At 35.3% G+C, this 72089-nt stretch overlaps 4 protein-coding genes across 4 annotated transcripts; all 4 read right to left on the bottom strand.

The window, feature by feature from the left end:
* Window positions 1–17135: 17135 nt before the first annotated feature.
* Window positions 17136–24998, bottom strand: LOC145610808 (uncharacterized). The gene is made up of 5 exons (XM_081666096.1): window positions 24866–24998; window positions 24420–24685; window positions 23580–23791; window positions 17662–17926; window positions 17136–17432 (listed from the first exon to the last, which is right to left on the bottom strand). The coding sequence occupies exons 1-5, from the start codon at window positions 24996–24998 to the stop codon at window positions 17136–17138; spliced, it is 1173 nt and encodes a 390-aa protein (XP_081522222.1).
* A 6219-nt stretch (window positions 24999–31217) lies between these two features.
* On the bottom strand, window positions 31218–53873 carry LOC145611860 (putative sodium/metabolite cotransporter BASS4, chloroplastic). The gene is made up of 14 exons (XM_081667240.1): window positions 53358–53873; window positions 53163–53253; window positions 50657–50764; window positions 50510–50577; window positions 49893–49971; window positions 47881–47939; window positions 47720–47788; window positions 46250–46363; window positions 43578–43599; window positions 41642–41709; window positions 32969–33054; window positions 31804–31933; window positions 31566–31667; window positions 31218–31457 (listed from the first exon to the last, which is right to left on the bottom strand). The coding sequence occupies exons 1-14, from the start codon at window positions 53583–53585 to the stop codon at window positions 31386–31388; spliced, it is 1296 nt and encodes a 431-aa protein (XP_081523366.1). The 5' UTR covers window positions 53586–53873; the 3' UTR covers window positions 31218–31385.
* Window positions 53874–65481: 11608 nt separating this feature from the next.
* LOC145610807 (uncharacterized) lies at window positions 65482–66435 on the bottom strand. The gene has a single exon (XM_081666095.1). It carries the CDS (start codon window positions 66433–66435, stop codon window positions 65482–65484), a length of 954 nt encoding a protein of 317 aa, XP_081522221.1.
* Window positions 66436–66449: 14 nt separating this feature from the next.
* On the bottom strand, window positions 66450–66851 carry LOC145610805 (uncharacterized). Its single transcript, XM_081666094.1, has one exon. It carries the CDS (start codon window positions 66849–66851, stop codon window positions 66450–66452), a length of 402 nt encoding a protein of 133 aa, XP_081522220.1.
* Window positions 66852–72089: the final 5238 nt, after the last annotated feature.

Below are 72089 nucleotides of genomic sequence, written 5' to 3'. Positions count from 1 at the left end.
ATTGTCCTCAATGCTCAAAAAGGGAGAAAACTCACATCAAAATATTTTTGAATTTTTCATTTTTCACTTTTTCTTTTCTTTTTTTTTTTTTTTTTAATAGTGCTTTGTCCTCGCCTCTTTTAACTTTGGACGGCTTATTCAATTTTGCACTTATTTGTCCATGCCTTTTATAATGTAGGACGACTTTTACTCATACTCATTTGCCATTATTCACAAAGAAGATATAACACAATCTTGTTTTCATTAGAACCAAACATTTCAACTTCTCCACCACAAACTCCATCAAGAATGATCAAATTGATTCACAAAAACCAAGAAAAGAAAGAAAATGAAACAAAAGGTCAAAGATCTAAAGATGTGGCTTGAAAAGAAGGTATAAGGCTCAAATGGTTGCAAGAAGGCAAATGTAAACCCAAAAATAAAGAAAATGAATAAAACTATCCTAAAAATGAAAAATAGCACCCCGAAAAAGGTGCCTTTGTCCTCCCTAAATGGTTCGATCTCGGATTAAGATCTATGAGTCGAGTTTCAAGATTAGGTTTGCAAGAAGTCAAGGATCCATGCCGCTCATACAAGTATAGGTAGAAGGCTTGAAAAACATAGAACTCACATGGTTGTAGCAAAAAACTCACTATTGGTGTCAAATCGACCATAGGAAGCAACTACCAAACATGCCACAAACAAGTAGAATCCGGCTTCAAGTTCCCACTAGTTCTAACCAACTACCTGAGCATGCTTTATCCTAGAATCAACCAAGCGTACTCTCAAACCGTGCACACCATCACCATTTAGGAAGAAAAGCATTCCATTATACAAGTCCAAATGTTATTATGTCCAAAGCAAGAACAAAATAAAACACATTGCAAATTTGCCATGATAGAAACAAAAATCTTTTTGGACTTTTTCAAAATATAAGAAACATGGAAAAACATATACAAAGGTGCATAACATATAAGGATCAATATCCCACCAAACATGATAGAATACCCTCCCCCAAGCTTGAATGAGACAATACACTCAAACATAAATCATATAATCCATGGGAGGGGAAAACAAGGGGATTAATCCAACAAACCAACATATGTCCAACAAGTCATTATCCACTAGAGAAAGAGCAAGGAAAGATATTATCGGATACTAGGTGGGTGTAAATACCCGCAAATGACCAAATTAAACCTTTCAAAGCTAATTTCTCAAGAGTTGAACCTTGTCTCCATATGCTTAGCAAAATAGGAGCTAACCTTCCTTGATTCTTGATCCAAACGAAGCACCAAAGTATATCAAGTTATGTACCTAGCAAAAGGCACACAAAAATTTCCATGAGAGAAAATCTATTATAAAAAGAAAAGGAAAATCTAATCTAAAACACGGGTTACTTCCCGAGAAAGGCTTGCTTAAGGTCTAAGTGTGACCGCTCTAGTAAAATAATAATTCAACGCATGCAAGAGCTTGTCAAATGCACTACTACACAATTCATAAGATAGAATGTAGGCAAATGACGGAAGAAAAACGTGCAACAAGATCATTGCACGCAAGTGAGAAGGGAGGTGCCAAAAGAAAGAAGAAGAAGGATCAAAAGGAAAAACAAGAAAATAAGAAGTGGGAAAAGAAAAAGAAAAAGGCAAATCCTCCTCACTAGGATATTTTTGGGTGGCAACATCACCCTCTTCCTCAATTAAAGACAAATTAGCCGCAAGCAAATCCTCATAGACAAAAGGGTCCCCAATAGGCTTACCAAAAAGGAAGGGAGAAAAATAGGGGCAATAGGGGATGTGGTCAAACTTTTGAGAGAAAGGGGTATGAGAAATAGGTAAAGGGTTCGCGACTCCCTCAACACAAGGTCTCTCATCGCCAATGAGGGCATGAAAATCAATCATAGAATCCTCAAAAGAAGAACACTCATGATCACCATCTCCCTCAAACATCCAACTCCCAAGAGGAACCACATAATCTCATTCACTACCTTCATGAACAATAGCTCCCTCAACTTCCTTAAAGCCTAAAGTCTCAAAACCATGCATGAATAGAGGCAAATATAACTCAAAATCATCTCTCTCCCATGAAGCTTTCTCAACCAACTTGCTTAAAAGTCTATGGCTATTCCTTATGCACTCAATAAACACATTTGACATAACCTCAAACGAGTCTAAATACTCATGGATAGAAGAGTCACATTCATACATTTGAGATTCATTACAATGGGTGGGAGGGTTGGGAATTTCAAATTCAACACTCTCTTCGTTCTCAACTCCTTCACCATCACTCATATGCTCACCAAAGGTATCCTCACACACTCTTGGTTGCTCAAAATCACCATCATCATCCTCAACACACACATTGGATTTGTTATTTTCACACACAAGCATCAAAGATGACAATTGGCTTTCTAGCTCTTCATTTCTCATTCTTCCTTCCTCAAAACGCTCCTCACTCTTTTTCATCATCTCCAATTGACTTCTCAAACAATTAAGAGTAGACTCCATTTTAGGCCCAAGATCATCACTAAGCTCAACATGCCTAATTCGAGTTTCCAAGGTAGCAATAAGAAATTCAAAGGATGTAGGAGATTGAGGCTCAACAAAAGAAGAAGGAGCACAACCAAGATTGGAAGAATCAAAATTGAAATCATGAGCATGTACATCACATTGGGGGGTGGGGGCACAATCAAACATATGAGATTTGTCATCAAGGGAACGAAGCATATCACAAGAAGGCATGGTAAATAATGAAGAATATTGAAACACACCATTAGCATCAACTTGAGCATCTACTTCATCATGAACAAAAGGAGAAATAGAGTTGAAATCATGTGCTCTAGGTTCACTAATGGGATCATGCGACAAATCATGGGAAATCATGCTAACATTAGAAGAATCAAGACATTGCACATCAATATTAGGAACATGATTATCCCTATTATAGGCATCAAAGTCGACTAAGTCAAGCAATGTGAGGGAAGATCAAACATGCAACCAAAAGAGCATATCAAGCTATTCTCCTAGAGGTCTAACTAGCATCAACTACGATAAACTCTAGCTAGGAAACATCACAAGACACCTCAATCGTGTAAATTGCAAGCCACAAATCAATGGTCCGTATCAATGTGAACTTACAATGCAATCTAGTGCAATAATCAAAGTTAGCTACTCTTTAATTAATCACACACATGCTCATGATCAATCAACCAAGTTTAATCACATCATCAACTCCATCAATTATCCCAAATTTACATCAATTCATTACATCATAAGCTTCACCAAATCCCTTACCAAACAACTACTCAAACATGATCATCAATTCTACCAATACAAACATGAATATCCAAAATCAATCATCAAATCATAAAATTCCAATCAAAATCAACAATCAAAACAATGAATATTAAACAAAGCAATAAATGAGATAGAGTTTAGAAATGCTCTTTGATAATAGAGTAGATCTCCAATACAATTGTCACCATTGGATCTTCAATCTCTCAATCACCATTGAAATTCCTCACTTTCTCTCTCTAAAATCTACTCCTAAAATTAACCCTAAAAACTAGAGAGAGAAGCTCTCAACTAAGCTAGGAAAATTGATCTAATTCTCTAATTCTAATCTAATTCTACTTGTTTTTCTCTCTACCCAAAAATGGGTATTTATAAATACAAAGATAAAAGAAAAAAAAAATAGAAAATAAAAATAAAGAGAAAAGGAAAAGGAAAGAAATAATAAAATAAAAATAACAATAGGAAAAGAAAGTAAAAAGGAAAATAGAAAATTAATTGGAAAATAAAATAAAACCCAAAGCCCCAAATAAGGAATCAGGAGAGGCTTCGAATTGCTGCTCTAATATTGGGAATTATCCCATGCTTCGCACAGCCATTCCCTTAATCACGAACAATCAGAGCCGCTCATCATCATCAAACTTCATCAATCAACGGCTCAAACAATACCCAGCTGGGTGCGGCCGCATTCGTAGAATGTGCGCCCGCACCTGCTGAGGTATGAATGAAGGAGAAGCAGCGGCGGTTGCGGAGGAAAGGGAGGCGCAATTGGTGGTGACTGGTGGCGAAGGATGGAGTTGTTGCTGCTGTTGCGTGGTGTGGTGGCTGTGATTTGAGGTGCGAAGGTGGCTGTGGGTGTGTTGTGTGTTGCGTGCATTTGGTGGTGAGTTGGAGGTGCGGTGGAGCATCTGGGAGGAAACGCTGCTATTGGTGTTCGAATTGGGGAAATAAGGGAGTTGTTGGAGGAGGTTGGTGGCTGATTGGAGGCGCAATTAATGGGCAGCAGGGGCTGCTTTGTGTGGCTGGTGGTTGCGGCAGAGCAGGGGCTGCGGAGGCTGCTGTCCTGTTGGTTGCCGTGGTGGTTGAGGTGTTTGCTTGAGTGGCTGCGATTGCTGATTAGTTGCTGGTGGAAATGGTGACTGACTTGTCGGCGTGTTGGTGGCTGGCTGGAAGAGGTGGTTAATTGCGTGGTGAGGGAGTTGCGGGAACAGGGGAAAGGCAGCAGCTTGGGGGAGAGGTTCCTGCCTCCTTTCATCACCGTCACTATCATTAGCATGATGATGATGAAGACCAAACTAAGCAGTATCTAATACCAACTCGGACTTGGAACAAATACCTACAAAACACATATAAAACCGAGAAATAAAACAAAGTGAAATAACTTAAAACCGACAAATAAAAGTAAAAGAAATAAAATGAAAATGAAAATAATAAAGGAAGGAAAAATAATAAAATGAAAATAAAATAAAGTAAAGGAAATGAAATGAAAATAAAATCAAATAAACTAAAATAAAATAAAACTAAATCTATAAAATCTAAAATAAAGAGAAAACAACTAAAATAACGAAAATAAAAGAAATAAAGGAGAAAATACTAGAAAACCATAGAAAGGTAGAAAAGAGAGAGAAAGCATAAAACCGAGCATTTATTGAGCAAGAAAGCTATGAAAAGAGGATAAAAATGACCTAAATGCTCATCAAATGTGTGCCATTTATGACACACATCACTATAACACCGCGCATGGTAAAATGGAGCAAGTATTTGGGGAATGGAGCAAGTTTTTAAAAATGGAGGGAGTAATACTTTCTCTAACTCACCTCACGTGGAGAAAACTCAAGAGTCCACTCACATTTCTACACTTCTCGTCCCTGTTCACGCAACAAGTCAGAAAAAATTGTTCTCCTTCTTCTTCTCCTTGTGGGGCATATACTACTGCTAAAAAAAGATGGCAATTAATCAAATTTCTTTTTCCTATTCTTCACTTTTTTATAATATTATTCCCCAAAATATGCCCAAGAGTTATTCACTGAAATTGTCAGTTGCTAGTATGTCAAATTTGACAATTAATTGTAAAAAATGATGGTCACCCAATTTTTGAAAAAGATTTTTCTACCAATGAAACACAAGCAGAACCTAAAATTGAGGGTTGTGAGATCACGTTTATAGTACAAGGGTGATTGAAGAGCTACGGTGTTGAGGATATTTGGAGGCGAGTGTTTTGAAATCGGCGGAGGATCGAGTGTACGTATCGGCTACCTTGGTGTACTGATATGTCCATTTTATATATTGTTTTACCCTCATCTCTTGGTCATATTTAGGAGTATTTTTGGCTTTACGGAGCCACTTTTACAACTAATTGTGTTTACTAGAGTTTTCGTAGTTTTGGTATTGTTTTATAGGTTATTGCAGGTTTGAAGCATTTTCCCGGACTTATTAGAACCACTACGAGCATTGGAGTAGGAGCGCGTTTATGTGACCATATTCCATAGCCCAAAACTATTAAAAGCTCAGTGAAGAAGAAGAGTTTGAGGAAACAGACCAAGTTTCAAGGCCCCAATGAGGAAATCCGGTTTGGGCCAAGAAAATACCCCAATCAAAGTCCCTGTTTGCTCAAGAGCTTGCTTGATCCAGTAGGCCCTCGCCCTAAGGCGCCCTCGGCCGAGTGAGGCAGAAGGAAGAAAAGAAGTACTCCGCTCGCAAGCGTGCGCAAACGGGCGTGAGCGAAGACCCTCTCAGCAAAAAGGCGGGCATGTCCGGGTGAGATGGCGCCCGACCGGAGGCTTATTTTAGAGGTGACTATAATACCCCGTATTTTATACGTATTTTTATTTAAAGTATGTATTTAATGAAATATTTAAGTAGTTATAATAATTTTAATTAAAGCATTTTATTAATATATTTTATTATAGGAAAGTTTATTTAATTATTTTTATTTTAAAAGATGGGGTTTTAATTTAAGAAAGTTTATTTTTAACAAGTTTTATTTGGGAAGGGATTAGGAGAATTAAAAGAGGAAAGTTTAGGGTAAAAAGGGTTGATAGAAAGGGGTATAAATATCCCACTTATGAGGCAAATCAACTTTGCCCAGAGTGGAGAAAACCCAAGGTAAGTTTCTCCCCTTTTCTCCTTACTTTTCTTTCTTTTTTTTCTTCCTCTTCCCCTTCCCCTTCTCACGGCCGGCCACCACCACCACACACCACACGCGTTGCCGGACCACCACCGCACACCACCACAGCCGCCGGCGCACGGCCAACAGCTGCAGCGGCAGGCGGCAGCAGCCCAGCCTTGTTGCGGTGGCTACTGCTGCCGCGGTTGGCTCTCGAAAAAAAAAAAATTAATCTTTCTTGTTCTTATGTAATCTATGCTTAGATCTAATTATAAACTTTGAGTTTTGGGATTAAAACTTGATGTTTGAATATTGTAATTATGTTAATTAATTTTCAGATTTGATTTTAATTAAAAAGCCCCAATTTTTGAAACCCTAGGTTCTTGATTTATGAAATTATGAAAGTATATGGTGTAATTAATGTTTAGACCTTTAATTTAAGTGCTTTAAGACTGATTTTCAGCAAGTTTTAATTATAAACATAGTGCAGGAATTTTAAGTAGAAACCTAAATTTTATGTTTTTAAAGGGAATTTAAATTACCCATTAAAGGGGACTTAATTATGGTGTTCTAAATATAATTTCAGCTTATTCTAATTAATTTATGAAGGGTTTTAAAATAGTATATATTGCTGGAAATTTGTTTAGAGAGGACTTTGATACACTATTATAATTTTAATGTGTAGGAGACTTTGAAGTAAGCGATTTTTACTAGTCGTGGCGAATTTAAGATCATATTCAAGGTACGTTCGCGTACTTAGCATATTTTGATGATGTAGAATCATGCTAGGCTTAAATTCAATCAATTATAAGTAGCATCATGCTAAGGTTCATGTATTGAATTGTGAATTATTGGTATTGGTGATTGAATTGTGAAGCATGAATTATTTGTGATGATCTATGGATTGGAAAATTATATTTTGGCATGATTATATGGACTACATATTTATTTATGGCATGATAGAGAGCATGTTTAATCAAACTAATTGTTTAATTATGTTTGGATTATTGAAAAGGAATTTTATTATGGTTCATATAATTTTTACTGATGCTTTAAGCATGAAGAAGGAGCTATATAAGTGTCTATGTACACAAGGAATAAATTGTATGTTGGTACCTTTGTGCACTTAAGGTGTTTTTAACACCGAGAGATAAGATTGTTGGCGCTTATTGCATTTACAGTGTCTATGACACTGAGGTAGAATTAAAAAGGGTTCAACATTAAATATTATGTGGTCATTAAATATTCAAGAATTAAATTGGTGTGTTTGAATGGTTGAATTATTATCGATGATTGAATTGTTATGCTTTGAGAGTCATCACCAAGTCTAATAATATGTAAATAACGTAAAGTGAAAGAGATTACACACCAAAACTCTTGGAACGTATATACCTTGAGTATGAACATATGGGGGAAGTTATGTGACTTTATATTTGATCATAACTTCTAATGGAGTACCGGACGCTGTACATTCCTTTAATTTTTATTATTATTGTTATGCGCTGGAATTCCGCCACCCAAGGATGTGGCACAGGTGATGCTGGCACGGTTAGCTCCCGTGTCAGTGGTCCTCAATTCATTGAGGAAGGTTTAGACAAGTTAGAAACCCGTTTGATGCGTAATCGATGCTAAATAAATTATTTGGTGTCCAATTAAAGAGTCTTGTTGTTTGTTGTGCGTGCTTGTAAACAGGTGCAGTGAGGTAAGTGTGTGTGATGGTAGGAGTTGCATGATAGTGTGTTTACATACGCCTATTTACTCAGCTTTGCTGATTGTGTGTTTTGTTTGTGTCTGGCTATGTCTTTATCTTGGCCCTACGATGATCCATTTTAATGGAGAGTAGTGGGGGCAAGTAGAGATACTCTTTTCAGGTATTGAGGCATGTTCATGATGGGGCATGAGTTAAGAGAGAACTATGCTAGTTTTCATTAGGATGTGATATGTTTACATTTTGAATACTTTGTTTAATTATTTGTTGGACTAACATTATTATTTGATTGGACGGTTTTGAATAAGGGCCTTGAAGGTTCCAAGTTGTAGTGGTTATTATTTAACTTGGTTTTGTTGATTTCCAACTTTACTTTCGTTTAGCTCGGTTTTTAAATTTGTGTTATTTCTTAGTTTGACTTTCAAAACTTCCGCTGTGTGTCTTTGATAATTGCCTTAGCCGTTTTTACGGTGGCGGTAATGTCTTAGATATTCCTAAATCGTGTTTTTAAGACGGTAAAGTGTATTTTATTGGAAAGGAATTTCTAGGGTGTTACATGATTAGAGTCGTTTTTATTCGTTTTAACTTAGGATTTTCTAGCTTGAGTATAAATAGGGTTTCTAAGCATGATACGATCGTCTTTCATTAGTAAAATTCTCAGATTTTAGTTTTAAGCTTTTGGTTAATACTCTTGATCTCTCTCTGCACTTTTGGTTTATGCAATTCATTTTTCCGTTTATTATGGTAACGATTTCTTCCCTTTTTTTTTAAGTAATTTAATTGCTTTGATTAATCATGTCATGTTTATTTGCTTTACTTAGTTTAAATTTTAAGATGTGTGAGTAGTTTTATTTCCAGGGTTGTGGGGATCCATAAATAATATAAAGGGGTAATTTATTATTATTGATTTTCAATGCTTTGATTGATTTCCTATTAATTGATTTAATGTTATGCAATTAGATTAGGCCTGGTTTGATTGTATGAGTTATGCAATATTGATGTTTAGGCTTAGTTTTAATAGGCAGGTTTAGGGAATATTTCAAGCATTACCCCAAACTTGAACCCCACTGTGATCATACACTTAAGTACGGTGGCGTCCAAAGAGAAGGGAACGAGAGAAAAAGAGTCGACAACAAGTTTTAGGAACTTGTAAACCGTTCACAAGGTAAAGGTTACACCCTTTAACGATTTATGAGATCGTCAACTCCAATAGGTCTGGAACCATGACTGGTGTTCGGAGATGAGGGTACGAATCTAATCTAAAAGAGTGATGAGTGTCATTTATGGCACTCATAAAGTAGTCTTTTAGGTTATTTCTTTCCCTTTTTGTTGCTTTCTTCTCTTAGTTTTGGTCCTTTTTCCTTTAGTTTCTCTTTTTTCCTCTTTCTTTATGATTCTCGTGTTTTTATCGTGTTTTCTTTTATTTTGCTCTTTTTCCCTTTTATTTCCTTCCTTTGTTTACTTGTGTAGGTATTGTGAGGATCGCCTTGGCAAAGGATGCAATTCGGGACCTCAATGATCAAGCAAGGAAGAAGCATTTGACTAGAGAGGGCTTAGAGAGGCCTTGGAGAGGCCTCGGAGAGGTCTCCAAGGTATCTCAAGCAGGCCGCGGGCCATCTTGCCGCGAGCGCGGGCCCAAGACGAGCAAAAGTGTCAAAATGAGGCAGGAACTCCCCGCGGTTGCCCCGAGGGCTTCCCGCGGGCGCGGGTAAAATGGAGAGGTCTCTCCCCTCAGAGAGACCGCGGCCCCCTGATCAGCCTTTGGGAGCAGGGGATTTTGCCGCGGGCGGGGGTCATTTCCCCGCGGGCGTGGGCCCCTAATGCCGCGGGCGCGGGTGCTGCCCAGACAGCCCGCGGGGGGTTCCGTACCCATTTTTCCGCGGGCGCGGGTCTATCGGGAGAGGGCGCGGGAGCTGCCGATTTCTTCTTAGCTTATAAATAGAATTGTATTTCCTTTTTGAATCCAACTTTTTGATAATATTTCATTAGCTTAGTTTTAGAGAGAGAAGTTAGAGAGAAGTTAGAGAGGAATTCTTGGTTTTGGATTTGTAACTCAACATTTGATCAATCAAGTTTGGATTTCTTCATTTTCAATCATCAATATTAGTGAGAATCTCTTCCTTCTTTCATCTTTTACTTACTTGCTATTTGATTCTTTTTGCTTGATGCTTGTTTTTCTTGGATTTGAGTTTGATAATATTGAATACTTTGATTTCTATTAGATTTTGATATAGAATGATGCTCAATACAATATCTAGTTATTTGGTTTTGAATCTCACCATGATTAGTGAGTAGATTAGTTGCTAGGGAAAGGGGGAAGCATGTTTGATTAATGGAAATGCTAGTTGATCTGATGCTCTTTGATTGGTTGATTTGTTGCAATTAAATTGGTTGACATAGTTTTGCATGAGATTGATTAGATTAGGATTGATCACCCTATAAGATTAATCTAGATTGCATTGCAACTCTTAATGACATGACCAATTGATTTAAAGGTTGCTCTAATTGATTGAGTTTGCTTGTGATTCTTCTTGGTTTGGCTTTCATAGTGACCACTAGATTGGCCTATAGGAGATAGTATTTGAACTCTCTTGATTGCTACTATTGTTTGTCCATTGCAATACTTGAATTAATTGATTGAGCTTTAATCTAGCATTATCATTGATCTTGCATGTGGAACCCATATCCCTAGTGTTTAGACCCTTGATTATTTGTTGAATTTGATCTAGTTCATTTTAGCACCAACCATAATCTCATTTTCGACTCCGACATAGCTTGACTTAGACTTTAGCTTTCATCATTGCATTCCCTTGGGATCGACCCTTAACTTGCCCTATATTCATGTAAGGTTGGTTAGGTGTTTACAAATTTAGTTTGGCTTGGGTAAAGGGTAGATTACGACATGCATTTTCCTCTTGTCAAAGAGAAAGAATCATCCCTATAAAATAGGCCTCTACTTTATTCTACTCGTATTCATGTGCGCTTTCTGACTAACATGGAATCATTAGGTTAACCCTAAACCTGTTTACTCTATGTTGGTTGAATTTTAATGCACAAATAAAACTATTATTGGCGATCATCTTGAATTAAAATCATATTAGCCTAAAACAAATTATTAGTTATCTTATTAAGCGTGATTTCAAGTACAAATTCCCTTTAAACCTGCAGAAAAGGCGTGATCAAGCAATAACAATAATATATATCAAGCAACATGATAATAATCATAACAATCACCATCATAATAATCATAATATCAATAGAGAATTATATTAATAGCAAGATCCTAGGCATGATACTAATATGATATTAGAAAGCATATGAAGCATCCTAAACATGATACTAGAAAGCAATAATAATATCCTAACATGATACTAGGAATTAATAAATAATAAACACGCTTTCTACAAGAATAGAGTAATAAGACTACATACTTTGATGCCTCGTGCCTCTTTCTAATACCAAAATACACGCGTTAGTAAACTTTAATGAAAATAATAAATCAAAGAATTAAATAATTAAAGAATTGAAATAAAGAGTAAAAAGTTTAGAACTGGATTTGAGGACCAAACCCTCAGAAATTATCAACCTTTCACATCTACGGAGAAAGCCACTTCGAACTTGGCTAGGTGTGTCTAGAACTAATGAATGTGGTATGGTGTTTGTGAAAAATCTAGTTTAGAAAGCTAGAGGGAGAAAGAATAAGCTATTGCTTATAGAGAGAGAAATGATGGTTCTTGTCAAGCTTGTTGATTGAAAACGGAGGTCCAAGGACCCTATTTATAAGAAAATAGTCCGAAAACCGATAGAAGAGAGATCCAATTCAAATCAGAATAAAATTTGTTCTGTCGAAAAGCTGTCGCGCGCGACAGAGCCTGTCGCCTGGCAACAATGTCTGTCGTTTGGCGTTGAAATAGTTTTTTGTAGATTTTGTTTTTATCATATCTTTTGATCCAAAAAGTCCAAATAAGACATATAATATGTTATTGGAAAGTTCTTCAAGTCTACTTTCTAAACCAATTAGAATCATATTAAAATCTTTTGTAGATAAAAAGATATGGCCGAAATAGTGAGACGATGTTAGTTTTGGATAGAGTTTTGTAATTCTTTCATATCTTTTTCGTTATAGCTTGGAATTAATATTATAATATATCATTGGAAAGATAATTTCAAGATCTATCAAACCATACAAATTTTGGATAAAGATTATGAGGCACGAAAATAATATCTGACTGTCTTTTAACATCTTTAAATTTGAATAGAATTAGGACTTAAAAAAGGAAAGTTTTAAAAAAGGAAAGTTTTTTATTCAATCAAATTCTATGATCTTATCTTTTCAAAAAGGATAATTAAGATCTTTTAGAAACTTATGGAAGCTTCTAAATAATCCTAATTAGTTTAGGAATGGGATTAAGCCTTTGGACCCTCCACATGATCATTGGGTCGTAGGTAAAATCCAGTTTGGGCCCAGTTTAATATTTTGGCCATAACTTCCTCATTATTTATCGGAATTGGGCTTATAATATATCGTTGGAAAGATCTTTTTGAGACCCATCCAACTACACTATTATTGGACCCTTATCATGGACCAATTAGACTAGATTGGATGTTTTTATAAATAGAGCAGGTTTTCGAAAACAGAAAGAAGGATTTTTAAATAAAAACAACCGCAACACTAGACTTTTCACACTTTCACTTCATTCGATTATCATACGACGCGAAAGGTATTCATCACTGGGTTTGGTTTTGGGGAGACACAATTGGATGTCTAAAGCAGGTTAATTTATAAAAGGTTAAGTCAAGATTCGAAAGATGCAATTTATTACCGGTAGATTAATTATCTGATTGTAATACGTAACGAAAGTCATTTATGATCTAATTTATTAAGGCATTTTATAATTGATTGTCTTTTTTTTACCCTAGAATATTATTTATTGGTGAACCTATACCCTAGGGTTTATTTTATTGATCTCTCCCTTGCAATCCCCCATATTTTCAACCTAATTAAAGTATATTTATTTATTATTGATATAAATATTTTTATTTTAATTTTATAATATGAATTGTTTTGATGTAAAAACAATAAGATTTTTAAGCTACAACTATAAAGTGTTTGATTTAAACCATAACCCCCTTTAAGTTTAATAGCCTAATAATGAAATCTTACTCAATCTCAAACCAATCCTACTCCTACTTGGATTAGGAAAGTTAAGCCCATGCCCTTACAAAAACATAAAACCCCAAAAACCCTTACTTTCCCTCACTATTGTTCCTCCTCTTTCACGACATTCACAAGAAAAAAAAAAGATTCGAAACTCCTCACTGCACCTTGCTGCCAGCCGACACCCACCTCTCCGGCCACCTCTTGCCGCCAGTCAACAACCACACGCCACCAAACCAGCCACCCTACAGTTCGCCCCCTTCTTCCTCCCTTTTCTTTACTTCTCTTTGTTTCATTAAATTGATTTAAAGTTTCAATCTTTGTTCAAATTTTGTTCTAAACTATTATTATTATGGTTTGATTATATACATAAGTTATAAAAGATTATGAATTTATGAGTTTTGACATGTTTATTTTATAATACAAAATTTTAGATTTTATATTATGTATAACTAACGGTTTAAATAACGATGGGCATGTGCCGTGCCGGCACGGGCCCAGCACGATTCCGGCACGGCCCGACACGGCATGGAACCACGGCCCACTTGTGGGCCGTGGGCCGTGCCAAGAACAAAAATCTGGGATCGGCACGAGGCATAGTGGCCGGCCCGTGGGTCGGCACGTCGGCACGACACGTGGCACAGCCTGGCACGGCACTAGAAATTTAATTTTATTATATGTATTGTTGTTTTTTGCTAAATTAATAAAATTATTTATATAAATTTAAACATAATTAGATAAATAATTTATAAAACCTAAATTAAAATAAAGTTGTTCAAAACAAAATATATTAACATTAACATAAACATAAATTAATAACATTATTTATATAATATTAAGTTGTACTAAAAAATATTTATATATCGTTTTTTATTTACGTTCATTTCTTTTTAACAAAATAATAATAAAAAAAAAGTGGCACGGATTGGCCCGCGGCCCGGCACGGCACGGCACGGCCCGCCAGGCACGTGGGCCGTGCCGTGCCGTGGGCTGGGGTGTGCCAAATTTAGGCACGACACGGCCCGCCGCGGAGCCGGCACGGCACGCCCACCACCGCGGCACGGCACGGCCCGTTGCCCATCTTTAGGTTTAAATATTGATTTTTCATGTTTTAGGGCTTGTAAATGTGTTAAGCAAGTTAATTATCAATACTACAATTTCATAATGTCAAAACTCACAATTTTATATCTAAAATTAATTTCCAGATTATGTATCTTGTGAAATTAGATTTTATGTTGTTTATTTGAAGGAATTTAAGGTTTTAATGTGAAATATACTATTCTAACTATTGAATTATGAATGTAGATCTTTAAAATTTGAAATTATAATTTCATTTATTTTTCAGATTTTATATAATCTGATTTTTATTAGTTTTGAGTCAAAAATAAAGGTTTAGAACGCTTGTATATGTTTTAAACAACTATAATTGCAATATGATAAGTATAGATTATTTGCATTTCAAAAACTATTAATAAAACAATTTTTCAGCATATGTTAGTAAGTTAGACTTGCTGTAATTTTGTATTATACGCTATATATTTATGATTTTAGCATATAAACTTATAGCTGGAGTATTATATTATTAACTTTGACTAATGGGAACAATTTAAAGGCTTTATTTTGATGGTTTAAGAGGAATTTAAAGTACTTTGGTATTGATGTAAATTTATTTTCTTAGGTATTGATTTAGTTCTTGTTGTTTGGTTTAGGAGAGCGCTTTATAGAAGGTGATTTCTAGTTGGTTAAGAGGCAACCAATTCCAATTCGTTTACTCAAAGTATGTATGACTTATGAAACATTGCCTTTAGAAGCATGTATAGGGATGTATCAAGAACTTATTATCATGTATAGAGAAGACTGGGCTTAATTGTTTGGTTATACATTGTGATTTCCGTATGTTGTGTACTATTTTACTTTGCAAGTATTATTTATGCATCAATTTTGCAAGATGCGCTTAGAGACAATGTAATTTGGTGGAATGATTTATTTATTACTCGTTCATGATTATTGAAATAGAATGAGTAAAGGAAGGATTTAAGTCTTATAAGACGAGATTAAGGTTTTGGGGTGCTTTATGCACACAAGGTGTTTATACACCGAGGTAGATAAAGGAATCAATAACAATTCTTTCTTTTAACTAATAAATTTTGAATTGAATTGGAAACTTGGTTTAATTTACTTGATTGAATTGATATTGGAGTGATTGTATTGTTTGCATACGAGTCATCACCATGTCTAAACCTGTAAATCACGTAAAGAGCAAGATGGGCGAGCAATAAAACTGTAGATTGGTGCACATCTAGAGTATGACAATCAGGGGTTGGGGTACACGGGGTATTAGTTGTGCACTTTTCTAGAGGTCGTCTGATCTACGAGTCTCTTGTTTCAAATACTTTTCAAAAATTACGAATTAAATGAGATCTCATATTAGCTACGGTCACGGAGTCGCGCCCATGGTCGTTGGATGTTTATTGATGTTTCTGAAAGGAGGCATGGGATTTTTCTTTTATTGATGTTCCAAATGGAGCATGGGATGGACAATCTTGTCTATTACTTAATTCGATGAATAAAATGAAATGATCTAACTACTGTTAACTAGTGAAGTCTTGGTAAAACTGACAGTTGAGCCGTGTGTTGAGTCTATAATTTAATTGTGTATGATGATTGATTATTAGTATGGTGGGGATTTCTTATGTATTTCATAGCTTGTATGTACTCAGCGTTGCTGATTGCGTGCTTATGTGTGTCTTTCTTTGGTCATGGCCTTCGCCTTTCAATGACCTCATGACGCTCTAATTTGTACATTTGTAATATTGGGGAGCAGATTAACAGCATGTTCTTACATATTTAGCATTCACATCAAGGTGGTGGGATTTTGAGTGGAGTGTTGGTTACTTTTCACTACTTGTTTTGCTACTTTTGAATTTTATACTGGTTTGTTGTTGGTTTTGAAACTTATTTATCACTAATTTAGTTTTTCCGCTGCTAATTTCTGATATAGTCTTAATGTTTGAACACGTGGCGGTAGCACTCCAGTAACTCTCTTGGATATTATTCAGGGTACTCACAGGTTTAAAGAGAGAATTATTAGGGTGTTACAGCTTAGTTTAATTGTGTTACCCTTAGTTCAACTTTCACATAATATTGAATTGGTTACTTGTTAGTTTAGATTAAATTAATTAATTAGGAATAGAAAGACTTGTTTTCCTGTGGATTTGACCCTAAGTCCCTATCTATTTTATTCTATCATATACTCCTAATTCATAACCTACTTTAATTCTTAATTACCTAGTGTGTTAGATTAAACTTAATCTATCATACTTGTTAATTGGATGTAATTTTGTCTTTGATTTTTTCATGATTTTGGTCTCACTATTGAATGCGGAGTTTGTTAGTATTTTAGTATTGAGTTTGGTATTTATTCAATTCATATGATCGTTTGTTTACATTTAAGGTTTAATCTTTGTATGTTTAATAGTGCACGATTACATTTAAAGAGTACTTAAACTAGCTAGATTATTGTTGGGCATGACGTTTGATGGCAAATTAGAGTGAGCATTATTTATATGGTGACATGTAGCAACTTGTATGACTTGCAAATTTTCATGCTTTTAAATATAAGCATAGATTAGACAAACATACATGCTTTATTGGTGTAATATTAGATGCCTTGTCAGTTAGCTTTTTAGGTCACATTGCTCTCCCTTTTTGGGTTTAGTGTATAAGTAGCAATAGATATTGCTATCATTGAAATCTTACAACTTTTATGGTATTAAATTTCAAAAAAACTATTTATAACCTAATATAAACAACATAGCCATGTATTCAATGAAAGAAGCGACTATTAGTATAGTTATTTTCCAAAATGCACAAATCCAATCATGGTCACTGAAATTTCTACTTTTCACCAAGTAGCATTGATCTGAGAATAGCTTCAGCCATACCTTCTGCATACGGAAACAAATGTCCTGCCCCTGCTAATTCATGGTATTGAATCCATGGAAGTTTTTGGGCAATGTATCTTTGCAACGTGACAGGTACAAGGAAATCCTCATCACCCTGCCATAAATGTACCGATCCTTGTTTTTGTTGAAAGGGATTTGTTAGGTTCATCGGACTAAATTCCCAACTCCCAAATCCAATCATCATGTCACGATGGAGTGACTCATATTCTCCTTGTTGCTTCACCTGCTCCTGTTAAAAAAAACTTCTTAATCACCTTAGTTACATTATCCTAGTGAGTCCATAGTGTTTAACAGGCACTAGAAATAACTACTAATCTTGACGCCATAATATCCAATGTATCTAATTTTGACATTATAGATAGATATAAATCATTATGCAAATCCAAACCCAAATCAATTTAACCAAACTTATACCTTGTACATAGTTAATCTAAAGCATAGAGAGAAGCTAGCTTTACCATGTGATTGGATCTAAGGTTAATCTTCTTGCGTTTAATTTCAATATCCTGTTGACTTAATACAGCTTTTCCAGCAGCAACACTAGAACCAGGAAAAAGTTTTTGAGTGTTCCACCAGTAAGTAAGCCAGGGAACGTAGTGAACAACCCTTTGTGCCCATTGATCCTCTACCGGTTGTTGTCGAAAGGCTTCATTAGATAAGCTCTCAGGGAAGCCACTCCACCAGTAGTTCACAACTGGAGTTAACAACACTGCTCCTGCTAGCCTGCAACAACATACCAGAATACTATTGCATGAAATATTGTCCACATATAGTATGATTGTATGGATAACAATCAATCATCAGCATAAGAATATATGTCCATTTCCACTGGCTAACAATCAATCAAAGCCTTAATCCATTGGCTAACAAAATTATAAAATAAAATCCTTAGGTGTTGACACAATATAATAGAATGTGTAAAGATTAGCTCATTCAAAGGATCAAACACCATCACATCAAATTTACAACACATCATTTAAGGCGATAAGCTAAACATAAGACAATGAAGTACTTAACAATAGTGGGTCCTTAACAATTATAAAAAAAGGCAAACTAAATTGGGATAGATGGAGGGATAGTGGTGCCAAATGGTCATTAGTAACAAACTCTTTATTATCGCATAATCAAGTTATGTGCATTAGCCTCCATTACCTCAAAGCAAGACCACCTTTAAAGGAATAAGATTTTGACATTGATATTAATGTCCTATCATCATTTATTTATTTTTTTAGGTAAGGAGGACCCAACCCTGTTTAAGGTAAGAGAAGCCATGCCGCCAAGTACCCCCACTTGGTAAGATTCGAACCTTAGACTTCTATGATCTAAGGTAAGTCTCTTACCTAGTGAGTCAACACTTTGTTGGTATGTCCTATCGTTAATTGAATAAATATATCATATACTTTCTACTCTATATCTGAACTGTTCACAGGTAACTGTTCTGCCTTAAATTTACAAGTCTTTACTCTCAAGTAGCAATTTTCCAAAACCACACTTTTTCGTTGGTAATTTAAGCTTGATGTGAGTCCATTGGTATAAGGCCAAGAATACCAAGTAATATCGAACAAAACATTTCAAGAAAGCCATTAATCATAGGTGTAAATGAACATACAACCATTTAAGAGGTATCCCTTACAGAGTGATGACAGACTAAAATATCACATCATTAGGTTTACTCTGAGGTGCTCACAAACGTCTCTTGTGGTACCATCACATAACTTATTATCAAATTGGAATTCTACTACAAGATAGATATAATGATAAAGGTTTTGGTTGGGAACTGTTACAGTGTTACATTAATTGCTCTTCAAAGCTTTTCAAAAGTTTTCTTAGACTTATGGTCTAGTTTTGAAGGTTAAATTACCCTACAGCTTCCTGAAAATTCTTCAAATTCTTTGTATCTTAGGGTACCATTATCCTTTTATAAATTAAAATAAATTATAAAAAAAAAACCCGCTTTCTTTTGCTTAATGTAGCCTACTGATTGAGACTTGAAGAGTAAATAATTAGGGCTAAGTGTTGGACAATCAAACAACCAAGAAGGCTATAAAGAAAAACTAGTCACTTGAAGCACTATATGTCAACCTAAATGCTCAATTGGCAGGAGCTTTGAGAATTTGAATTTATACCTAATTATGAAGTTTGTATGCTCTTCAACAGCCAAAGTGCAAAGAAATATAAATAATGGGTCATTGCTTCCTAGATTAGAATTATGACTTGTTAACCTTCTTTGTTCCTTCTATGACATGGATTTTTAAGAAGTTATGGTCCATAAGAGGATTGGTAATTAAAACAAAGGTAGGGAGTCAATAATCAACAATGGAAACTTCTCTATATATAAAGAAGCCATATAAACTTCACATTGATACATTTTATATAGTTTATTGGAAAAGAGGTTTTGTGTCCTTGTTGAAGTGTTATTATTAGATCACTAAAGATCATCCCCAGAATACTCTTAGGTATCCCATGTTTATTGCAAGGGACATATAATGTGGTTGTCCCTATATTGGTCACACTGTCAAAATACTTAACACCTATGTTACTCAGACTCTTCATTTTAGCTCAAGTACCCGTGTCGGTTCCTCGACTCCTTCAGGACACTTCGACATGCGATGTATGCGTTAAGACCCAAATTAATAAAATAATTTATGTGTCCATGCATAAGGTTACTACCTTAGTTGAATGAATGTAAAAACCTTTTCACAGTTTAACAATTGTTTGGTTTTGTTAGTATTCTGGTGTGGTTTTTCATATTTTGTTTTTCATAAGTTATGTATTAAGATAAGTTACAATATGGTTTAATAAGTTTTATAAGGTCAAACAAATTCAATAAGATTTAATAAGTTCCAATAAGTCAAATAAGGTCTAATAAGATTCAATAAGTTAAATAAGGTCTAATAAGTTCTTATAAAGTCCAATACTTCCTTCGTTTCTATTTAGTTGACGCGTTTGATTTAGTCACATATATTAAGGAGAGGAGAGAGAGTGATAGAGAATGAAAAAACAAGTGGGGTAACTTGTAAATGCAAGGTAAAAAATTTACCCAAAAAGGAAACGTGTCAACTAAAAAGAAACTTCCTAAAAAGGAATACATGTCAACTAAAAAGAAACAGAGGTAGTATAAGGTTTAACAAGGTCTATAAGTTTCAATAAGAGCCAATAAATTCTAATAATTTCAATAAAGTCTAATAAGTTCAATAAGGCCTAATAATTTCAGTAGGGTTTTATAAGCTCAATAAGGTCTAATAAATTCAGTTAAGTTCACGCTTAATAAGAGGTGAAGAGAACACATCCATAATTAAAAAAAAAAAAAATTCATTTACAGCACAATTTAAATTTATATGTAGCCCTAAGTATAACACAATGTATTATATTTTGTAATATGTACCATTCTCGTGAGCAATTCGTGGGATACCCCAAAAAACAAAATTCATATTCCAAGTGGTCAACAGAAGATGGAATACTTAAAACTGTGTTCAATGGAAGCGAATCGCACAGTGTATTGTTGAAAATGATATTAAAGAAGATGATTTTTTAAAAAAAAGTTATAAAAATAAAATAAAAAAATAAAATAAAATAAAAACAGCAGATGTCAGTGGGAGAAGGTTCCACGGTTATATACAACCCATGCAACCCTTCTATTTTTGAAGAAGAGATTGTTCTGTTATGACCATGTATTAGGTTTTAACGAATGTAATCCTCAAATTAAAACTTGTGCGGATGTAAGGTATGTAGGGTTGTACACAGTTTGGTATGGACCGTAACCAAACCAGACCAAACCGCATTTTAGCGGTCTGGTTTGGTTTACGGTTTGGAAAAATATGGTTTGGTTTCGATTTTTGGGGAAATATGGTTTACGGTTTGGTTTGGTAACCAAACCGTAAACCAGTAAACCGCATTTTAATATTTATATAATTTTTAATTAAATAAAAATAGTTATTATATATTACAAAAAAATTAAAAAAACAAAAAAAAATGAAAAAATCTTTAGAAGACTATACGATCAGTATACTACTATACTCTATACTCATTCACAAATATCAATACTTAAAATTTAATAAGTCATATAACTCATATTGCTCTTATTGTGTTAGCAATTAGCACTTGATAAGTTAGTTGTTATTTTTATTAAAACTTTGTAGTAAAATTTAATCCTTTTGGGCTAATTATTTAAACTTTATTATAAATTTATTAATATTTGACAATTTTTTAGGAAAAAATGTCGTCTCATCATAAACCGCAAACCAAACCGCACCAAACCGCATTATTACGGTTTGGTTTGGTTTGGTTTGGTTTCAATACTAATATGGTTTGGTTTGGTTTGGAAATTGACCAAACCGTATTTTGCGGTTTGGTTTGGTTTAGACTCAAACTGCACCAAACCAGACCATGTTTAGGTATGTTTATGGTTTGTAATACTTTAAAGGTTATGATTAATGGTATGTAGCCAAACTAAGCAGCAATAGTTGCAAGGTTTAAATCAAACGTATGTCTATAAAATTCAAATACCAGGTTGTTATAGCCTAGTAAGCACATCATGTGTTACTAATCTATGTAATGAGTTAATTTATTTTAAGATCAACAATGATTTTAGATTATCAGGTACCTATGAATCTATGATGATTGCTTTTAAGATGTAAGCCAATGAATTCATTGTTTGTTTGGAATCAGTTTTAGTGTGTGTTATGATTTATCATAAGTTATTTACTGGTATGGTAAAGTACCTTGGGTAATTATTAATCGAAAATGCTATACTACATGCATACACGTCCCAAATCTTTCCCAAAAAAAAAAAAAAAAAATCCTAAAAAGTTGCAAACCTAATCTATCCAGCCACCTTTGATTAGGTTTAAAAAATGAAAAATGAAATAAGAAGATATCATACAATAAAAAATGAAATAAGAAGATATGCATAAAGTAGATGGAGTCTAAGAGGCAGTTTATTATTTAAGTTAGTGGTAAATACTTCAAAAGTTCAAAATCAACTAAGGTAGGATTTTTTCATGGGGTTTTTTCCTGTAAAAAAAAAAGAGTTCTTGAAAGAATTTAATGCCTTTGAGTGGTCATGAAACTGACAATGCACTTAATTGCTTGATTAGAGCTCCTATAAAAGTAAACATGTCTTTTAAATGAAAAACATGTTTAGGTACGCCTTTTGTCTCTAGTCTGATATGATTCATTTACATTATTAGTTAGTTGTGTTTCAAGATATGCATAAGAGCAGCTTGGTTAGAATATGCTAACAATAACTCTTATTTACAATACGCTTATCTATTTTGTATTTTAGATAGCTATAAATGATAAATTTGTGTATGTGCATGCATTAGATGGGTTTAAATCCTTGCTAAGTGAAATGAATGGTACGGTAATGCACGTATGTATCAAGGAATAGGAGAAGAGGAATGGAATGCAGTGGTATGAGATGTTGAAACATATAACATATGGACTACATATAGAAGAAGGGTGGGAGGATTTGTTAATGGCAATGAATTTGATAATGGGGATACTTTAGGTTGAGTATTTTGTTTTTGGTCGTTAATTTTACACAAGGATTTTCAGCACCTATGGTGTAGAGAGGACATGCCACACTGAGATAGGATATAGTAGTGTGAGGCATCCCAATTAACTAAGGGTAAAAATGGCATTGCCTTTTTGAGGGCTTCAGCGGTTATGGCTTTTTATAGGTATACTTTTTTAAGGGTGTGTGTGTGTATATATGAGTCAAAACAATTCTCGGAAATCTCTTTAAAAGAAAAATCGAAATACTTCCCAACCTAGAAAAATAACATCAAGCACAAGCACATCACAACTTCACAAGTTTGTGTTGTTCCACTCCCACCACACCTGTCTTCGATTAAGATGAAGCCTCTAATGATCCTCAATTTAGAATTCAATGCGATTAGTTATTTATTCTAAACATAAAATTTATTAGTAAATAAACATTAGAAATTGTACCTAATATTATCATATTAGTAAATCTATATTTAATCATATTGTTTTGATTTTATAATTTTTGCAGACTTATATCTCATGTATCAAAAAATGGTGAACCAAATAAGGAGTATTACATGTGAAAGTTCTTCAAAGTTATGAAGGCCAGATATAAATGTATTTACAAAATGAATATGAGCATGGAAACTTTGCCGTAGAATTTTATATTTGTTTCTACTCTCATTATGAATTAATTTAAAGTTGAGTAAAAGGTCAATTTTACATACGAAGATTAGGCCCTAGTAAGAGATGTTGATTGACCATGCAATGTGAATAGTTAGGCGATTTCATTCTAATTGTTGCGTTTTTTCAAACATTTTCTTTAGTTAGTAATACAAATATAACTGCCAACAAGAATATATACAATGCATTGCATAAAAATTAGTACCTGTGGGGAATATATCTGAGGGAACCCCAAACTGCATGTCCACCCATGGAATACCCAATCAGATAAAATCTGTTCCCAAAATTTAGCTGGTCGGCTAGCTCTTCAATATCAAAAGCCATGCTTTTCAATGTTCTTTTTGGATCAGGATCACTTTCTCCATAACCTGGCCTGTCAAATGACACTATATACAATCCCAACTCTTTAACGACTTCCTGCGAGGAGAGAAAGGGGGGTGGCTATAAGAGCCTTTCTTGTATTGAAATAAAAAGGACATTTTTCTGGAATACATTAATGACAGGAACTCATCACAAGATAAGGGAACAAAATTGAGTAGTTTTTTCTTTCAGTAGTAATCCTATGTTAGAGTTTGCTTTACCAAACATTCAAGAGATTTTGCCAAATACACAATAAAACTACATGTAAAAAATTTGCAAGAGTGATATGCAAATCAATGAGATGAACTGGGAGCACTTATATGTGACAATGTTATAACACCGTCCACAAGTCCATTCATTATAAACAAATGAGCATTTAGTGTAACTATGCACAAGATGACAATGTACCCACGATGAAGGCGGTTATGTAAAAGCTAATAACACGATTTTCAATATATTGTACATGAATGATTTTTGGAAAATACATAACATCATGTATTTCAAAAAGAAGCCCTTTACTAAAATATGTTAGTACTCAACGATGAAATCCAGCTTCTAACATTTTTTTTAATCACAATGTATAGTTTACCACATTACTTGAGAAACTAAATCATGAAGATATTGTTAGATTTCAATTGAATTAAAAACATTAACAATTAGAAATTTAGAATAACTGAAAATTTACCACAGGAAGGTAAGCTGCAACAGCTACACTATGCCTGGAACCACCAAAACCATGAACAAATATGATCTTGAACTTGGCATTCTCCTTTAGTACACCAGTCTCTTTGTAGGCCAAATATCTACCATCTCTCAGCTTCACCCTTGGTGCGGTTATGGGTGGTCCACCCAGAAGCCCACATATCCGTGGTGATGGTGGCAAGTTGTACTGAAGTATACTTGTCACCACTATGACAACGAGTACAATCACTCCAACATTCTTCAACGTGCCTAAGAATTTTTTTTATGAATGTTAAAAATGAGGCATAGACTACAAGTTATATTAGGCTAAGAGATTTTCTTCTTTCAACTTTCTTTGATTCACTTCGTTATTTGGTACTGTAAAAAGGTTCTCTTACTTATTTGGATATGATGCATTGGAATAATTTCTTGGCTTTACCAGCTAAGCACCTAGTTTTAGTCTATGAAAGATTAATGCTAGTGAAGATGAAACATCTTCAGCACAAAATACCTTCTGAAATTGCTTTAGCTTCTCTGACACATTACTGCAAATAACTTGCTGTTTTTTACATTTTTTTTCCATCTGTAGACATTACACAAACACTTTCCTTAGCTTATTACTATACACAATACTACAAACCTAATAATCACAAAATAAGAAAAGAAATTTCAAGGGCTGAAAACATCTGAATAACTTATGCTACTACTACTGGACTTACTGTTACTTTATTAGAAAAAAACAGCTTAACGAAATATATTAGGTACCAATAGTATGTGTAAAAACATAACTTGTTCCTAGAGATAGGCATGGGAAGTTACTTATCATCACCATCATCATAACTCAGTCACATATATAAAACAAAATATAAATAATGTATCATGACCATGAATATTATTTACTCAGGAGGAAGAAAGATGAGGGTAAGGAAACAAGGCCAAAAAAGAAGTCAAGGCCCCAACGAGTGCTAGAATTAAAATGCTCCGGTATTGATGAAATAACAAACATAAGTGATAACAAGCTGGCCTAAACAATTCTTGTTCACCAAGGGGGCGAGGGGTGGGGGTGATATTAACAAGGTAATTTATAAATGCAGCAATAGCCGAAACCAAAGAAGTGGAGGCTGTTGAAAGACTACTTGGACCTCCTATCATCTAGAGGCACAATATAACAGAAAAGGCAGTTTAAAGAGGAACAAAAAACGCAAGGCAATGACCATGACTAGTGTCTATAAGGCTGGTCACAACAAGAGTCATCACAAGATAAGAAAAGGCAGGGAATATTAATTGCTTCTTGGCAGAGGCAAGGCCATAGAAGGTTATGCACCCTTCGATAATATAATGCAAGCCAAAGTTGTTCTTGAGGCCAGGAGCAGGAATAGGCTTGATCCTCAAAAATTGGTTGTCGTCTTAGATTTTCACACATCTACTTAAGACCCTTTCCAAAGCTATGGCTAATTCAGTCCTTATATAACTTAAAGTAATTTGGGTATAGGATAAGATTCAAAGTGATCAAGACAAGATGAAGGGAGTGAGCATGGCTGGGGTCCGGGAGAACTTGAGGGAAATGAATAGGTGCCATTATTATAAATAAATAATTTGTAGTCCAGCAAATAAAAAAATAACCAAGTCATTGCATTTGTCAGAAAATGGGATAATTATTCTCCTAACTATAGGTTTTGTTCCATTAGCGTCAACGTAAATAGATAAGTTGAACTACACACACTGAAAAGATGTTAATTTTAACTTTTTGTTGTACATTTATATTTTATTTATAAATATGATGTTAATATAACTCTCTCATTTTCAATCCGTCATCCCAAAAATCTAAGTGTGTCAACTAAAATGCGAAGGACATAAAGGCCTTGTCTGGTGAAGAGCTTTTTGAGAAGCTTTAAATTCATTGAGCACTATTGAAGGTTTGACCATTTAAAAAAGCTAATTTTGGTGTTTTGGTAAATAGCTTTTTTAAAGAGTTTTTTGGATCCAAAATGCTCTTTTGCAATTCGCTTATTGAAGAATTAGCTTTTTGGGTAATGTATACACTAAAACAACTAATAATAAATAGCTATTTACCAAACACTTTTACAAAATCAGCTATTAACCACTGGCTAGTCAAATAAACTTATTTAACCGGCTAGGAAAACAAGTTAAGTTATATCAATCAGCTAAAAGCTAATTACCAAACAGAGCCTAAATATAAGTGTTACAATTAAACTAGAATAAGTGAGAGCAACTTCTTTATGTGAAATTTAAAAGGTCATGTTTGACATCTAGACATGTACCTGTATCAACACTTAGGCCATGTTTAGATTAGGGGTAATATATTAAGGTGGTAATAAGAGTCAAACAGAGGTGGTGTTGTATGAGGCAGGGTGTTTACAAATGAAATAAGATAGTTGTGCCATGAGGAAAAGAGAGAGATGGAACTCTCATAACGAGGGTAATAGTTACCCACCTTCCCCCCAGTGTAACTATTACCACTAAAATAAGGATATTGGTTCCTCTTTCGTCACCTCATACTACACCATTACTACATAATTTTCTTTGAAATCACAGCATCACTATAAGTTCCTTCTCTATATTCACTTTCATTTTACTTAGTGTGACTTTGATTACCCTATACATACATCTCCCTCGATCCAAGCATGTCAATGGGTATGTTTAGTACTAGCTTTTGAGTATCTCTTAGCAATTGGACCTAGTTAAACAAATAATTAAAAATAATAAGGGCTTGTTTCGCACCTTTTTTTTTTCCAGCTTTTAGAGTTTTTGAAAATACAAAACCAAAATAAAGCAGGAAACAAGAAAAACGCATATTCACTTTGCAATTGTGAGTTTTTACAATTATTATAATTTAAATAAGTTTGATTTTTTTAATCCATTATATGACATACTTCCTCCGTTTTCTTTTACTTGCAACACACCTTTTAAGCACGCACTTTTAGGAGATGATTAGTGAGGGTAAACGAGAGATTTTATCAATATAATTTTTACACAAAAATTAGAATAGGGTTAAGTATCATTTGTAAAAATTATAATGAAAATTTTGTTTGTTTGGATTACATAAAACCGACCTCAAAACACGTGCCACAAGGCTGTGTTGCAAGTAAAAGAAAACGGAGGAAGTACATCATATGATTTGGAATAACATAAAACCAAAAAGCATAAATCAACAACGACACCAAACTCACCCTAAGTGTTTGGCAAGATATTGGTACAATAGTGATACATAGTTAACAACTAGTTTATCGAAAACTCAATACTTCAATTATTTATCTTTCATAGCAACAACTACTAATGGCTACCACCACAACTACTCCCACAACTATGTTTAGCCAAACGAGATTTATATCTTAGCCTACCTAATATAGCTTTAACACAATTTGTTTATTTTAATTTTTCATAGTCATTTGTTGATTTCTTTTTTGCAGGATAAATTTCAATCAAATCAATCAGTTTTGGTGAATTCATTAATTTTCTAATTTCTCCATAACATGCATATAATAATATAAATACAAACAAAAAAAAATTGCTTTCAGAAAATAAATACCAACAAGAAAATTCGCTTAAACTGTATCACTTAAAATTTTTAATTTTTTGAATAGTACTGTACTACTGTATCACTTGATTTGGTTAATAATTAAGCTACAATGAACACACGAAATTAAATTAACCAAAATGTCGATATTAAAATTGATTGAAATGTATTGCCCAGTAATTTGCATTAGTGGAAACAAAGATTTTTAATTTGAAAATAAATAAAGGCTGATTATTCTATTGGACGGAAAAATAATCAAATTCAGCAGTTCTTTAAAAAAGTTGAAAAGGGAAGGGAAAACCTTATGAGAAGATCGATCGATGAATATTAGTACCCCGTTTGAAAGATATGATGCATGGCCAAAAAAAAATATGAAAGTCAACTCAAAATCTCACTTGTACTTTGCAGAAATTTCATTTTTTTGAATTTTGTTTGCCGGACTGCACAAAAAGAACAGAAATTGCAATGAGCATATATATTAATAACCTTTTTGAGAAAATACATTATTTATCTACATAATAGTCGATATGACACTTTCGTAAATAAGTCAACATTTGTGGGACCCCTATTTTTATAAAAGTTGTTATGGGTTTTTTTTTTTTAGATTAATATCCCCCCAACACACATACACACACAAAAAAAAAAAAAAAAAAAAAAAAAAAAAAAAAAAAAAAACCCTCTTGTTTAAGTTACATCATTTGTGTCACAAAAATCAGATCAAATATTACAAAGAAAGGAGTAGGTCTGTTTCATTCACCTTATTTTCATTTATTTCAAATTTATTAAGTTTTGATAAGGGTAATTTAAGTTCAAATTATAGCTAAAACAAGTTTCAATAAATTCGGATAAATTCAAATAAGTAAAATTTAAGTTAATAGAATACATCCGTAGGGGGTATTCTATTTCAATCGGTATATGATCTATAAACTCCAATTATTAAGAGAGTAAGTGGGACCTTATAATTTTAGGGTAAAAATATTCTGAAAATGCCTAAAATTGACTAGCTTTCTATGTTAGAGATAATATCGGAAAATAAATATATGTGTGATATATTTTCCGTATTGATCTTATTAGGAGAATAATATATTTAGGATATTTATGTTAAGATATTATTTAGAGAATATATCTTTAGGGTTTATGATTATGGTAGTATATCTTTTAGGAATATTGTTTCCTATCTTATGTTCGTAGGTTTTGTATAAATACTCTACCTATTGATGAATAATAATGAAGCTAAGCTATTCTCTCATAATTAATTTGTCATGGTATCAAGAGCAGGTTAAATCTTGGGACCATTCACAAAAATTTCCCCCCTGCCGGTGGGTTTAACATGTTAAACCCACCGGTGGGATTCATATAATTTGCTTCCGCAATATTAATACTCTTTGAAATTTCTATTCTTTAATTTGAATTTTTTTTTAATTAATGGAGATGAAGAAAAGCCACGTTTGGCGTACTTTTTATTTTTTTTAATTTTTATTTTAAAAAAAAACCATGGATTCTAGCAAAGGGGCGTGGGAGAAGATCACGGACACCAGCAAAGGGCCGTAGCAAAAGATCACGGACACCAGCAAAGGGTCGTGGCAGAAGATCACGGACACCAGCAAAGGGCCGTGGAAGAAGACTACGGACACCAGCAAAGGGCCGTGACAAAAGACTGCGGACACCAGCAAAGGGCCGTGACAAAAGACTGCGGACACCAGCAAAGGGCCGTGACAGAAGATCACGGACACCAGCAAAGGGCCGTGAGAAAAGACTACGGACACCAGCAAAGGGCCGTGACAGAAAACCATGGGTACCAAGAAAGAAACATGGCTGCAAAAGTTTTTTTTTAAAAAAATAATAAAAATTTGAAGGCGACATCACAAGAGTGTGCATCTCGGCTTCAACAATTTGAAGAATTTCCAATCGCAACGTTCGTGTTACTGCCGTTACGATTGCGGGAGGGTGTTAGAGATAATATCGGAAAATAAATATATGTGTGATATATTTTCCGTATTGATCTTATTAGGAGAATAATATATTTAGGATATTTATGTTAAGATATTATTTAGAGAATATATCTTTAGGGTTTATGATTATGGTAGTATATCTTTTAGGAATATTGTTTCCTATCTTATGTTCGTAGGTTTTGTATAAATACTCTACCTATTGATGAATAATAATGAAGCTAAGCTATTCTCTCATAATTAATTTGTCAATCTATTATAACATGTGGTAATGGTCACCATAACCAAGTCACAATATGAATTAAACCTAATATTCATGATCTCAATTTGCTCCCACCAAAATAGGATTCAATATGCAATAGTCTTGACCCAAAGAGTATCTGAACTCGTTATAGATGCACTCATTAACATTGAAATTGATTATACCCCATAAATGCCATAATTACCGATATCATCACCTTGGTCCTTGGGTGAATTGAATAACGTAAAGTTGTAGATTGTTTTAAAATCAATCAATTGCCAACCCAGCTTAAGAAACAATAAAACCAAAATTTCATAATATGTTTATGTATCAAAAGGTTAAATTTTATGAAACTTAATCATACATCTCCTCAATTATTCATATTATCATTTTATTTGAAATAAGCTCTTTAGTACCATTTATTAATAAATGGTGAAAGTATGTTCATAGTTTAACACTATTGTAATATCTACGACGTAAATTATATTGTTAGCTTAAACAAAATATCTTAATTTCTTTCAAAATAAAAATAAAAATAAATAAAAAAAAAAAATCTTAATTGCTCAAGTACGTATAAGAGTCATAATTTAATATGAGAGTGAGGAATAGCTCAAGTGGTTAGAGCTTCCCTTTCGATTCCATGATATCATAAGATCGATGCTCACCGACGCCCTTGTGGCTCTCTAAACACCAAAAAAATAATTTAATACTAACCTGATTTCAAGAATGATATAATTCATCATAATTGAATTTATACTCGACAAAGTAGCCTCAAGACCCTTAACTATGTTGTGTGCATCCAGCATCTTAAATATTGACTAATAGCAGACACACCACCAACTTCTTGCAACATACAAGGAATTAAGCCTTGTTTGCCGGGATATTTTAACGTTAAAATAGAAGAAAATGCGAACATATGTTCCTGAAAAGTAGTATAATCGTATTTTAACCATATTCAAGCATGGTAAATCCAAGAAACATTTTAAGCAGTAAATTGTCTTTAAAAGGGATGAAATATATATATATATATATATATATATATATATATATATATATTAAGACATTTATTGCTAAGAAGTAAGAATGGAAAAAGAATGTACATGAGCTCCTCCACACGATGACACGACCGTCAAGCTTAAATTGTATACAAAAAATGACGATTAGGCCACAACATAAGGGTGGATCTGCCACTGGCTTCAAGTTGCAGCTTCAGCTATCTTTTAACAGCATAGTTCCTGAATATTAGGCTTCTTTTGCAAGAGGTTCATGATCTTTTTGAAGCAAAGAATTGACAAGAAATGAATCCAAAATAATCTGCAAAATAACAATATTCCGTAAGCTGGGCTAATGCAGAGCTGAAACCAAGATTTATTCGAGTGCCCTCAAAAAGAGTAATGTGAGTGAGACGGAACACTAAGCGACCTGATTTATATGTGCTGCAACACAAGGGATAATCAACAAACCAGGAGCACCCATTGCACTACCAAGCTGATCTACAACTGCTACCATAACAGGCAGGGTTTTCTGCCGGCCAAAATTCAAGCACAATATCAAGCTAAAGACAAAGAGAACAGCTCAAGAACATGAAAAATTTAAGAGATTTTGCCATCAATTTTGAGGCTCAAATACTTGGAACTTTGTAAGAAAATGAAAAACTCACCTGGCTTGCAACCAAAAGCAGCGCAATGGCGTTTTGTCTGTTGTAGAAGACAGATTTACTACCACCAGAGATGGAAGATAAAATCTTTATGGCAATAGCATTGAAAGCTAACAGAATGATGTGTAGGAGACTGCAAAACAAACATAAGTCCTTGTTTCATGATCTAAACGACAGCAAAAATCTTATGCAAACTATATACTCATGCATGATAAAATTGATATCCTAAAATAAATAGCCCTCCCTTCCCCAGCATAGTCATATTGAATTATTGATCCAGGGACAATCTCATGGTAGATGACTTTATTGGGTCAACCCTAAACCTGGCAATTGGCCAGTCCTGCAGGTCCAGTTGGGTCAGATAGATAATTTTCGGGTGAGGGGTTCTTCTGATTGGGCTTGTATCAGATCAGTTAGGGTCAGATAAGTCTCTTGAATTTGATAGTCACACACACACACTAAACAATATTATTTCAGCATGGTTGCCAGTGATCTTAGCTGTTTAACTCATTTTTTATAGTAATAACTACAAGGGAATCTTGATATTGTCAGACCATTTTACCAAAGCACAGTATATAACTAACAATGATTTTTAACAAACTTTTGTTTGTGGGAAATCATTATGGATTTATAAATTCATTTCCAAGTGATTAAATTGGTCTAAGTAAGAGTATGAACAGAAGACTGGAGGGTGGAGCAGCAAATAGTTGACTTTTACATAAAAAGATTGACCAAAATACAAGGGAAAATGGAAAAATTATAGCACATGTACAAAAGAATTTACACTCTCTATTTGAAATTTTATCCAAATGCTTCAAACTTATGGAACAATGAGGTGAACAGGTGACTGGCCTACTGCCTATATTTAGTGTATGTTCTGCTTCAGTCTTCCAAAGTATCTTATCCATCAAGTTTATCATTGCAAAAGATATTACACAACTGTAACAATTTGCAAATGATGTATAATTTCTGTTAAAAGAAATCACATTACAAATCATAAAGATAAATAGGTCATCAACGAATAGTCAATGTCAATTAGTAATGCCTATCCAGGAAATATTCAACTTAGCAGCACAAGACATCTATTATCATTTCTGTAAACAGTCAGGGGTAGTTAGAAACGTAAGGCTTTATGCAGTAGAAGTTCATATCAGACCGGGTTACTTACACTCCAAGGCCTATGGCCAGAAGGAAGCTTGTAGGGTTAACCATCAATAGCAACGACCTAGATTTGCTCACTTGTATCCATGGGACCTGATACCATAGATGGGAAAAAAAGACAAGAAATTAGTTATATGGCATGATAAGAGCCAGCCTCAATATCTAATGTCATTTTTATCAATAGGAAAATGTGTGAACCTGCCACAGCAGCTATAATCCAATAGGTACTATTGAATGCATTTCATGTTCAATACAAAATACAAATTCTGGTGACAAGAAACCAAAATGACTATAATTGGGGATATAATAGGAATAATGTGATGGACTGGTTTAGTAACCCGAGGCAGCCAGGTCATACACCTTTATTGGTGTATTCAAGCGGAGAAAGAGGAAGTACATGGGCCAACAACAAGGGAACAACAAGGGCAACAACAAGGGAGCATTTCTATGCCAGAAGACATCCAATTAAGAAAAGGAAAGAAAGCAACCAGCTTCAATCATGTTTGCTTATGGTTTTTCTATATTAGCTAAGTAGTCACATGTATCTCCTTAAGGTCAACTTTGACCATTAGATGTCTTGAGTATAAGTAATGTAGTAAGTGCAAGTAGAAGAATATCCAGAAATAAAGTGAAAACTTTGTGAGATTAGTAGCCTAACTTATAGCCTAAAGCTATACTTATCCCTCTTAGTTTGTATTCCAAGTTCTTAATCAATCAATACTCAAGCCTTTGCCTTCAACTAGTGTGAATTAGTATTAATATTATTGCGTGAAATCTAATCCATAAAAAAACTTGGTATTAGAGCGGCCACGATCATGGTGAACACGACCACGCAACGCTTGGGCGGGTTAGATGGTAAGGTGGGAGAAGTGGAGCCGAGGCTGCGAGCAAAGCCATGGCTGATGCCCAGAAAGCCATGACCGAGCAATTCACAGCCCTGTTCGAGGCGAAGAGAAAGAAACAGGAGGAAGGTGCGGTGAGGCTGGAAGGAAGGATATATTGTTTTTGAAACGAGCAAGAGGTCCAGGCCGCGATGATGGCTAAAGAAAACGAATAATTTCAGGATGAAGTGAGGGCCACTGTGATGTGACAGGGGCTCCCATACCCCGGATAGTAATAATAGTCACGTCCATAGGGCAAACGAAGTGAGAACACCAATAGGGGATAATTCGGCATGCCGAAATGGAGGACGGACCTAAGAGGGTGGCCTGAGGAGGACAACGACGATGGTAGAAAATGGAAGCACAAAAAGTTGGATAGATCGAAGGTAAAGACCTAGATAATTGGGTTATGCGAGCAAATATGTATTTTGATTTTTATAGGCTGTCAAAGGAAGATCGGGTGACGGCGGAGGTGGTAGCAATGGACGGTGCAACGCTTCAATGAAGCGCTTCAATGGTACAGAGGTGAGGCAGCAGACTCTATAGGAATTCCGACCAACCAACGCCGACTCCTTACACGAGCAATGGTTGGTGGTGACGCAGACAACGGCGGTGGAGGAATATCGAAGGAAGTTCATTGAGTTGGCTATTCCGTTGGAGGGTGTGCTGAAGAGGTTGATAAAGGGGCAATCCGTGAATAGGTTAAAGGAGGATGTTAAGGCGGAGCTACGGCTTCTAAACAAGCCATTCACAATTTTTTTCCATGGCGATTGTAGAGGCGGTGCAAATTTAATAGACGGAGGAAGGTGAGTTCGGAGTGTCCTTGGGTAATGGGGACATAGTGAGAGAAAAGAGGTTGTCAAGGAGTGCGGGTCAATTTTACTGGGAGAATGACCATGGTGGAAGACTTTTACCCATAGGTTTGGATAATGCCGACCTCATACATGGGGTGCAACGGTTGGAGAAGTTAGGGACGGTGACCACAAATTGGAAGATGCATGAGATAAGATTTACGGTGGCCGGAGTACCAATGACATTGACCGACGACACAACCTTGGAAACTGCCATAATTTCTTTGACAGCCATGTTTAAAACAACAAACAAACAAACTTTGCCTTAATTTCTTTGGGTGGGCCCTTGAAAGAAGATGGGCTGACAACATTTTTTAAATATGTGATTGAGGAATTCGCAAGGGTGTTTAATATGCCCAACGGATTGCCTCCGTCTCGAGACCATGAGCATGCAATTATTTTAAAAGAAGGCACTGCCAGCGTAAGGCCCTATCACTACCCCCAAGTGCAAAAAGATGAGATCGAAAAATTAATGTGAGAAATGTTGGAAGACAAAATTATCCAAGTATCAACTAGTATGTTTTTAAGCCTACTAGTGAAGAAAAAAGATGGGTCATGGCGGTTTTGGGTGGAATATCGAGCTCTTAATAGAGAAACGGTGTCGGATAAATACCCTATTCCGATGATTGATGAGTTATTGGACGAGTTACATGGAGCGGATATATTGTCTATGTTGGATTTGAAATCCCACTATCATCAAATACGGGTCAAGGCCGGGGACACTCACAAGGCATCGTTTCGTACCCATGAGGGACATTAAGAATTTCTGGTAATGCGTTTCGGGATAACTAACGCCCTGACCACCTCTCCCAATCTCTCATGAACGACATTTTTAGGCCCAATTTGAGGAAGTTGGTGTTGGTTTTCTTTAATGACATCCTTGTATACATTATGGATGAGGTGGGACATCGTGACCATTTGTATCAAGTCTTGAAGAAACTAGCGAATCATGAATTGTATGCAAATTTATAAGAATTGTGAATTTGGGAAGCTAAGAAGTGGCATACTTGGGCCACGTCATTTTTAGTCATGGGGTTGCCATGGGCAATGAAAAAGTATAGGCAAATTTGGATTGGCCAACCCACGCAACCTAAGGGAATTATGGGGTTTTTGGGGTTAACGGGCTACTACCGCAAAATTGTAGCCCGTTATGTCAGCTTAAGAAGGATGCATTTGGTTGGTCCGAAAAAGTAGCCTAAGCATTTGAGAAACTCAACGTGGCTATGACTACTGCACCGGTCGTACCATGCCCAATTTTCAAAAGTTGTTTATACTTGAAACCGGTGCTTTCGGTTATGGCCTCGGGGCCATACTTATGCAAGACAACCGAGCCATTGCATATTTTAGTAAGCTTTTGGGAGTAAGGGCTCAAGCTAAGTCCATTTACAAGAAGGAGCTTATGGCTATTTATCTGGCCATTGTGAAGTGGAGACATTATCTCCTTGGCGACATTTCATAGTAAGAACCGATCAATAAAGTCTACGCTATATCACTAAACAAAGGGAGGTCAATAGTGAGTATCAAAAGTGGATGAGAAAGTTAGTAGGCTTTGATAATATCGTCCCAGGGCGTCCAACCGAGTTGCGGATGCTATTTCAAGGATGGGGTGTGAATTGAAGTCCATGTGTTTCACTCAGCGAATCAACTAAGAGGAATTGAGTAAGCAATTAGAGAAAGATTCTTTGCTTGAAGAAATAAAAAAAGGGCTTCAATCCAATAATCATGGGCCTATCAGGTAAGGGGTGTTCAAATATAATTGACTTGACCCGATGACCCAGGTTGATTTAGTCAGGTACCCGGCCCGGGAAATTAGCAGATTTCGGGTCAGGTCATGGGTCGGCTTGTGAGAAAGGCGGGTACCCGCTGACCCGAATATGTGTATTTTTTTCAGCAGCTCTTCTATTTTAAGGGTTATTTTCACTTTTATTCTTTCCTCCTACAATACAACCGCCTTTTTTCCTCCAGTTTCTTTAGTTCTCAACAATTTCTCACAACTCTACTATCTCTCCTCTATCTTATTCCTAGATTGAAGAGTTATTATCTCAAAACTCTTCAGTTTCTCCTGCATCTCAGTATCTCACAAATCAATTACGGTCATTGCTAGCAAGATGTCATACGAAAAGTCCTAAACTAAGAAGGAAATCAATTGCTTTATCTCTGTAATCTATAGATCTAGGCATCAGCGGCAAGCATCAAATTGTAATGAGTTTGTGAGGGTATACACAACGCGTGCAATGGCGGTGCTTCCAAGTGCGGCGGTGTTTTCAGATCTCCTGCTTTGGTTATATCAGTTTTAAGTTTTGTTTTTATATAATTATTATTGTGGGTTTTTATGTGTAAAACAAGTTTGGGATTTTTTGTTCCTAATTCAAAGAATATATTTTTTTTTTTTTTTTGGTGAGAATGTTGTTGATTACTCGATTGAGTTTGTTATGAATTTTGAATATTTGAGTATGTTATGAATTTCCTTTACAAGTAGTAGTCAAATTCAATTTGTGTTTGATTGAGTAATAAATCTAATAATTGGAGTAATTATAGAGAACTTTTTCTTAACAATTTCAGTTTGTCTCCTATTTTAAAATCAGGCACCCAATGACCCAACCCGGGAAAAGTTTATTGGGTCGGATCATGGGCCGGTTGTTCAACTACCTACCCCCATTTTCGGGTATCCCGGATTTGAACACCCTTATTATTAGGTTTTCGTTAGAAAACGAAAGGGTACTGTATGAGGGAAAAATTGTCATCCCAAAATCTTCAAATACCATCCCTAAGTTACTTCATGAGTATCATGACTCACCAACGTGCGATCACGACGGGGAGGTCAAAACCTATCCCCGGACGGCGACCGAGGCGCAAGGCAGTAGAAGAGTACGCGGGAAGCTGTGATGTTTGCCAGCGCAATAAAGACCGCCCACCCTATTGCTAAAACCCTTGCCGGTGCTGATCATGATATGGGAAGACATCTCGATGGATTTCATCGAGGGTAATCCGCTGTCTAAGGGGTGGATGTGAGATTGGCTATGGTGGACCGATTCTCAATATATGGGCATTTTATTGGGTGAAACATCCCTTCACCGCCTTGAGAGTGGCGGAGAAATTCGTAAACGAGGTGGTTGGATTGCACGGTTTTCCTTCCAGTATTGTCTCACATAGGGATCGAATTTTAATAAGCGATTTTTGGAAAGAGTTATTCCGGATGCAAGGAACATAGTTAAAGCGGAGTACGGCCTACCACCACCAAACCGACGACCAATCAGAAATTGTGAACAAGGGATTGGAGGTATATTTAAGGTGCTATGCATCCACCCAACCGAAGAAGTGGGCTTCGTGGTTGCCTTGAGTCAAGTATGCGTATAATACTACGCCGCATACCAGCACCAAAACCACCTAATGGTCGAGAATCGCCTGATTATGGAGAGCTAGAAGGGGGCAAATAACCATGGGGTCTTAAGAGGAGCAATTGCAATTGCGGGATTGTCGGGATTGTATGCCCAATGAAATGAGGCTGATTTTACCAAGTGATGAAGGAGAACACGGACAAACACTAGCGAGATAAGCAGTTTGCCATTGGGAAAGAGGTATTTCTCAAACTCAAGTAGAGGTTATTAGCCAAAAGCATGTTCAAAAAATTAGTGGCTCGCTTTCATGGGGTTCAAGGTCATACAGAGAATAGGTGAAGTAGCTTAAAAGTTAGACCTGTCGGAGAATTGCAAGCTTCATCCACACGTGGTCCAATTAAAGAAGGTTGTTGGAGGAAGACCAACTAGTCCGGAGCAACTTACGACAAAGCTCGAGCTGATGGCTAAAGGCTGTATTAGATGCCTGTACGAAAAAGGAAGGTAACACTGTGATCCTGGAAGTCCTTGTTAAGTGGTACCATCTTCTTGGGAAGAATTTTATGCCATGGATGATTGTTTTTCATCCTCCACGCTTGAGGACAAGGTGAAACTTAAAGGAAGGAGAGATATGATGGACTAGGTCAAACACCTTTATTGGTGTATTCAAGGCGGAGAAAGGTGAAGAACATGGGCCAACAACAAGGTCAACAATATGGGCAGCAGCAAGGGAGCATTTCTATGCTAGAGACAAATCCAATTAAGAAAGAATTAAGGAAAGAAAGCAACCAACTTCAATCATGTTTGCTTATGGTTTTTCTATATTAGCTAAGTAGTCACATACTCACATGTATCTCCTTAAGGTCAGCTTTAACCATTAGAAGTCTTGAGTATAAGTAATGTAGTAAGTGCAAGTAAAAGAGTATCCAGAAATTAAGTGAAAACTTAGTGAAATTAGTAGCCTAAGCTACCATCAGACTTATGGCCTAAAGCTACTTATCCCTCTTAGTTTGTAATCCAAGTTCTTAATCAATCAATACTAAGCCTTTGCCTTAACTAGTGTGAATTAGTATTAATATTATTGTGTGAAATCTGATCAACCAACAACCGACGCCAAAGAGATAAACAAGACCAAGTGAAGGGTTGTTGCAAGAATCAAGGAGAAAATGTGTCACTAAGTATAAGCCATAGAAGTTGTTAGGTGGTATGTGCACCCTAGAGCAATTCAAGTTCATCAAACGATCAAGTAAAAGGTTTAACCACTACTCCCGTTATTTAAGGAAGCGGTTGAGTAAACCATGCAACAACCACCCACAATATCTCACAACAACAATACATCAGAGGGCCTATAAAAGGGAAACTACTCCCTCTCAAGATCCATGATTAACCCATATACTTAAACTCGGTGTTTGAAAAAGAGGCGCAAGGCGATCAGGGGTGAGCTAGCAACCCTTCTAGCTATAGAGGGCGTCTTGAGCTTTTTTATACATTGCTTAAACTAAAATTACATCCTTAAAAAAAAAAAAAAAAAAAAAAAAAAAAAAAAAAAAAAAAAAAAAAAACTACAATTACTTATCTATCTTAAGCCTTCCTCACAATCCTATATCAAACCATAGCCTTTGTGATAAATAAAACAAGCTATTTGATCTTCCACCATGTATAAGCCTTGCATATGCTATTGTTTATTCCCTTAAAAAGACCATTCTCATCATAATTTTTTTTAATGCCTCTTGACCCACGCACAAGTGCACTACGTATGCCTAGCATCTACAAATATACGTTCATTCTATTCCCTTCGATAGTTGTCAATGTACTCCGCACACCCAAAAATAAGTCAAAGTCATCCTCTTTTGTCATTAGTATTTATTTTTAATATACTTAGATCAAACACACATTGTACTTGTAATCATTTTACGCCTGTATCAAAGTGGATTTGTGGACTCATTGCCGCTAGTGGTTTTTACCCATCTGCATCGAGGTTTTCCGCGTTACCATATCGTGTCTCTCTTCTTTCTTCATATTCTATCATGTATATTCTGCTTTATATTTCATTTATCTCTAATCTAGTCGGATAACAATCTCAACCAAAGTTTGTTACCTTAGAAGATATGACTTTTGGCATAAACAATGTAGAATTTGAAGGAAGATGGGAAATTTTAATGAATTATGGAAGGTTTAAATGGCGGGTGATGAAGATTTATGATGTCATAATGGTGCATAAGATGAGGAGTGAGAGAGGAAAGAGAAAATAACTGAATCCATTGATAATAGTAGCACTGATGTAGATTAGTATGCCCCCCCCCCCCCCGGGTATTGTTGAAGCACAGTTGTGCCTACACAGGGTTTAGTTGTGGCACAATCGTGTTTGTTTGTTAGGCACGAACGTGCCTCTTCCTCCCTTGATGATCAATAGCTTATGTATTGCTTGTTTTGATGATCTAAATGTTTTCGAACTAGACCCTTGTCGTGCAAAGTTTTAGCTTTCTCTTGGTACCACTTCAAGCTTTTACGAGCTTCAAGATGGAGATCGTCTAGCTCACAACAACCTCTTTGTCCGAAATTCGGGCAGGTATTGAACTAGACTGGCTTTCTGCATTGTCTCTTTACACCCGGCGCATGAGCACCAAAATTTAGTATCTTAATAGCCAATATGCACGATGCTCTAGCTCAACTTTTCCATATACTACTAATACAAGTCTATATTTGGTTGTACCAATTGGCGTTTTGAATGTTGTTCGGTATGCCCATTGCATTTTGAACGTCTTTATTATACACTTAATTTTGAAGAAATTCTGTAGAAATCTCAAGATATTAATTTTTAAAATTCGAGGATCTTTAGAGACAAAATTGATAATACATGGACACAGTAGATTTTGGAGAGCGAGAAGTTCATATTTAGTTTGTTGCCTGATTTTCCATATTTTAAATTGCTATATGTTGCAGTCTAAATGAGACAAACAATGTCTTTCTATTTACAACTATGTCATTAATGACACGCGTTCAATATCAACTTTTAGATCAAGTTAGTCCATTGGTCTATATATGTTCTCATATAAGTATGTACTCCCTCCGTCCCCGTTTGATAGTCCGTCCCAAAATATTCACCCCATTTGTTTTTTCCAACAACCATTAATATTATTTTTTTACCAAAATTCCCTCCAATTTGCAACAATACTTGTGCAAATTTAAATTTCCCATGTAAATTTTGTTTTCTCATGTACTTTTATTACTTTCTCTCTCTACTTTTTGCATACCCAATGTCAATTCACTTTTTCAATGAACTTTTACTTTTCTTATTTGTGTTTATTAATTCCCGTGAAAACTGCCCATAAGGGACTATCAAAAGGGGACAGAGGGAGTGTAATGTTATCACATAAGGATATATACGCACCAGATCCCAACCCTATAAATTTTTAATTCGCGAGTGCAAAGAACTTTCAGGAAGGGAGGTAGAGGTAGTATAATGCAGGGCAAACTCAAAATTATATTTTATGAAATTAGAAAGCTATGTCAACATAAAAGAGACATCTTTAAGGAAATTTAATTTTAGTTGTAAGTAGTCTCCATTAGTTATGGGGGCATATGAGAAGATAAAGGCAAGTTTAGAACTTACAAAACCAAGAAAAAGTGCACTCATGTTTGATAGAAGCTTGCGGTTACTATCTGCAAAATCTGCTACACCTGACCATCTCGTAATGACGACATAGAGCCCCATAATCAATTCATGTATAAAATAATCAATGAGTATAGTAAAATAGGACAACCAGAAATTACAAAGTAATGTTACAAAAAAGGAAAGGTAAAGTATGAATGTATGTTCTGGAAATTCATATAACAAGAGATAATAAGATACCAACGAGTCACATGCTCACACCAAATAGACTGTTCCTAAGGAAAAATGTTGTCCCTAATAAGTAGCAGAGAGGCTTTACAATGTCACCCCTCCCAGGATATAACAAAAATACAAAAATATAAACTTCCTCTTTTTCTTTTTACTTATAGCACTTTGACTTATGTACTATTCACACCTCTACTTTGATTATTTGTGGTGATTTATAATTAAGTAAAAAAAAAAAAAAGCCATTGTGGAAGTTGTGAAATTTGCCTCAATTTATGCTTCCATAATACTCCCTCCGTCCCCTTTTGATAGTCCCTTATGGGTATTTTTCACGGGAATTAATAAACACAAATAAGAATAGTTAAAATACATTGAAAAAGTAAATTGACATTGGGTATGCAAAAAATTAGAGAGAGAAAGTAATAAAAGTACATGGGAAAACAAAATTTACATGGGAAATATAACTTTGCACAAGTATTGTTGCAAATTGGAGGAAATTTTAGTAAAAATTGATATTAATGATTGTTGGAAAAAGCAAATGGGGTGAACATTTTGGGACTAAAATTTGCCCATAAGGGACTATCAAAAGGGGACGGAGGGAGTATTAAATTTTGATTTTTTTTTTCTTTTACTTACTGATAATTTAAGATATTAACAATTGAAATAAATGCATTGGCAAGCATGAAATGAAAAACGTTGCAAGTGAAAATCAAACGAGAAAGTATATTTTTGGAATGTGCTAGAAGTCCTAGAACTATCTTTAAACGCAAAAAGGATACTGAAAAGTTATACATATAATATATATGTAGTTTTTTCACATTTAGCAAAAAAGAATCAGCACATAATATCCAGCATCAAAGAATTAGCAATAATGAGTTAAATATAAGACTAGTATTCTCCACAAATTGATTACAAAGCACAGGCTTACTCAATGTTTTCATTTAAATTCACATAGCAGTTGGCAATCCAACAAGCATTTCACACCACAAAACGGCTATCAGATTACAAGACAATCAAAATAGTCAGCATCAAAACTAAGGTTATAATCTCTTCAACTTTTATCAAGAACTTACAGCTTTTTTATAAGCATAACTTCTAACCTTCATCTTCTAATTGCTAAACCTCTTTAAATTGGTACCACTAAAATTATGATATTTGGAAAACAAAAATATATTAAGATGAGTCTAGCAAGACTCCACTTGATACTGATATTTTTTTACATATTAAAGTATAAATATGGTCAATGTTTAGTCCAATTAGAAGAAATCAAATCAACCTTCTTTCAAGTTAAGAGGACACAGCCAAAATAGTTTTACAAATTGACTACAAAGTATCATTACTTAAACTGATGTATACACATTAACTGACACTGAAATGAGTTAAGACATTATAACAGAAATTTAAATCACTAAATGTATGATTTAAATCAAAGTAAATATAGTAGTTTTCAGATAAATGTTTTAACAAGACTCCACTCCTTCATAAATTGGACCGTGCGTTTCCTTGTAATCGGTTTCACAAGGTCTTGTTTTCTTATAGAATCTTTATGTATTGACTAACATAGAAATTTAAACAAGACATAATCATCATCTACTATACTCAGGGGAACAGAAAGGAATATTATATACACAGACACAGACACACACACACACACACACACACACACACATACAAAGATCAAATCTTTAATAAATATGATCAAGGAACTCACCCTTGAACAATTCTCGGGCAATCTGCAAAAGAAGATAAATCATACTTCAGCTTTAGAAATAGAAGTTTGGCTACAGGTTTAATCACAATCACTTCAGGAATAGAGAAATCAGTTACATATGGAGTTGTCTACAACAAAGCATAGAGTTCTGAATCAAAAGCCAGAAGCAAATACTTAGCAACTCCTAATTCTACGAAGAATAACCTGGCTCTCCTTGGTCTGTGCGATGAGAGAGGCCAGAACTTCATAGTCGAAACATTTCTATTTTTTTTCACACAAGTGATCCATCATGTCCACTTCGGTAGACCTATAAGATTCACAGCTTTTACAGTCAATTGGAAACTGCTTTTTTGTTATGTAGGGGCACACAATGTACATGCTACCCACTTCCCCCACCCTTAACTTTACAGTGATATCAGCTCCATCATAGATAAATAAGATATCAAGCTACTTAAATGGAAAACTACATTGGTTACAGTTCCTCCGTTCTTTTTTAATCGCGACATTTAGAAATTTACACAATTCACACACTCTCTTTTAATCATCTTTTGTAATTTATACGTTGGAAAAAAAATTATAGTAATGTGGGATCTTGTTAGACTCATCTCAAAATATACTTTGAAACTATCAACTTTAATAGTTTTTACTGAAACATAATTTAAGATATTAGTGCTATAAAATGCTGATGAGTGGCATTTATGCCACTCTTTTATCCTTTTTCTCTAAGGCTTTCCCCTCATTTGTACTTGTTTAAGCCTTTTCATGGCATTTTTGCCTTCGTTCTTGTTATGATTTGTCTTTTCTCGTGTTTTTCCTCTTTTTCTATCTTTTCTTGTGTTTTCTTTGTTTTCTTTGCTGTTTTTGTAGGTTCTCGGCTCTTACGATGAAGCTTAAGGAGCAATTTGGGCTAAGATAGGGGAAGATATGCTCAAAGGGGCAGCATAAGCAGAAGCTGCGGGCGCGAAGCCGCAGGCGCGCGGTCAGCTGATTTGAAGATCTCCTTTGGAAGCGGGAGATGCCTGGGAGATGGCTCTCCTCAATTACCCATCCTGGGCTTAGCAATTTCGTACCGGAGAAAGCGCGACGTGCTTCGAGAGGGCTCTCCTTGGGTCTTTATTTCCGGATATCTTGAGGCATATAAATAGACTTCTTCTTGAATTTTGTAATTATCTTATTTTTCAATTATAATTAGAACTTTGTATTTTAGAGCGAGAAATATGCTTAATCTTCAAGTTTCATCATTGTAATCAAGATTTGTCCAAGTTTTCTTCAATCCAATGCTAATATTTCAAGTTTCTTTCTACATTCATGCTTTATAGTAGTATTCTCTTTACTCTTTCCTTTTTGTTTGATTTATTTGCTTTGATAGTGTTTGTTTTCCATCTATTTCTTTGATTTTGCTTGAGTGATTGCTTTTCCTTTGAATTTGAATCATGTTTAGCTTTGTTAAGTTTGAATCCTTGCTTAGTGTAGTTATGATGGTTAGTTTCACTTCTCTAGGCTAAGTTTTTAGCTAGGGGAAGGGGGGTGAAGAGCATGGATTAATATTGATGATTGATTAAACTCATGCTATGGATTGATGAATGTATGATATTTGATGGTTGAGATTATTAGTAGCACAATATTCGATGTTCCTAATTTAGATGCACGAGAGTGATTTGGATTAGGATAAGATCTCTTACTTGAATGATTGCATGGAAATGGATTGTTTAAGTAGAGCTTTATGTATTGTGCACTCTTATTCTCTTCATTTAATTAGTGTCTAATTGGATGCACAGAAGTGATCTTAATTAGGGCAAGATCTCATTCATTGATTGCTTGGACAATTGCATGGGAGTGAATTATTTAGGTAGAATTCTGTATTCCATGGCATGATCTTCATGATAATCATCATTGTCTATCTTTGTTAATCGTGTTTGACACCCTCGTACCCCTAGTGTTGTTTCCTTTATTCTAGTACCTCTAGCTTTAGATTTCTTAATTTGTTTGATTTCTATCCTTCGTAGTAGTAATTTTGACCATTGAAAAACACAAAAACATTCAAAATACCCCCATCGCAATAGATTCGTAGTTCACTTTGATTGAGCAAAACTCCATTTCCTCGTGGATCGATCCTTTGCTTGCCCCTATGCATGTATTAGGGTAGTAAAGTGTTTATAAATATTGTTTGATTAGGAGGAGATAGTAAACGATCTATTTCCCTACCTACTATCAAATGCCCATTGGCAAGCATGAAATTCTCATTTTTGAGATTAAAAGAAATGGAGGAAGCATCAGATTAAAAAAAAATAATTGTCAAAGTAGTCCCATTTAATATTATTAGCATCCATCAACCTGTCTCCATAGCAGAGTCTTCCTCTTTCAATTTGTATGTTTGATGTGCATGCATTATTATCTTTCCAAGAAAAATAAGAATGTTCGCAGATATTATATGTACGATACAGTTCATTTATTAATTGATCACTACTGATATATTCAACAATACATAGAAGTCCGCATTAGGTACGATATATATCAAACTATCAATCATCAACATTTGCAATTCGAACCTCGCAAATAGTATGATGCATTGCAAAGTTTTAAGCAAATGGCAATAAATCCATAAGCCTGCAGTAACCATAATAAACTAGCTACTAGATATGTCCAGCAAAATTAGATGAGAAGAATAGTACCTTTCCCAAGATCAATGGAATCAACAGTGTGATAACAAGGCTCCTAAGTAATTGGTTAGTTGGAATGGATATGCCAACACCAGCAGCTACATATTTAGTGATAGTAAATGGCACCTAAAGAGTGAAAACAGGTAGTTTTAGCAGCAAACTATAAACAGTTTCTGGGAAAAATAAAGGGTTTAAAATATGCACAGATGTTTAGATACATGTGTACGAAGTGGCACACATGCACGCAAATGCAAAGACATAGGATTTGGGTGGTGTGTTTGCAAATGTACAAATATAAAATATTTGGCCAACCACATCTCAGTAAGCGACTAAAAAGCAAAAACTGAAACTGTCGTGGGAGCCTTTATATTATGCAAAGGACAAGCAAATCATATGAAATATGAAAATGATATTATCCCCCCTAAACCCAGCTGTTTCCTCTCACTACGAAATACACATCGATGGCTTGAGCATATTAAGAACATCCTGAAAAGAGATGAAATAAACACAAAGTTCTATTACTTGAAAAACATTGACTGAATTATATACAATGTCACGCAATGACTCTATCACAGTTTCACCCTCCCCCTCTTTTCCATGCTCTCCCTGACTACTCTCTCCTTGTTAGATTATTCACCAGGAAGTGAGCAATCTCGAATAACAAGAATCCAGATCTTGTATAAATCCTGGCAGACAACCCCACCCCACCCACCCACCCACCCCCCCCCCCCCCCTTCTTTCCCAATCTTTCCTCGCATAGACCAAAATAAACACCAAATGGACATATTAGGCCAACAAATCAGCTAACTCATACACATCGCTCTACATTTTCCACCAAAGAAACTGGCAAAAAGCAAAGGTTTTAAAAAGAACCAATGATGGGAATAATTAATTAGCAGAACACTTATTTTCTTGCTCTTAAAAAGAGCTGCACTGGGCAGGCCAAACGGCCTGATAGAAAAGACTGAAAGTGATATTACACATTAAAAAAAAGCCTGAAAGAAAGCTAAGCTTCAATCTACAGATTTCATGAACGATTTTCTAAAGCTCCACATGGCAGTGCTTCCTTTACATGATTATAACCTGACAAGTAACTACAGTCATCACAATCAGCCTTCTCCAAATTGATCAAAATGTTTGGATATTTTCCTTAAATTCCTAAAATTGATCAAAATGTTCAATTATCTGCAATCATGTTTGAATCAACTACTGACGATCATTAGTTGTTTATGATAAGCCACTCTCTCCCAATGTTTGGAGGTCAGAAATAACCATAAATGACAAACAGTTTGTAAACATTCATAAAAGAAACTACACTGTATGTGTTGGAGATGGTGGTCGAAATACGAGGTAAAAAAATTTTATATATTCATTTTACAAGCTGCTAAGATATACAATATTAAGGCTGCAATCTGCATAACAAAACCAACCAATGAGAAATTTTATGACGGTGACACGGTGAAAAAGGTTCACACAACTTACAACTAAGATTCCTAGTAAGTTAGATATCACGGTCATTGCCAAAGCCAACGCAAAATTTCCCCCAGCTAGCTGCATTGTTCCAAACAAATGTTATCTAATAAAAATGCAAATGGGATTAAAATAAAAAAAAAATCATATGAACGTCAAAAGCTTTACCATACTTGAGTAAGTGAAACCCCACTCGACAGTGTAGTAGGCATGCAGGCAAAAAGGGCTAAACCTGTAACAAGTACAAATTAGTATATTTGAACAAGCCAAATACAATTTAAATAAAATTATAACTGACATACATTGGAGGCACCTATGTTACATGGACTCTTCATTTTACCTCAAGTATCCATGTCAGACTCCTAACACTTAGATATGGGTATGACACTTGGACACCTCACTTTTAGTTCAAAATCATGGATTTTTCACAAAATGCAACTGCCTACTATGTTACTTGGATACGAAAAAAAAGCCGCCATACCCGTGTCGATACGACCTGAATCACCTGACACGGATCTGGGTATGAAATACGATCTGGATAAGCTAGTTTACACTCAGATATGCCAACTACTCTAACCATAAGTCAGCAAATATAAGTACATAACCCTAGCACAGTATTAAGAAGGAAAAGACACAAGCACATCTATAGGAAACAATATTGTTAGAATAGAAAATATTATAGAGATTATATGAATATATTTTGTATTATCTTGACGAATTTGTGCTTCCATAAGGACTCTCGATGTAGTGATACATGTTGAAGACATATACAGTTCCTAATTTATGGAATTATACACCATCTTACATGGTAACCCTACCTTCCATGTACATTCTTTTTCTCCCTTCCATGCAATACCTTTCTCTACCATAACTTATGGTCTTATGCCACTGCTTCAGCATGGGCAAGGACAATGTCTCTACTACTCCTACTTCTTCATTGCCAACCTTTCATCCTACCCTTCCTTTAACAAATCTCAAAAATCAGGTTCCCCTTTCTCCTAATACTGAAAAGTCCAACACTCATCTTACAAAGGTATTCTTGTTCAAAGCTAAAGAAGGAATCTCGCATGCCATGAACGCTGAATTACATCCAAACCTCTGCCCCTGAACATTAAAACATTTAACCACAATGAAGCACAAAACAAAATCCCATTTCACATAGACAAAATAAAAGACCTTGTTCTAAGAAAATACTAACCAGCTGACTGAGAAACAGCAATTCTACTTTAATGCCATGAAAATTCCTCCCCTTAATTCTATACTACATCTAATCTAGACATTTTAGAGCAACTACAATAGTTGTACTAAGGACTTGTTTGCGAATTATAAAAGTCCCAATCTACTAGCTTAACCATTGGAGTTAAAAATGGAAATCAGCTTGGGCAAGTTAATTAAAAATAAAAAAATAAAAAAAAGAGATCGAAATTCAGAACTTTTCAGGTGATGAGATGGGAATAGGTAATAGAGTAAGGCTTAATATACCCAAAAGGCCAAAACCCTACCTTATGCATATTCTTCACAAACTTTAAACCTAACCATGAGATGACAAAGAAATCAGAGGCACAAATTTTAACAAACGGAGTGCCTAATTTGAGTATATGAGTTCTCCTTTGTCATAGAAAACTCTATAGTCTTCATCGATTAAATACATAAGTTTCAGTAAATGCCACTGCCCAGAGGTACACACACCAATAAGGTACTAAGGTCATTAAAAAAATCCTTATCAAAAAACCATACTTGATTTCTCTAAAACTCGTGCCAATTTGGCTTTCATAAGTTTCAAAAAAGAATTGTTACAAGACTCATAACCATTTAGATACCTTGGAGATGCTCTCAAGACACCTCGTGACACCCAAAAATAATCCTAAATACAGACAATTAATACAAAGAGATGCTCGACTAGAGGATTTAATAAAAGTACTCAGCCTGCCTAATGAAAATATATTGTACACCTACTCCAACCATTAGGTCCTCCCAAAGAGAGCTTCTCTGGGAATTCACTTCTAACAGACCATCAAAATATGAGATAAAGTCAAAAAAAACCCAGTAAAGTCTATGTCCCATTGTCTTACATATCAGTTTATATTTTGATATTGTATAGCAAACATGATTTTCACCTTAAACATGTAGACAGTATACTAAATATAATACTTCACAAGACCGACAAAAATTTGAAAACAAGTACCAGTTACAAATTCTGGAGGCTGAAGATTAAGTAGCAAAATAATCCTTGCAAATGCTGGTGTCAACAGCAAAATAGACGCCTGCATTAACAAATAGTTAAATTACTAACACAAGAAACTACTCACAATCCTGCATATTCATTTGATATCAAAATTACAAAAACTTCAGCCAAGTGTCAGCGCATTGCCATGAAGTAAATCAATTTAGTCCAAAAGAATACAAAAATTCTAACAAGCATTTTCATCACATATCACTGAACTACATTCAAATAAGCAGATTATACAGAAAAAAGGATCGGTAAATAAGGAGTTTCAAATCCAAACCCTGCTTCAGATTGAATTCAAAAATAATCCAACTTGTCATTTATCTACAATGTCTAATAATGTCATAAATTTGTTTAGTTAGGGAAAAAATGCAGGAATTTTAACTTCCTATGAGCTGCTACTATTGAAGCTGATTACCTAACCCCTCCAAAATAAGTAATCTCCTTGTACTTTACAACAATTTCTTACTATAACATCACCAATCAATTTGATTTTGACACTCACTGAAATATGTAACTCCAAATTACAACGAAACAACCACCTACACAATATCTTAGTTATTCAAGAGACATACCAGGCCAAATATACCAACAGGCCATGCTTTGGTAGCTGCTCCAATTTCTTGACTACGCAATGTTAAACCTACAAAACCAGAAATAAGAGAATTCCATCAACAAAACAGCATGAAGTTCCAGGACAAAAAGTACCAACCCTAACTCACCTGAAATTATGAATATACAAAATGTGCTCACTTTTGACATGTAGTACCTATCAGCAGCACAGCCAAGGCCAGGATTTGCTAGTCCGAGAAAAACACCGCCAATAAGAGCTGCAAAGTTTAAGAAAAAATTATCAGCTCCCACGCAACTTTAGACAAATGTTAACTAAAAGGAAATAGATGCACAGATAAAACTAGCAAACTATTTGAAAATGACTACAAAGGACATAAACTATGCAGAGATGTATGCAGAACTATTGAGCTAAAACGGGACAACAAATTTTTATTTTTTTTTTTTTCAAAAAAAAAAAAAACATTTTCAAAACAAATTTTTTTACAGTACCCCCCAAGTTTTTGCAATTTCTACTTCGGAGACAAAAGTAATTACAACAACAAAGTCTTAGTCCCTAAACAATTTGGGATTGGCTATCATGAATTGTCACAAGGAACCATCCAACAAAAAAAAAAGGACATACCAAGATAAGCAGATGTAAAAGTTTGATAAAAGGTGGGTAGAGTGAAAAATAAATAAATAAATAAAAATAAAAAATAAAAAAGAGCATCCCAATAAAATTTAAGAATGTTTAAACGAGTACCAAGAATAAATTTAAGAAAGTTTTAAAGGAGTGGTAAAAACGTGTCAATAGAACAACAATGGTTAGCAATAGGGGTGCTTATGAGGCGAGACAACTCGTGAGCTACTCGAGTTTTGACCAAGTCAAAACTCGACTCGAGTGAGCTCCACTCGAACTCAAGATTGACTCGAAATGTTAACGAGTCGAGTCGAGTTGCTCATTACTCGACTTGAAAGCTTGTAAGAAGCTCGAATCCTTCATATAAAATAATATTTATAAAAAAATGAAAATCTTTTGATAAAAAATTTTTATTTAAGATAATTTATTAATAAATAAACATTATTTATGTACTCTTATCATCATATATATACTTCTCAAATGACAAAATTAAAAAGATTGAAGAGATGTTATAGTCAATAGGGAGCTTTACTAAAGACGGATAAAATTGCAAGCTACTCGAGATCGACTCGATTCGGTCAAATTCGGTCAAAGCTCAACTCGGTCAAAGCTCTGTTAAAACTCGAATCGAGAGCTACCCCAAACTCGACCTCGACTCGCATCATCAGCACCCCTAGTTAGCAAAGGAAATCCATAAAGCTTATAAAACACAAATCGAGTAAATTAATAAAAGTACATGCTAAGATAAAATAAACAAAAGTGTATATAAATAATCATGACACGTCGTTGATGTGAATTTTCTCCCTCCATACCACCCTATCCAACACCATATATTCCTCAATCCCCAAAGCACTCATATCACTCTTAATCACACTCTTCCAAGTTTTCTTAGGTCTTCCCTTACCCCTCACGGTCCCAACACTTTGCAACTCTCCAAGCCTCCTTGCCTAAGCCTTACTTAGTCTCCTCCTTACATGGCCAATCCACATTAAGCGATTCCCCCTCATTTTGTACTCAATCGATGTAACCTTACTTTTTTCCTAAATATCTCATTCTTCAATTAAACCTTTCTTGTATGGACACACTCACACACCCATCATAACATACACATCTCCGCGACATTCATCTTATACACCGTGGCAATGCTTTTCAGCCAACATTCTTGGAAGAGGGTAACATGCTTTACAGAAAAAAGTAATTAGCATTTCAAAAATAACTCTTTGTAGTTATTTCAAAGCATTACATTACTTTATTCCCTAAAATTCATTGGAGAAAACACTGAGGATGAAAATATAATAAGAAGATAACAAGAAGTTTTTATTATCAATACACTCATTCCCCTTCCCTCATTCGTGACTCCTAATGAAATTACCCACCCATTTCCCTCAAACCATTTCCTATCACTCAATCTTCTATGTTCATTATTAGTAAAAGAAGAGAAGAAAAGGGAAGAAAAATGAAAGGAAAAGAAGGGAAAGGAAGGTGACTTGATATTCCAATATTTGGTTATAATGAAAGGAAATGAAGGGAAGAGAAAGGAAAATTGTCATGTATAACTTTTATTTTTCTCTTTTTGGTCGAATTCCTCCAATTTTGGGAGGCAAGGAAAGCTAAAAATTGTTAAAGAGACTTTCCTTCCCCTTCCTTTCCTTTCCTTTCCTTTCCTTTCCTTTGGATTATCATGTCATTTATTCAACCAAACATGGGAACATGATTAAAACCATTTCCTTTCTTTTCTTTTCCACCCAAATCACTTCAACCAAGATGAACCTTGAAATCATTACCAAAGTTTTAATTATGAAGGAAAGTCAAATTTATCCTGGAAAATGTGAGATTTAAGAATTTGTCAACTATCAATTCAAGACCCCTTGTGGTTGCGGCACACCACTGATTATGATTTATTTACTCCCTCTTACCTTCCTCCATTGTTTTGTTCATCAAATATTCTCCCCATAAAATCATAGAATTACCCTTAATAATCAAGACTAAAATCACATTTACAAAAGCAAAAGCATGTGAAGAAAATTTGACATCACCTAATGGCAGAAAATTGTTGCTAGCAAGCCTAATCAATGGCCTCGCCCATTTCAACGCATCCCCAGATTGTTTACCTTCGGCATCATCAGCCTTTATTAAATTTTAAAACCAAAAGAAAAATTAATACCCACCAATTTTAAGCCCAAAAATATAAGAAAAAATTCAACAACAAATTAGAGTACAAGGATACATACAGAATCAGAGGATGCAGCAGCGGCACGGATAGAAGATAACCGATATCGCGGTTGCAAATGAAGAAGATGATTACGAACGGAATGAAAGGGATTGACGCATAGATTAATCTTGGGAAGTTGGGAATTGAAAAGGGTAAGTTGAGTAGGAATTGAAGGAAGAAGGAGTGAGTGTGAGTTTGAGGGAGAAAATGAGATTTTGTAATTTAGAGCTTTGATTGTTCCCGCCATTTCTTTGAGCTTGAGCTTGATGTGAAGTGAGAGGAGGAGGGGCTGAAGGTAGTCGTGTACGGTGGTTGCTGCTGTCAACTAGACGTCGTTGCACCATATGTCAAGATATATTTGTGAGGGAGAAGGCTTTGATCAATCGTCCTCATGAGGGGCAAAATTGGCATAGTATTAGGATAAAAAAAATAAAAAATAAAAAATAAAAAAAAATAAAGGGGGTAAAATCGCGATATTTGTAGTGACTAGTTGTTGGAGCACGCTCAACGGCAAGATAAGTGTGACGCGCGAATTGTTTTTTTTTTTGTGATATTCACGATTTTGTGTAGGCGACATAGTTATAGAGGGAATGCAATACTATATATGTTGTTATCGTTTAGAATTTAAATGGTAGATTAAGGTGCTCTTGAAATCACGTGATGTGTACTTTAGTTGACTTGGCAAATGTCTATTAGCTAAGACAATGATTTTGAAGTACATATGTGGGCTAATTACATATAGAGTGACATAGAACTATATACTCTATGTTTGCAGCCCCTTCTGTTTTTTGGAATAGATACATCTGTATAATAAACTATAAATGTGGAAAATTAGAGGTGCAAATGCAAGTCTTGCCTTTGTATGATTTATTGGCATGATTTTGGTGACATTCTGTGACTTTCTATAATTAGACTTTGATTAAATGGTGTGTAATGCAGAGTTAGGGATATAAGCTATTTATGCTGCATCAAGTGTCATAGTAGAGAATCTAGAATAGTGGTCGTTTTGGTTTTGCGTTGTTATAAGTCAAGTGTGTTTTAGCTTTGTAATTATTGAGAATCTTATGCTTAGCAGAGTCTGAGTATGCTTGCTGTGTTCAAAGGGTAACATGATTACATTTGCTATGAATCTTTTGCTCGTCATGTGTTGTCTTTTATTGGGAAATTTGTGTATATAATAGGCTGATATTTGTGGCAGAAATGAGTGTGCATTGCTGAATAATGGTATGGTTAGTAAGTTTAGCATTTAAAATTAGATATGGTAGTGTTTTATTAGAATTACTATGCACTGTTGAAGTTCTTTGTTATTTTTTTATTAGGCAATCGTAACTGCTATAATGAAATGGGTAATAAGTATTGATCAAGGGAATCAAATTTCTGCAGTATGTGGTTTTCTTTATTACACATTCTTCTACTTCCCCTTTTTTTTCCCCCTCCTGTTTTTTTAAAAGAAGTGAACTGATTAATTTGTTGTTCTTTTGTCTTTAGGAAATTCCTGGTCGGTTCTATCATGTTGTACGAGTGTGGAGCATTTACAGTTTTACGTGGCGTAGAAGGTTGTACATGGAATGTCATAGCTGAGAAATCAACTGATGGTAATGGAATTCGGCGCATATGCATGAAAGAAGGGTGGAAGGACTTCATTTCAGATAATGATATCGAAGTTGGAGATACTCTAATAATGTACTTCAAAGGCAATGGTGTGTTTCACACCAAAATATTTGCTTTTCATGGTGAAGAAAAGACATATCCAAATGCTATGATATCAAGGGATGCCATGCTTACAAGGAGACTTCCTTTAAGCCCCTCAGAGCTTGAAGTTCATTTATCTCTGATGCAAAAAAAATGGCCTGACCCATCATTCAAGTTTGTATTTCGTGCTCCATATATTAGTCAAGGAAGCCTAGTATGTGTAGTTATTTATGTTGTTCCCCCCCCCCCCCTTTTTTGTGTTTGCATTGTATGAATATGTTATAAGGCCTAAACTCTTTATATTGCTAATATGTGCAGATTGTTCCGGTTCCGTTTGCCAGGATGCATTTCAAGGAAATGCAAGCATGTACTGTTGTTTTGGTTCGCCATAGGCTCAAACAGTGGTGTGCTGAGCTTCATATAGCTCGAGAAGGGAATGTAATCATTGCTTGCTCGTTAAGGAGCGGTGTTAATATGTTCTACGAGGAGCAGTGTATTATTAGTGGTGTTGGTGCAGTAGTTGTGTATCGACGAGGATATCCTCTTTTATTTGAGGTTATGCTTGCACCAAATTAAATGTATTAGGGTAGAATGTGTTGAGGAGTAAGCATTTAAGGATCTTTCTATGCAATAATGTAATGTTACTATGCTTTGTGATAGTGTAGGTAATAAGGTAATCTTGGTTTTGTGTTTAGTTAATGAAGAACTGTGTTATCTGTAGGTGCTTTAAAGTGCTATGGTTGTGCTTTTATGTAATGGTTGGACTAATATGACTTAAATGTTAATTGTCTTAGATTAATCATATATTTATTGTATGTAAATTCTTGTTACTTGCTTATATTCTTTGAATGGGAATATTTCTCCTTGTAAGGAAATCTATACCTGTTAAAGGGATAAAAAATGGCATTTCACTAATAATGTTTCTTTGAAATTTGTTTTATTTGCTATCATGGCTGCAATGAATATCTAACTTTGCATGGAATGCACTTATGACATACTAAGCCTATATAACTAATGTTAATTATATACGTGTAAAGTTCTAAAGTGTAAGTGTAGGCTGTAGCTGTGATGTCTATACAAGGTTTGAGAGATAAAGTAATTGAATTCTTTCAGCTGTACCCAAGTTTTATTTAAGATCATAATATCAGTAAATGAACTTGTTCATTATTTTCAGAAAACAAGGAAGATAATGTTAGAAAGGCTGTCTGAATTTATAAGAGGTCAGTATTTCAGTAAAGATATTGTTTGGAGTGGAAGAGATAGAATTACAAGAGTGGTTAGAATGAGGTGGGAGAGATACTACGAACATCAGCAGGGCATGGTTCCATTTTTGAAGGTTCAGTTTGGTTTTGGAATAAAGAAGAGATTGATACGAAAAAGGGGGTCAATTGGTTTCAGAGGATAGCTTATCAATAAGTAATTTTTTAAAACTTATAAGCATGTATTAGAAAGTTTGTGTGCTTTCTGGTTTGCAAAAGAAAGAAGTAAAGAATGTGAATAAGTTCACAAAAAGGAAAATGCATGAGAATGGAAACAGCAACAGGCATATCTGAAAATTGGATTCCAATGTAACTTCTTTGTTCATTTCACCTTAATTCATAAGATATAGCTTGTAATGTCAGAAAATAATGAACTCTTGACAGTAAGGTAACACTTGAAACAAGGAATTATAATAATTTAGTTTATATATAAATAGGCATCCTAATTTAAGGATACAAGTAGGTACATCATAATCAACTTACAATATTCTTGGCTTTAAACTGCTAGCATTACTTTGTACATATTAGAAGATCCAAGTTCTACTTAATAGGGTGTCTAAGACACTATTGTTACTGCAGACCAGTCGTTATTACATAGTTCAAGTACTATATATACATATACGATGTTTATAGGGAACATACGATGTCCAAAATGTTCCTTTTCAACATCCAAAAGCTTTTTCAACCTTATCAAACTACCTTATCCTAGAGATTAATTAGTACTAAGATCCTTTTAGCGAACAATGCATAGTCTTTATATATTTTAAGTTGGTTTCATTCATACTTTTTTGAGGATGCCTTCAGATTACTCATTGTCTTCAGAAGTTCCTTTCTCAGTAGATTCTTTGAACAGGGATGTTCGGAGCTTTTTCCTAGGAACAGGGTCTTCGTCTTCTGAATCCTGCATCTCATCTGCTGACATTGGTTCCTTGTTCTTGACACTGCTGCGTGTGCTCGTCAGCTTGTTCCATGTAGGAAGCTCAGTCACTGAAGCCGGGGGCTCTGAAATTGTAATTCCTTTGCTTTGTTGCTGAATTGCAACATCAAAACAATCCTTGTCAAATGCCTGAGAAGCAAGGCTGAATTCATGAAGCTGGGCTATTTTAGCAAGAACCTCATCACTTTCTTCTGTATTTTCCTGGCTGTAATCAGCATTGCTATCTGGGCTAGAAGGAGCAACTGCTTTTCCATGAGCCTTACTTGGGCTTGGTGAGATGTTGAAGTCTTTCTTGATATAGGCCGCAGCCTCATTGATGAATGCCTAGTCTGTCCTGTGTGCCTTATCAGGTGTAAAGGGAGTCTGATCCTTGTTTAGAGCAGCAGATGATGAGCCTAGAACTTGAACTTTTGTTTGTGCATCTTCTACCTCAATGGCCTTCAAAGTCCATAATAGGACACTATTCCTGGCTAACTCCAAAGTTGGAGTTACCTGAATGAAGAAAGGCTTTTTCGATAGTGTTTCGTGCACAGCTGTGAATGCTTCCCAATTTCCCTACAATTGTGAGGCTGTCATGTAGGAATCAATCGTAACATAATGAATATGTATATTATCATATGGATTACATATAAGTAAATGCTACTCGGGTACGCGTTTTTTGTGTTGGCTGAACTTAGAAATAGGTAAATCGGCTAGGCTGTATATGACTTGAGTTCTGGTATTTACCAAGGGCTATGCAGTGACACCATGATTAAGCAAAACCTATTTAGGGCTGCTGCATAACTAAATTCGGGCAGATACATTATAAGTAGTTCCTTGAAAGTTAATCAATAGTTTGTGAAAGTAGCACAGCTCAAGAATAAGAATAAGGGAAAAACAAAACTGACGTGCATCACTGTGATTAGCAAAGGTTTATGATTATAATAATTATAATAGCTGCACTATAGCAATTCAGAAAAGAATATCCAGAGTTTAAACAAACTTGTAAAGAGTGAAAGAGGATATCATTGGTATCGATACTTACAGAAGTCTTCATATTCCAGATTTCAGATGTTGTCATACGGAAAAGTTTTTCTGTATCGTCACTAAAGGTAGTAAATGCCATCATTCCACTGTCATCGATAACTTCGAACTTGAAGGTAACTCTGCAAGCAAGCACATTAAAATGAAATGTAATTTTATAATATATTTATAATATTAAGTGTAACATATGTATTGTTTTGGGATCATACTTGTGAGCTGCCACGGTATCTGCTTTTTTGCATGAAATGCAAGGAAAGTGAGTTCCCAAAGCAAGATGTGTTCGTTTCCCGCAGCTAAGACATCCTATGTATGCATTTACTCTTTGCAAATCAGCATTTGGTATAGTCACTTTGATCCAAGCTGTTTCATCTGGAGTTGCATTAGATGCCTGCATGAATGTCAGTGATTGTATATAAGACGTTCCATGACAAGTCTAGATTCTGAAAGTGTTACTTGCTGTGGTTTTTTTTTTTTTTTTTTTTTTTTTTTTTTTTTTTTTTTTTTGTAGATTTAGGGTAAGGGAACAATGAGGAAACCTTTTTGCTTCTTAGTTTAGCTATTGTCACAATTTTTTTTTTCAGTGCTTGGGTATCGTACATTAAGAATCCTTTCCTGTCTGTCTAGCAGCACGTGATGATACAGCTTAACCCTGAAACAGAAAATAAGCCATAATAAGATGTTCAAGCAAACAACAATTAACTATAGAGTCATAAAAAAACAGCTATATTAACTACCATTCGCGAAGCATGTCTGCTCTTTGTCCTTTGGGATTCATAATAATCCTAGTAGACATAGTAGTATTCAGATTAAATCCTGTAAACAAACAAGAAATAGCTTAGATATTTGGTAACTGATGCTAATTGCCATAACTAAATCAAAAGAATTAACTTGACCTCTTGTATGACGGGTTTTCAGTGCAGTGAATCCAACGACATTGAATTTTTCAGCCCAGTTACTCAAAGCATTACAAGGTTTTCCAGTAAGATCATTCCAAGCAGAGATTGTCATAACATGGTCTTGGCTGATTGATTATACATTTGATGGTGTAAGTTATCCAAGGCATTTAACTGAGTAAAAAGTATAATATCAAACTGGTGTGTGACAGTATTTTGTTACCTTGTGTCAGTAACAGAGATTTCTAGTACTGGACTATCACGTCCACGAATGTTAGGTATTATTCTTGGAGCTTCTTCAACGAACAGGACCACACAAACTATATTTGTTTCAATCAGAAAGTCGAATTAAGATAATGTGGGAAATTACATTATTTTTCTGGTTAGCATAAAACCTGTAGCTTTCATTTTAAAGATGTATAATAGGCAATACCAGATCTGGCATTTGGATCAGGCGATCTTGGAATGTTTGATAGAGGTTGATACTTAGGCTCGATTGGACCACTTTCAGGATTCAGATGCTGGATAATAGTCTGTTGTCCAACGGTCATTTGGTAAGGGAGCTCTTCCAAGTTGAAGTTGGCTTTGTTTGCTCATCAACAGCAGTTATAGGAGCCTTAGATATTTCGTACTGGCCATATAGCTTAAGAACGTCTTCATATGCTTCGATTTGGTCTCCAAAGAGAGCACATCGCATTTTGTTTTTCTGGTTATAGATTAAGGGTATTAAGTAATAGCAGGGTAAAAAGGTATGAATATGCAGCTTTGTATATATTTAGCTATTAATGCGTGACAAAGGTTATAACACTAACAGGTAAGTTCATTACATATGACAATGTAAAATCGAGTTTTAGTGAGTGAGATTAGAATGATTTGCATGATTAGTAGTCTATTTTTGTGTCATTGGCTTTAAATCATTATCATTCCTAAGGTTTATTTTTGGGTGAGTATCAAAAAAAAAAAAAAAAAAAAAAAGAATGTTACTCATTCATGTTACAATGAGGTAAGGTTACTTTTTTATTTTTTTATTTTTTTATTTTTTTTTATGCTATACACACAGTGGCCAGTATTCTTTATTATGGAGAAAGGGAGCATATGTTTGCATTAGGCTATATTATAGACTCGGTAATAATATATGATATCATCTCCCTTTTTTTTTGTTTAAAAAGGGAAAAAAATGCTTGAGATAATCTATACTTTAAATATCTATAATTAAATTGCAAAGGCAGGAATAACAGGAATTCAATTTGTAGTAAAGGTCAGTTACTACAGTTTAATAGCATGATAATAATCTACTATATCTATTTTTCCTAAAAGATCATGTATATTTATATTATGTCTAAGAAGAAAATAGGTGCCACTTGGTTAGACATATTATAAGAAATTATACTTTGAACAAATGTGTGGTTTGAAGAAGATCAAAAAGTCATTTGGTTAAAAACTCAAACACAAAAAATTGACCTCATGAAATAAGTTTTCACTTATCTAGCTACCTAATAGACTATATAACAATTTTCTTTAAGTCAAGAAGTTAAAATTCATGCATTATGATACTATCAACCAAACAAATTTTCAATTAAGCTTAGTTTAATAACCAAATTCTTGTAGCATGAGAATAATCTAGTATACCTGTTTTTTTTTTTTTTTTTTTTTTTTTTTTTTTTTTTCAAAAAAAAAAAAAAAAAAAGAGTATCTATATTTAATAAAAACAAAGCATAGCTATAGCAGGATGTTTATCTGATAGTAAAATTCATTTGCTATAATCTAACAACATATGCTATATTTTTGTAAGAGACAGGATTAATAGATACGATTACCCTTTCATCCTCTAAGATTGTCGTTTGAAATATCACACCAGGCTTCTTAAGCGAAGGTTGAGGCCTTCCCTTTTCAGTCACAGTAACCTTCACTTTGTAGTCCTTGCTCTGAGCAGTGAGTTCGTCTAGGTAAACAGGTTCCAGCTTCATCTTCGGAGGTGTATTCATTGTCTGTAAAACAGATCATGCAATACAATAAGTATATTGAATAAAGATATATTATATAGTGTAGATGTAGATCTAACATGTAAAAGTGTGCTAGAGCAGAACAAATAGCTACAAAACTGTTTATAAACCCTTGTAGAAGTCAAGTGCAAAGGACAAACACACACTGATGTATTTTACATGAAAATTCTAGGAATTTCCTTTGCCCTACATTTTTCTAGTGAGGGGAGCACTTCATCCTTAACCTATATGCATGCAGAACATATGAAAAGGGGAAAAAAACAGTGAAATACTTGCTAAAAGATGAGATATCTACTGTGAGCATGTGAGTGTAGAACAAGAAGGGGAAACTCTAAATTTGAGTCAGTATATATAGATTACTGCCATTGTAAATCTGAGTTATATCATAACAATGAAAAAAAGTATTGTATAAGTCAAATTTTTGTTACAAAGTTTTTTTCCATAGAAGATCAGTTCATTAGTGCATGGATAGTAACCATTGTTGCTGTTAAGATAACAAAAAGAATTTCAGGAAAAAAAGAAGGAAAATATACCATGCTAAGGAATAAAAACGCAGAAAAAGATTTGGTGGTTTAAAAGGCAGAAGCTGATTTGGTATTTATAGCCAACGTTGGTGAGGAAGTTTTCCTTGCTGTTTGTAGGTCTTCACTGTTTTAAAAGGGTAATTACTGTTCATTTCCTTTTTTGTGTACAGCTAGAGGCCACTTAATTCTACCTAAGTAATTCTTTCCTTATGTAATAAGCAAACAGTAAGTAGATTTTTGTGGTTAAGGCAAAACTGAATTCTTGGTTAATGCAAAATTTCAGATTTTTTTTGTGGCTTAAATAAAAGCAAAGTACAATTCATATATTTAATTAATAAGTGTACCATGAATAGTAGCATTGACTTGTACTTTGGGTATCTTTCCTATGCAATGAGTTGTACTCCAATCTTAAACTTAGTGGATGTATATTTTCATGCAAGAGTTTTAGCATTGTTGTTTTAAGTTTGGGCTGGACTCTACAAAGCTTTTCATATTTTATTCTAATAATAACCCAAGCCTAGAGTAAGTGGCAAAGAATACAAATATTATTGATAGGTCCTAAAATATACTATAGTTTTTGTTGCATATTATTTGTAATTAGATGCATCACATATTAGGCGGGTAAAAAGTACATTATAAGTGCGACTAACGTGTTATGTGTATAGTACTCTAATTATATACCTAATAATATACAATCGACTAATATGCAAAGCTACACGTATTGAATCTGGAATGCTGATTTTAGTCTATTCTAATGTATATTATTTTTACATCGAGCTATTGAAGCGGTACGACATATATGAGTAAGAAGGTCTTACATTGGGCTACTGCACAGGACATGCTACACCCTAAGCCTCTACCACCGAAGGGAAACAAAGCACATCTGTTACGACAGAAGTAAACAAAAGAAGAACATCAGCACCGCTGATCGTAATGCAAAACATTCACTTAGGTTTTGAAATACTATTATATTGTGCAATGTGTATAACCAGAAAGTAATTCCATGGATTTGAAAAACAGACGCATGGGGAAAATGCCGAAAACGACTTGTTTTCTCTCACTGAATATGGCCTTCAACAAAATAAAGATTGGAAAAGAAAGAGAGCTCTAATCAACTATCTTAGAGGGATGGCTAGCAAAGCAATGCATAACTCCAGAGATGAGATCATCTTCCTTGCTGCATTCGACATCACTAACAGCAAAAATAAGCAACCGTTAGAAGGTAAATGCAGTAAAATTAGACACTGACAACAGGTTCAGTACGTACAATTTTTTGCTACTTATATCAGCATATGTAACTATAGGTGATACAATATGAGGCTATTATGATAGAAACTCTATACAAATAGGTTGTCAATCTGTAAAAGAGCATATTATAAATAGATAGTGATAATGCACTATGCAGCTGCATAATAATAATGGAACTCATGAATGCGTAGTCATAAAACCTTCATGATAACATGTTTATGGGAAAACAATTGCTATAGGTGAAGGCATCTTATTCTTAAATTTTTTTTGCTATTGCCTTCTTTCTCTATCCATTGTTTCTTTTTTGCTAACCTTTTTGTTCTTTCCCGGTCTTTCTGTTTCTTGCTTTCATGCTCTTTCTTATAGCCTTACTTCTTAGAGTTGAAAGAAGTAGGATAAAATTTGCTGTTTCCTCTGTCACACTCAGATATAGGGAAGAGGGGAAAAAAATATTTTGAAGTCCAAGGGACTCTTCAGCTAATGAGGAATCATTCAAAAGTCCATGAATGTTGAATAGATGCTAAGAAATTACCAGAGGAGGTCTTGAAAGAGCAGGTCCCTCAGGATCAGTGATGCCAAGTTTTATCACTTGCTTCTGTTCTTCAAAACCAGCATCACCAGTTTCTGCATGAACGATAGGCAAGGCAACAAAAGACTTGCATTTCTTGAACCCCTCTATCAAAAGCTCATCATGTATTATGAAAGACCCCTTGTACTAAGTGAAGAATTTTAAAGAATTTATACCTGAAAATTGCAAAGCATGTTAATATAAACTTTAATGAACTATGAAAAATATATACCTCAGAAACTGAAGGACTAACCTTCCTCCTTTATCATTAAATCCATCTTCTTTGAAATAGCTTCAGGCCATTCTGTAAGTGCCATATGAACACCATAATCCATACATGATTTTTGAGTTTTTTTTTTGTACTACTGCAAAATGGCAGTCAAGCTTCCATCAACAGTTATTACAAAGTTAGTATGCATTGTCATACCACCAGATAATGCAGCAGCTCGATCACTAAATAAGTCATCCATAGTCTAAGTACCCATGAATTCCATATCTAGGTGAGAGTGAAGATCAATGCCTCCTGTTAAATGCTTAATACATGAAGTGAGCTAATGATACGTGTTATTTCCTATATCATACAGTTTAAACCACCTCCAAGCCAAAATGGTAGCCACTTTATTTCTTGATATTTTATGTCAATTTTCGCTTAGTTTGTCTCGTAGAGCTTATAAATTATACTGGACCGCAGAAACTGCAGGCTCAACAAAAAATACAAACTACTAACCTGAATGACAAAGGAAAAGCAAAATCCAACAAACTTCATTAGGCTATGCAGTTATAAACCCACCCAAAGCTGAAGATTATCTCAGAAATAATGCAGATCTGAAGAACATTGATTGTAATATGATGCACAAATTAATGAGCTGATTGAAAGGCTAAACACTCAAGAAAGAGGCAACCTTTATGTTTATCTATTGAGATGTTCAAATATTACTTTTGCGTACCTATAAAGCTTTACTAACAGTAGACTGCATTCATGCGTCATCTGACCTAAACAAGGCAACATATTAGGCACACTGTTCTATATAGCTTCGAATAAGCATCCCTGTCATTGAGCACATTAGCAGGAAAATGCAAAGCTAGAAAGGTAAGCGAAATAGACTTAAAGGTAAAGCAAGTGTAATGAAAAGAAGCTACAATATGGTCAGTGTGTTGAATTAAGAAGAGCAATAAACGAACAATGACATATTCGATTCAAAAAGCACATTCTAAGGTGCAGGAAATAGTATTATGGTCATGCACAATACAGTAAGTTAAGGCTTTAATAATAACCCAAGCAGCATCAATAGTGTAAAAGATTAAAAGTGGACATGCTACAATGCAACTAAGACAACCAGCAAACAAAATAATACAATTCTTTTGTGAATGCATGGTCTTTTCCCCATATATCTTTTTCTTGATTCATCAGCTAATCCAGGTATATATTCTGCCACGTCCATGCTTAGGTCACCTAAATTTTCATGGTCCCTACATTAAATCTTTTTGGGGTACATGAACTTGAGGGAGTATCATATTGTTATGTACATATGAAGACTGAGCACCTGCAAAAAAGTATCGTAATAAGAAGGAAAAAAGTAAATATACATATATTAAGCGTAAATTATGAGTCAAGAAGTCACTTACTATCCTTGATTATTTCAGGAAATGGCATGTCTCTTGAACTCAGAGGTTGCTTTGTACTTATAGGTACTATCAATTTGAAACTCATGGTACTGCACACATGGTGAATATCAGTTAGTCTAAAAACTAACATTTAGAGATTAATATAATCTAAAGCACTTAGAATGCATAACTCAGAAAGATAAAGCCATTAATAAATCTTTGATGTGCAAATTTGGAAAGGTAATTGTCAAAAATAGTATACAAAACCCAATGTGCACTATACTTTTGCTGAGCAAAACAGTGAAACTATAGCAAACCTATAAAGGTCTGATCGTAAAAGTGTCACAGTAGTTTTTATTCATTTGCACTTTGTCTCGTATAAGGCAACAAATTAGGTACACTGCCCTGTATCAACTTCAATAATACCTGCTAGACGTAAAAGTGCATAAGAAACGACATTCTTAATGGCATTTGCATAACACTGGTTTGCAGCATCTTTCGTGAAAACACGAACATCTTTTGATTTCTTGGCCCGCGATAATGCAACATAAAGCTGCCCATGGGAAAAGCACGGCCGTGGGAGATAAATGGATACTTGGTTTAGAGTTTGCCCTTGAGACTTGTTAATTGTCATAGCAAAGCTCAGTTTAATAGGGAACTGTTTCCTTTCGAACATAAAAGGGTAATTAACAGAGCTAGAAGGCCTTAAGTTGATCCTGTGTATAAATACCTCTTCCCCTTTGTAGTGGCCAACAGCTATAACACACTGAATTACATTTGGGAAAAACTTCTTGCAAATTAGCCTGGTACCATTGCATAACCCTGAAGATGGGAGCAAATTTCTCAACAATATAACTGGGCAGTTTTCCTTTAAAACAAGCTCGTGAGGACTCATTCCACCAGGGCATAGCTTGTTAATGAATTCAGTAGGATATATACTACATGTATCATTTAGAATTGCATCAAAACTCTTGTACGTTACAACATGTCCAGGGAATTGCTCAATCATGAAGGTGTTAATTGAATCCACATCATCATTCATGGGCGTTAAAATTGCCTTGCGAGCAAAGACCTCACAATCAAACCGCCCATGGACAACTTCGGGAAATGTTGCTTCTGTAACAGCTTCTACTATTTCTGTGGAATTATCATTGCACTGTACAATTTGTTCTGGCAGCTCGACAAGCGCATTTTCTGATTGCTGCAGTTCACCATTACCTAAAGCAAGCAGAAAAGCAGAATAAAATGGATCTTCACGTGCTCTAATGTTTTCCGTCAATCTAAATTTGATGACCTTGGGCCACAGATACGAAGTCACAATGCTTGTTTCAACTGCTTCCTTCATAGTTTTCCGAGGAACTACTGGCAAAACCTGTCTAAAATCTCCTCCAAAAACAACAACTTTTTTCCACAGATATCCTGCAATAAAAGGTCTAAAGACTCTAGATTTTGTTTTTTAGCCATTGAAGCCTCATCCCATATTATCAAGGTAGTCTCCTTCAACAGCACTGCTAAACTGCCTTGTTTTGGAACATCGCATGCTAAAGAACCTTCGTCATTGATTGGGATCTTGAATCGTGAGTGAGCAGTTCTGCCCGAAGGAATATTTGCTGCGGCAATTCCTGATGTAGCTGTAGGCAAAACAATCTTGTTCATTTGCCGTATTTGTGCATATAGCGCATTATACAGAAATGTTTTGCCTGTACCACCAGGACCATCAATAAAGAAAGCTCCGCTCTTTTGCTGTATAACATCTTCCATTATGCTTTCAAAAGCAGGTTTTGTGCAACATTCAACTTTGAATGACAGCTTAGGCAATCTGCTGGTATTGGCGCATCAAGAGCATCTAGAATGTCTTTTGTGCGCCTAAAATCATCACTAAATTGAGAATTTAATTCCTCCAAACCAAAAGATGCAAGAGATTTTCCCATGGCCTCAAGGTGTTGTTCTATTGCTCGGACTGTAAGCTGTTGTATTTTCAATGGCTGATTTGGAAACCTGTGAGAGAAGTCTTCTGCAAGAGAAGAATAATACGCATTCCATAAAGCCGCAGGATCACTTGGTTACTAAAACAACAACACCGTAGCAAAGAGACGGCGTAAGGCAGCAGGCATATGAGTCTCACAAGCCTCTGATAATGTTGAATTAGCTACATCATCGTCTTCTACAAGGCCAAGCTTTAAAGTAGCTTCTTGAAAAGTTGAGTATAGACACCCATTGACAGTACGTAAAGCTTCAAAAGACTTAGGACTTTTCACATTTAACAAGAGCAATCTAAGAAAGAATCGTTCTCCTTCTGCAGGGAAAACGAATGCTAATCTCCCTACAGAAATCCTATTCTGGACCCTTTGTTTCCACTTTTTGTCACCTTGATGCCATGTGTAATGCTCACAAAATTCACCATACAAATACCCTAGTCCATGTTCAGAAGCAGCATTCATTGCAAAAAATTCAGTTAGTTGAGTTCTTAACCGTTTTGAGTATGAAACAACATAACGGAGCCTTTCATGAGGATGGATGTGAACAGTTTGCATATTAGGTAAATGAACTTGCATGGGTAAAACTGCAGGATACATTTCAAACAAATCAAAACTGAATATTCTCCATGCAGCTTCACAAGGAGATACCCATCTCCCTGATTGGTATTGGTCAATTTCATCTACAGTCTCACCAGTAGAAGGCACAACATTTTATGAAATTCTATCATGCCCTTTTATATATACTTGTATAAATACTTAACCGCCTTGATCGTCGAACACACTTCAACGTTTAGATGGCAATCAAACAACAAAGAAAGATAGGGATTGTAAGGAATAACCCATTGGTTGTCTAGCTGTGCACTTCTTATGGTTACCTTTTCTCCAGTCTCTCTTCTACGGTAGATAGGATAACCATCTTTATTATTAGTTGTTTCATTGCAAAACTGTTTAGGATACTTATTCTTACAGCTGAGCTTGACGACATCCTTGCGCATACATGGACACTCTGGATTCAATACCCCGCAAGGACCATGCATCATATGTGAAAGCACAATTTTTCTCAAGGTAAGATTAGTTAAATCAGGTATTTCAGCACAAACAAAACGATCATAGTCATCTGGAGACTTCAACTTGTATTTAGGTTTGAGAATAATTAAGAAGTGAGCGTGAGGCAAACCTCTCTTTTGAAACTCGATTACATATACCATTGTAGCACTTCTCCAAAAACTTTTTTCTCCATGATTTCTTTCTTCAGTGCAAGTACTTTTTCTATGAATATTCTAGCAACCAAATCCGACCTGTCATGTGCTGTCTCACCATTAGCAATTTCAGCTTTTATTTCAGGCCAATTAGCGTTGCAGGTAATAGTAACAAAAAGATCTGGTTTACCAAAGCGGTGCACTAAAGCCATAGCATTTAGGTACCGTTTCTTCATATCCCGAGGCCCACCGATATAAGTCGGAGGTAAGATAACTCTACGGCCAACATTATAGCCAAGAGTTTCACCAGAATCCAGCGAATCAAAGATACCCTTATATAGATCAGTTCTTATCGATTCCTGGTTGTTGCGAAAGTAGTCAAGCCTTGTATTTTCAATCTTAACATACATATCAACTATGTATTGCTGGAAACAGCGGCCTGCCCGTAAAAGCATGTTATTCGGCCTAATTTGTAACTTATACGCATAGTATTCTCTTGCAGAAATGAACTTGTCTGCCCTAGTGTTGTGCCTCGTTGCACCTGTATAAAACAGACCGGACTATAGTCAATTAATGAAAGCAATATCGAAGCCTAGAATGTTAAAGCATAACCGAACATATACAAGAAAAGAGAGTTACGTGTTTCTTCCTCAGCTATTAACTCTGCAGCGGTATGCACGGCACAAGACATTATAGGATCAGGAATCGAGTCTGCTGCTCTCCTATTCGGATGAGAATTCTTTTTAAGCCCTTGAGTCCAGCCACATTCTCCTCGAGGAAACAACAAAGGATACTGAAGAGGATCATAGCAACCATAATTATGGTAGATTCTATGAGACTCATTAGATTGTCCAGTTACTAATATATGAGGGCCCAAGGTTTGGCTAGATGAAGCATTCTCCGGCCAAATTAAAGCGACATCATCAACAGAAGGAGCATTATAAACACGCTGATCAAGTACTGGGTTTTTATTAAGAACGATTGTTGTGTTCGCATTAATGACTCTGTCCCTTAAAGAGCGGAAGAACATAGCATAAGGATTTTGCTGGGATACATGCATAAGGATACTAACCACATCCTCTCTTATTACAGGGAAACAATCTATCCTCTTTTGCGCTTCACGTTGCCCATCATAAAAATACAACTGCAGATATCTTGGACTACTATCATTAGCCAATAAGTGAGGTACAAAATGGTATATCTGGCCATGCAATTTGAAGACATAAATCCCTTTGTAAGTACTTGCATAATAGTGACCCCCAAGAGAACTATATGCAAACAAATTATTGTACAATCTAGCATATTTCCTAAAATGCACAGCTATTTCGTCCTTTGAATTGAACAGGTAAACAAGCTCAAAAGGATACTCAAGTGCAGCTATTTCTATGTCCCCATTTCCACAACAAAAATGCAAGGATTCAAACATTAACTTTTTCGCTCCACATTTATCACAGTAGGAAGGTTCTGATAGTGTGAAAGGCGCTGTCGGTAATAGGCGGTCTATAGCAGCAGCAAGAACATCTAAATCAAACACAAATATAATCAAACAAACATATAAAGGCATTACTAACTACAATGATAGTCAAGCATATAATAATTATTTCTGTCCTATCCTCTTACCTTCTGTAGGACAGTGCTTTAAAGCATTCTTGGAAACAACAGGTGTTGTTTTGCGTACTTCACTGCAAAAAGCGTAGGCTAAGTTATTTTGCCGTCAATACAAACCAGTGGAACAATAATGGCAAGCATAAGAGATCACCACTATCAGACCAATCAGCCACGTGCATGATAGCAAAGAGCAACATAAATGCACTCAAGCAAGCAATAGCATGTACCTAACTGGCTGTGATGCAGGCAGTTGCTGCATACATTTCTGCCGCTTTGATGTTCGGCTTTGTCTAGACTGCACAACACACTGATTGTCCAGTGAAGACGGGCTGCGTGCAAAGGCATAGTTAATTTGTTTTGCCCTTCCCATGAAGATAGTATTGCTGATCCTAAACAATGCAATTCTAATAAATATATATACCTAGCACCTGCTGATTGTGGCGGTCTCTGTGTGACTTTATTTATTCTGCTACAAGATTTCCGAGATAAGCGAGGTATGCCATAATGACAATCTATTATACAACAGTTAACAATCATTCGACAGCGCAAAATCTGCAAGTACAAGCAGCATAGAACTTATGCAAATGTAAAAGCATTAGACTAAGACAATACCCATGCTCACACTCTTAGTCAATCTGTAAAAGATAGGCTGTAGTAAACTTTCCAAATAGCAGTTGTCGATGCAATCTGCCAAACCAATAAACAGAGCATACTCTTTAATGAAAGAAAGGATAACAAAAACACTAAAAGCTGTGCGAAACACTAAACAGCAAACCATTAATAGTTCCATTCATCAAAAGAGGCCATATTAGGCAATACATCCATAACAGCAATTTCATTACAGCACAAAGGACTATCTGTCCATGATACCTTCATAACTAATAAACAAAAGCTGACTAATACAGCTAGTACAGCATAAACACAACCAGAGATTCTACATACATGGGCCTAAAAACGTAAATCCAAAAGGCAGCTACCCTCACAATACATAACTAATCAACCACCTAATTAATCCTAGCACATTTGTAGATGGTTTCTAAAGCCTCCACATCAGTAACAAGGCGTTCAGAAGTCTGCACCTCCACGCCACTATTAGACGGCTCATTCATAGCAGTCTTGCACTTATTCGACAAAGTCGGTGGAAGAGCTAGGACTGGAATCTGGTTTACTTCAGCAGTTGGTGTGGCATATTCAGCATCCACTAAACAAGTAGCTTGTTCAAGTTGGCTAGAAGGGCGTTCCAAGCACTCAATATGGCCTTTCAAAAGCAAATACTTCTCCCTTACTAAAGAACACTCTTCACTGATCTCCACAGCTCCACCATAGTTAGCATAAACTATCTCTAGGTTAAACACAGAAGCTATGAAGAAGCATGCTTTCTTCGCAACCCTTTGCTCAGCAATGGTTGTTTCAGGACAAGGGTCACTAAAAATGCATTCCATGGCAATACTATTATGAGGGCAGGTAACCATACCCAAGACATATAACCATGTCCTTCTAACTTAGTAGTTTCAATGGCAGTAATAGTAGCACCGGTCTTTCTCACTAAAACCCCCAAAAACTGTGCAAAATCAACCGAGACATGAGCATCATTAAATGCCACAACCTCTCTTGTGCTGCACTCGGACCGTATACGACTCAAGTCTTCTCCGTCCTGCACTAATTCAGCGCATCGATTCTTATATAACTTAACACACAAGTGATACATCTTAATGCGCTCATACGTGAAATCAGACACCCGAACACTAAACCGGCACATCAATCTCTTCACAGCCTTATGCGCCGCTCTCTCACGAGACTCTTCAATTGAACTGGCATCTCCACCGTAGAAGATGAACCGTGCACAGGAATTTGGCTTATTAACTCGTACAAAGACATTGTTCTTATCAGCATCTATAAATCCATACACCGGAGATGGAAAATGCAGCCAAGCGACAACCTTTTCCAAAAGAGGTTGAAAAGGGACAAAGACTTTGTTTGAACGTCTAGCCATAACCTGTAATGGCAAAATCGATGTTCAGGACAGAGTAGTCAGAACACAGGGTTTCACCTCCTAAGGGACACCACTAAAATCTAGTTATACCAAGGGCAAAACTCCATAATAAGCTTTAAGGTAGACAAAGCACGGAATAACAAAGCAAAGCGTAGTGGCATTGCATACAGCACATGAAAAATAAACACATACCAATTGAACACTGAACTCATACGCACTA

The sequence above is a fragment of the Chenopodium album genome, chromosome 24, assembly GCF_948465745.1.
Source record: "Chenopodium album chromosome 24, dcCheAlbu1.1, whole genome shotgun sequence".
NCBI classification, from domain to species: Eukaryota; Viridiplantae; Streptophyta; class Magnoliopsida; order Caryophyllales; family Amaranthaceae; genus Chenopodium; species Chenopodium album.
This window is presented reverse-complemented; position numbering and strand designations above follow the sequence as displayed.

What these genes read in the sequence shown, in the direction of transcription:
- LOC145610807 (XM_081666095.1), bottom strand. Translation starts at nt 66,435, where the DNA reads ATGAAGGAAGCAGTTGAAACAAGCATTGTGACTTCGTATCTGTGGCCC.
- LOC145610805 (XM_081666094.1), bottom strand. Translation starts at nt 66,851, where the DNA reads ATGGAAGATGTTATACAGCAAAAGAGCGGAGCTTTCTTTATTGATGGT.
- LOC145610808 (XM_081666096.1), bottom strand. Translation starts at nt 24,998, where the DNA reads ATGGAAAAAAAATGTAAAAAACAGCAAGTTATTTGCAGTAATGTGTCA. An exon ending in CTCAGATATATTCCCCACAG is followed by an intron (nt 17,927 to 23,579) that starts GTACTAATTTTT and finishes ATGTTGTTGCAG; the next exon opens with GCTAGCAGGAGCAGTGTTGT. An exon ending in ACCTTAGATCCAATCACATG is followed by an intron (nt 17,433 to 17,661) that starts GTAAAGCTAGCT and finishes TTTTTTTAACAG; the next exon opens with GAGCAGGTGAAGCAACAAGG.
- LOC145611860 (XM_081667240.1), bottom strand. Translation starts at nt 53,585, where the DNA reads ATGGCGGGAACAATCAAAGCTCTAAATTACAAAATCTCATTTTCTCCC. An exon ending in TTGTATATTCATAATTTCAG is followed by an intron (nt 50,578 to 50,656) that starts GTGAGTTAGGGT and finishes CTGGTTTTGTAG; the next exon opens with GTTTAACATTGCGTAGTCAA. An exon ending in GTGCACTTTTTCTTGGTTTT is followed by an intron (nt 33,055 to 41,641) that starts GTAAGTTCTAAA and finishes CTATGGTATCAG; the next exon opens with GTCCCATGGATACAAGTGAG.